Source organism: Acinonyx jubatus, chromosome B1 (genome assembly GCF_027475565.1).
Source record: "Acinonyx jubatus isolate Ajub_Pintada_27869175 chromosome B1, VMU_Ajub_asm_v1.0, whole genome shotgun sequence".
Taxonomy (NCBI): Eukaryota; Metazoa; Chordata; class Mammalia; order Carnivora; family Felidae; genus Acinonyx; species Acinonyx jubatus.
In genome coordinates this window covers 36,615,998-36,686,029 of record NC_069382.1, presented here as the reverse complement: position 1 = coordinate 36,686,029, position 70,032 = coordinate 36,615,998, and the positions used below count along the sequence as shown (strand labels likewise).

Genomic DNA, 70,032 nt, shown 5'->3' with positions numbered 1-70,032 from the left:
GCTCGTTTCTGGGCCACCAGAGAGGGACTTGGCCCATGAAATGTACCCCTGAGTACTTCAACAATGCCAGGCAGTTACTTGTATGTTTTGCCAAGGATTCTGAAAGATAAAAAACACAAGTATGAAAGATGTTTTAAGCCAATAAGGGCTGGTGTGGAGAAATTTAATCACAGGTTCAGGCTGCATGCCATGGTTTATAGGAGAATCTGCTTTGACAGATCATTACCTGAAGCACTCAATGTGCCCTGGACTGTTGCAGGTCATACAGTTGTAGGTCACGCAGGAGAATGGTTACTCGTGTGTGTGTGTGTGTGTGTGTGTGTGTGTGTGTGTGTGTTTTAATAGCAGCTGTACTGAGATAGAGTTTACATACCATACAATTCACCTACTTAGAATACTTGCCATTCAGTGATCTTAAGTATAGTCACAGAGTTGTGCGACCATCACAATTTTATAACATTCTGATATTCCCCCCCCCCCAAAATCCTGTACCAATGAGAAGGCACTCCCTATTTTCCCCAGACCCTATCAGTCTGTATGGATTTGCCTATTCTGGACATTTTACATAAATGGAATTATGTAATATGTAATCTTTTATAACTGCTTCTTTCACTTAACCTAATGTTTTTAAGGTTATCCATGTCTAAGCATGTATCGTGCTTCTTTTTATTACTGAATAATACTCCATTGTATGGCTATACTAATTTTGATTTATCCATTCATCGGTTGATAAACATCTGGGTTGTTTCCACTTTGTGACTCTTCTAAATAATACTGCTATGAACATTCATGTACAAGCCTTTATGTAGACATATATGTCATTTCTCTTGAGTATAAACCTAGAAGTAGCATTACTGGGTCACATGGTAATTCTGTTTAATCTTTTGAGGAACTACACAACTGTTTCCGAAGCAACTGCATCAGTTTACATTTCCACCAGCAGTGTGTGAGGGTGGGATTTTTAATACCAAAGAACGTTTTGCTTGAGAAGCGAGTAACTTCTAGAAATCTTACTTACTGTGCTTTTAAAGATGTATTTAATGCCATTTTTAAAATTAGGCCTTTATTTACTATGAGACCAACTGCTTAAATACAGTTGAAATTGAAGATATATGAATGTTGCAGCCTGCCTTTTTACTTAATTGCCTGTGAAGCTGCACTTATCAAGCATTCAGACAGTTTAATGACTGTATAATACTTTATCATAAATAGACCATATTTCCTCTATTGTTTAACACTTGAGATAGTTTTAACTCTCACTTATGCTGTGATGCATTTGTTGGTATATAAATAATTGTATTGTGAGCTATTTACTTAAGAGATTTCCAAAAGTATAGTAAAAAGAGTACAAACACTACTAAAGCTCTTGACTTATACTGGCAAACTGCTTTTAAAACATATTTATGACAACTTATGGTCCCACCATCAGTGTATGAGTGTTCATTTCATTTTGCCCACACTCACCTGAGTGTTTTTCTTTGTTAAATATAATCAAAAACAGCATCTTGATTTTAAGAAAAAAAAATTCTATTAAGGTAACATATAGACAATTACATAAATCATTAATGTATAGCTTGATGAATTTTCACAAAGTGAACACACCTATATAACCAGATGCAACTCCATGGACTGGACATTTCTAGCACCTGAGAAATTACCATCATGCTCCTTTCCAGTGACCCAACCATTCCCCACTCACTCCCCAGGAAAACCACTATCCTAACTTCTAATACCATGGAGAGGGTGTGGGGGAAGCTTTGCTAATTTAATTCATATAAAATGTATATTATAATAAATCAAGTTACCACAAATCCCTAACCTTTTTAGCCATTTGTGTTTCTTTCAGAAATCTAGGTCCTATACTTTGCAAAGATAGATTTCCTTATTTTCAGTTCAAAACTTGGGTGGGAAACAACACAGCCACATTTCTAAATCCCAGGATCTCAGATTTGACCTGGGCCAGTGTGCCATGCTTCTTAATGTCCCGTATCCCTCCTGGGAATCCACTGGGACTTTCTTATCATCTTGCTTAGGTAATGATGGGTTTTTTCCTGCCCCTCATACATCATCAAGCCAATCTCCAGAGGATACCACTCCAGGATTCTAAGCCAGTAATAGAATTTTCACATGAATGAAACATTTTACCCAAGATAAGACCACCACTAAACTCATGGATCTACCCCTGATCAACTTTTCTGTAAGTGGTGACTCCTTTCTAAAACAGGATGGAGTAAGTATCTTAGGAAGCCATTGCTCTTTCCCCACAGACCTGGGCACAAGCCTGGAATGGGAGAACTATTTTCCCATGTCTGAGAACATAGGATACTTTTCTCAGAAGATCAGGCATTTTTCTCCAGCCCTGCCTTATCTGTTCTGTTTCCTGGTCTTCCTCTTACACTGACACCCAAGAATTAACATACCACAAATGATGTCACCAAAAATTCAGGAGACTGGAGCATTTCTCTGCTGCTGCCATGTAAAGAGAAGGAATAAGAAATAGGGATTTCCTCAGAAATTCTTGGAAGATCTAAGTATATTGCTGTTTTTAGCACTATCCTTCAAGCCCACTTAAACCCACCATATCATATTGGTCTTTACAACCATCCCAAGATAGGGCAGGATAACATTATTCCCTTTTATCCAGGAAGCAAGCAAGTTAAACAATTACTTGGATTTGCTGGTAGAACAGGAACTCATGGATCCTGAAATCTAGTTGAGTGACTTTCTGTCATTCTGTACCTCTGCTATGGTTAGGAGTCCTCAGACTCTGGCAGCCTAGTGTGGATAATCATGGACTTTGGAGAACAACAGGCCTAAGAGGAAATCTATGTTCTACCACAAAATTACAAGAATTTAGGCAAGTCATTTACCATCTTTGACCCTGTTTATCATATAAATGGGGATGATACCTACTCTAAACTATTGGATTAAGTGAAAACACCCCCAAATACCTAGCAGAATATCTAGGTTTGAATCCTGACTGTGCGCCTTTCTTACTGATTGAAATACTGTTTTATCTCTGTCCCTTCATTTCTATGTCTATAATAATACACCTTTTATTTAAAAAAGAAAAGAAAAGGGGCACCTGGGTGGCTCTGATGGTTGAGTGTCTGACTCTTGGTTTCAGCTCAGGCCATGATCTCATGGTTCATGGGATTGAGCCCCAAGTCAGATGACAGCCCAGAGCTTGTTTGAGATCCTCTCTCTCCCTCTCTCTCTCTGTCCCCTCCCTACTTACTCGTGTGTGCATGTGCTCTCTCTCTCTCTGTCAAAATAAATAAATAAACTTGAAAAGGAAAGGAAAGGAAAGGAAAGGAAAGGAAAGGAAAGGAAAGGAAAGGAAAGGAAGACTTATTTTATTCATGATCAAATGATTCGCAGCTATGGAGAAATTGAATGCCCACACCTCAATGACTAAATCAATTACTTTTAGCTTCCTCAACTGTACATCAATCTGAGCAGGGCCATCCCTATAACCATCATGTGGTAATAGAAATCAAAAGTAAATGAAAACTACTTTCTAGTGCATGATCTCAAAACAATGTAGAAATATTAAGACTCCATGTTTCCTAAAAGAATTTGTGATCTTAAGCCTTAAGTGTTCAGGGGAAGCTAATACATCTCTTGTATGGCTGGTGAGATACTTTCCATTTTTATTAATGTCAGCACTGAAGCTATATATTAAGTAACTTGCCCAAGGTCACATAGATAGTACACAATTGACCTGGGTTTAATTCACAGTTTGTTCTCCAAAGACAATGGTTTTTTTGGTGAGAAGGTCATGAATAAGACCTTAAGTCTTATTAGAAAAATGAGACCTATAGCCATAAAGGTGAGTCATGCAAGTTTCTAAGTGGGCTTGTTTAGGATGGCATTCCTAAATAAAACTGTTTAAGGGAAGAAGGGTCAGGACTGGCAACTTTTTGCAAAAGAGGAAAACAAAATAGCAAAGCATAGTGACTCAGTACTGCCTTCTCTCCCCACCCACCACCACAGCAGAGAAACCTCAAGAGAGCTGCCATGGGGGTGGCTGTGTGGGACCAGGGAGGTCCAACTATCCCACTGACCAAGAAAACCTCTCATTTCTGCTAGTGATACCCACTGAGGACCAGGGCTCAGCAGGCAGAGGTGGCAGTGACTAGGGAATCCTCATAACCTCAAGGCAAGACAGGATCCTGTGGCTCCTGAGGGGCCCAGGAAGGCACAGAAGCATGTATCATCAGCTCCAAGAAGGCTTTACACTATAGGCTCCAGAGAGTTTCAGTGACACAGCACTGTCCCTTCCAAGAGAAGGTGCCCTTCCCCAAGAAGAAGTTCTCAGAAGACAGCCTTGGCCCAGCCCCAGGTGGCAGTTGGACAGCCTAAGAGAGGGAGCCCTCTTCCGAGCTCTGGCTGGGTCCTTAGACCACAAGCCCAGCCACTACTGCTCATGGTTTGATCATCAAATATGTAAAATATTGGGTGGGCCCTGCATTTCAGGTAATGCCTGGTTCACCCTCAGGTTGGGAGCTGTTAGGGGACCATGCCCTGTTAACCTCAGCCAAGACAGATGACCCTGAAAGAGGCAAGTGACCCTGCCATCTGTAGTGGCAGTAGTAAAGTGACCAGGGTAGAGAAAGAACAGATGAAGGGGATGGAAGGAGAAAGAAGGAAGGGAACAATCATGTCTCCTGCATGTCTCAGCACCAAGCCTGAGCCTTATACTGCCTCACGTTTTCCTCACACTTTATTTAGCCCACCTTCCAGGGGTGGTATAATAGGGAAAGATAGGATAAAACAGACAGAGAGGGAAAGGTTAGGACCTGAGATCCCTGGGTGGGGAAAAACACATATTTTTGGACAATGCTGGGAGTGTTTACAGCCAAACCTTCAGGCATAAGGTCCCTCTTCAGAATGTAACAGACACTACCTACTCCCACTCAGGATCCCCTCAGGAATTCAACAATCAAAATACCTAGCTAAAAAAGGTAAACCATAAAACTTATGTTATAAGAAGGACAGTATGACTAGTCTGATTCCTCACACAATGGAATAGAGCCAATCAGGAATGGACAATCCAGCACCTGGAGTTATCCTGCCAGTAAGGCTAGAACCTGAGAAGGAATGAGGGAGAAGGGAAGGGGTGCTGATAGGAACCTTATAAAACAAAGACCTTTACCTACAGTCATGGGCCTTCACTTTCGAACGCCCCCTCTCTGTAAGGAGAGCTTTCCTATTATTCTTACTTTCTGAGTTTATACTCTAATAAACTCCCTACTGCTCATTGTGTCCACCTCCTCATTCTTCAAAGTGGCAAGACAAGGAACCCCAGGTTTTGAGGTAAAGAATCCTGCAACAGTGGTTCTGGGGCTTAAACCTTTGTCCTAGGGGGAGTCTGTTAAATGTTATTATTGATGGGCACTGTGTTATATATGCTTTCTCATGATGGATCAGTAGGCATTGATTCCTATTTTACAGATGAGAAAACTGAGGCTCAAATTAATTAACCATGACCAAAGCTCCACAGAAGCTGAGTACCAACAACGGTCACCATATTTGTGCGGATTCCTAGTCCCAGGCTTTTGGAGCAGAACCCTGACTTATCTTGGGTGCTGACTTTGAGCCTGGGGTTTGAGGTGGAGCCAAATGGTATCCCTAGAGCGCCCCTTCTGCCAACGGGCCCCCCTGTGCCTTCTTATCCCCAAGTTCACGCATTGATTCTTATCAAAACCATCAAATATCCTGTCCCCATCTTATAAATTAGCTCAGATGCCACCAAGTCTGCCTGGAAGTAAACTGCCCGTTAAACAAAGAGTTGCTTGAGCCCTTCCTCCCCTCCCCCGTCACCACAGTCCTGCGGGGGCAGCAGGTATCTAAGCAAATGGTGAAACAGGACCGCAGCTGCTGCCCAGCACATTAAATGCTGTTTTTTTTAATTCCCTCTCCCACTAAGTGGTGATTACCCGGACTGCCTGGGGGCTGATCCTTCCAGCCACCTGACTTCGGTCAGTGGGGCACCCGGGAGTGCAGGAGCAGCTGGCTGGGCGCACTTCCGGCAGGGGCAGAACCGGCTATGGCAGATGCTAGGCACTGATTATTCAGGGCAGGGGTTGCACAGTGGGGCCTGCATTTGCACTTCAAAGGGGGACAGGCCCCAGTTCCCCACTCTTGGGACTTGTGTCTGTTCTGGGGAAAATCAAGTTGCTTAGAGTGAGTTAGCCATTGGGGCCCACCCCCTTCCTAATGGGAGGGTGGTTTTAAACAACACCCGGAGTTAAAGCGCTCTCCCTAAACACTCCCCAGAACCCTCCTCCTCTGTCTTGCAGCTCTTCTTGGTTGGGGTCTGTTTCGGTCTTCGCTGGGCATGAAGGGCTGTGGTGATTAGCTACCCCCCCCCCCAACATATTAATGCCCTTGATCTCAGTCCTCCCAACACCTCTTGTTATGCGTTGGATTGTGTCTCCCAAAGAGAGATATTGACGTCCTAATGTCCTAACCCCCAGTACCTTAGAATGTGACTTATTTGGAAATAGGATCATTGCAGATGTAATTGGTTAAGGTGAGGTAACCCCTAATCCAATACGACTTGTGTCCTCAGGAGGAGAGAGACACTGAGAGTGACATGTACAGACAGGAAGGCACAGAGGAGGAGGCCAGGGGAAAATGCCAGCAGAGATTGGTGTGATGCTGCCTCAAGCTAAGGAACACCTGGGGCCAGCAGAAGCTGGAAGAAAAAAGGAAGGATCCTCCCCTGGAGGCTTCACAGGGAGTGAAGCCTTGCTAACACCTTGATTTCGGGCTTCTGGCCTCCAGAACTGTGAGAAAATAAATTTCCTTTCCTTTAGGACACCCAGTTTGGGGTGCTTGTTAGGCAGCCCTAGTACAGTAATAGACCCCTAAAAGGTGGGTGGCATTATCCCTATTTAACTAAGCAGGAAACAAGTGGGAGAGTTTCCGGACTTCCCTGGGGGACCAAAGCTGAAGTTGTGGGGCCTCTGTTGTTCACATACCACTCTTCTCGGCATAGTTTCGCAAGGACCTCCCTATAAGCCCAGAGCAGTCTATTGTGACTAGAGGAGACCAGCCCTGGTGCCACCTCCACAACCCCCATCACCATGACTAACCCCATGGGAATTAAGGTGTGACCAGGGCACTGAAACCACATGATGAAATGGAAAGACTAGACAGATCAATCTCCTTTTTCCCAGGATCCCCCCTACCCCAGCTGTTTGTGAAGTCGGCCTCATGATTACTCCTGTGTCAGTCTCCTCAGCCTAACATTGGCCCTGAGTGCAGAAGCTGCCTCCCTCTCTTCCCCTGCTCTTTCTCCACTCAGTAAATGCTAACAGACTTCATCTCTTATGCAGGGTGTGGTTGGGATTTGAAAGCTATTAGCACCCTCAAGGAGCTTACAGTCTGAAGGAAACCAGGAAGGAAGATGTATTTCGACTCCTTCCAGGCTCGTGAGCAGCAGGAAGGCAGCAGTACCAAGACATGTCCTGGCCCAGAGCACAGACCCTGAGGTCATTTCTGTCCCCGCTTCTGAAATGTGGTTGTCTTCTTATGGCCTCTAGGAAATGGGGCAGTAAGAGCACTGCCGACCTGAGGCATGAGGGTCTTTGCAGGCTGTAAATGGCTACTGTAAGACCCCTCAACCCCACTCCTATGGGTGTCCTAATAGGTCAGAGTGAGGGTGCTGGGATCCAAGGGGTAGGGGGGTGACATCCCCACCCACAACCCAGGCCCCCTTAGTTACCGTGGAACAGCCCTCATCGAAGTTTCCTTTCATAAATTTTGGCCACTAGCATTCCAGGGAAGGAAGCCAGTTTGGGTAAGCTCAGGAGATACAGATTAGAGCACAAGAGGAAGAGAGACAACCAAGGGGGAACCAGGAGAAAGTGTTGTTCCAAAGGTCGTTAGCCATGCGGGGGACCTCTGCGGTGTCCCCGTCATTCAGTATGCCTGTGAAATGGGGATACCATATATCACAGTTGCCATGGCTCCTGTGGGACATGGACCTGAAGCCACGTAAGCCAATGTGCTTTTCCTAACAGGCTTCAGAGCTGCTGGGCTCCCTCATCTCTGTGACTCTGAGAGAAAGGAGGGACAGTTACTATGCCTGCCCTTTTTGGAACACAAAGCAGGAGATCCTTCCCCAGCCCAGTCCTGCTCCAGCCTTCTTTCTAGGATGCTGAAGCAGCCTTAATGATTTCTGCTTGCCTAATTAGGCTGTTGTGTGGAGAGCCCTTAGCTCTCCCCAGACCAGCCTCCCCACTGGGACAGTCATTTGTCTCTACACCTTTTTCCTTTCCTCTGTGTAGAGCACAATAGTCTGGAAATGTCTATTTCCTCTGTCATTTACTACCTGGGATGGCTTTACCAGGTAGCCATAGGGTAAGAGACTTGCCATGTACCCTCCAGGTCTCCAGGACCATGTGGGTACAGAAAGCCAGGGTCCTTGGAGTTAAGACATTTGCTCAAGGTCATTTGGGGGAACTGGCAATGGAGACCCATGGGAAATCTGACTCCCCATCCAGGCCACATCCACTGTGGCCATGTTGCTGCTGGGCCAGCTTGTGAGGCCACTGCTCAGAGGTTAACCACAGGTGAACTGCAGCCTGGCTCTATGCAACCCAACACAACACGACACAACACAGCACAATCCCCCTTAGACCTCCTTCCCTTGCCAACCCTAACTCTGGCTGGACCAGCTGCCCTGCATGTGCCTAAAGTTCCACCACTGGAGAATTGCTGGAGATATCCAGGGATCTTTAAAAAGTGTATGTCAGCTAGGCACACTGGAGATATTTAACATATGTTCCTTCTCTCCTCTGTAATTTGTCCAACTTCATAAACAAGTTTGGTTCTTGGCAGTAAGCATTACTGAGCATCTTTACAATTTTATTTTGGAATCAGGAAGAAGGGAGTTGTGAAGGTAGCCTGTATTTCAGCTTTACACAGCACTCTTAGCTTGGTCTTGGTGTCATCCATGAGGGCTTGGAGGGTGGGACCGCTAGGACTAGGATGGATATCACGCCATCCATAATGCTTTTGCTTGTGGTGCAGTGTTGTGGGAGGGTGGGTGGCAATAATAAGGGTATAGGGAAGAGAGGGAGAAGACAGAGCAGGGAACATGTAGACCATGGTGGATGGCCTAGATCCCCCCCTCTAGGAAGAGACTTTCCCACCTGCTGGGAGTGTAGTGGCTGCAACTGTCAGCTGAGTCCCTCTCTGAGATTTGCTCTTGGCTCCAGATAGCTTCCTAGCCCATAGCCACACCTCTTCTAAGGGGGCCCCAGGTGATGACTAGGATGGAGGTGAGGGAGTTGAGTAAAAACTTTGTGTCATGATCTCACAGTTCATGAGTTCAAGCCCCACATTGGGCTCTGTACTGACAGTGCAGAGCCTGGAGCTTGCTTTGAATTCTGTGGTCTTCCTCTCTCTCTGCCCCTCCCCCATTCATGCTCTGTCTCTCAAAAACAAACATTTTTTTTTCTAAAAAGTGAGAGCTTGTGTTGTGGCTACAATTAGGTCCCACACACTGGGGGCCACCGTTCTATCATATGTAAAATACAGGGTTGTTATGTAGTAAATGCAGATGCTAGCTTGAGAAGCCATCTAGCCCCCAGCCCAGTAAAGGTTAACTTCCCTTCTGCTTAGCATGGGCAGCGCCCCCTTGCCCTAACCCCCTAGCCTGCTCTATTGTACCTCTGTCTTCTTGCCTGGAAGAACTGGTCAAGCAAAGGGAACTTTGGACCTTGAACACTCAGGCTATATGTGTACCGCCTGGCTCTGGGCCCCCACTGCCCAAGAGAGTGCCAGCAGCTGATGGGTCTTGATGGCTCAAACAGTCCTGTTACTTTTGGTTTAAGGAATTTAATTTGTCTCACCTGTCACTGATTACAAACACCATCTTAAGTCTACTTACAACTCAATTAGCCCTTATTGAGGTGGTAGGGGGTGGCAGGCCCTGAAGGGAGAATACAGTGGGGACTTGGGGTGTGTGCATAAATGTGTGCTGGTGCTGGCACTGGAGAGGCTGCCCTTAGTGGGGTGGTAAATAGGATTGTAACTGGGTACCCCTGGGCATGGGGTTTTGGTCAGTGTCACAGGCTGGCTCCAGCACAGACCTGCTCCACCACACCCCCTAGCAATTCCCTCTTTGTTCCTTTCTTCTCCCAGCTGTGCCCTCTGTCTCTCCCAGGGGTTTTACCCCACAAGCCAGCTTTCTGGAGTTGAGAGCTGGGGAGAAAAGCTGAGGGTGGGGGAGACAGTCAGCTGTTCTTCAAGGGGTGGGGTTTTGCTGAGGCTGCTAAGAGTCTTGGGCACCAGTGTAGTTCAGCATAGCTGGAAGGAGTGACATTATACTAACAAATAATAATAATAATAGCAATAAATTATGATAGTAGTAATAAAAATAATAGCAATACTTTAACTTTCAGTGGGCATTATCTCATTTAATTGTCAAAAACAACTGTCTGAAGTACAGGGAAGTTAAGTAACTTATCCAACTATGTGAGGCTTGAACCCACAGACCACAAGATCATGACCTGAGCTGAAGTCGGACACTCATCCAACTGAGCAATCCAGGCACCCTGACCCAAAATTTCCTTTATAATTTTCATGTGTGGAAGGACATTTGATGTTTCAGGCTTTTTGGTGATCTTCATTGGAAGTGATGGGAGGAACTGTTTCTGAGGGAGAGGAAGGTGAGGGCTGTTGTAGGAGATGTTTGGGGCAGTAAGAGAGAAGGTGAGGTGGGAGAAGCACTGTAAGTCCCCTGTTAAGGTGTCTGTGGAGGCCCCCAGGAAAGGGAAGATTCCCAGGAGAGGGAACTGGGGTGGGCATGGGAGGTCCAAGTTAGGAAAGGATGATGACCCAGTCTCCCAAAATATTGACATAAGAGGACATTTTGGTTTTCCAACCTTCCTTTTCCTATGCCAATTTCCCCCATGCTGCCTTTCCATACAGTACCACCAATGCCTGTTATCACCCTGTTAATTTCCTCATGGCACTTATCTAAATTGAAAATCATCTGATTTACTTCCAGAGTATAAGCTTCATAAGGAGAAAGGCCCTTCACTATTTTTGTTCACTTCTGTATTTCTGGTATCTAGAACAGGGCTTGGCATAAAGTAGAACTTAATAAATGTGTGTTGAATAAATACATGTATGTTCACATGAATGAATGAAATGATGAAATTTCAGGACTTGCGATGCCTGGGTTGGGGAGAAATTTGGAAGCAGTGTGACCTTCTTCATATGATTCAGAAAGCACCTGATGCAGAGGCTGCCTGGGGACAGTGGCCGCTCTGCCTCCCACCTCACAGGCACAAGTGTGCACACTATGTTCCTGGTTTTATGAGGACCCTGAGACTGTGCTCCTAGTACTGGACAGGCTGAGGCTCCAGCTGCTTGTTCTCTGGAGAGGAGGAGCCCCTCTCTCTTTTTCTTTCTCTCTCATCCCCCCCCTTTTTCTAAAATAATAAGTAGGTCTGGGGGCTTAAGAAAAGGCTTGTGTCCTCAACACTTCAGGGGAAGATGGGCAGGAAGAAGGCTTTGCTCTCTACTTTGCTGCCCCTCCTACAGCTAAAGCAGTCTTTAGCCCCACACATTTCGAAGAATCCTGCTTTTCTATTACTCCTAGCCTGTTGAACAGAGAGAGGCTTGTTGAAGCAGCAAGTAATGGGGTTGCTAGAGAATGGCTATTTTTATGCCACATAAGAAATTACCATGAATTTAGTGGCTTAAAAACACTGCCATTTAATGTGCTCATGGTCCTGAGGTCAGGATTCTGGAAGGGCAGGATGGGGGAAGCAAACCCCTGTTCAAAGGGGGGGTCTGCTGGATCAGCTGCAGTTAGCTGGAGCCTAGCTGGGACAACAGGATTACTCCTGCTCAATGAATGATGACTGACCCAGTCTGATGATCTCTCCAGCATACCAGAGGGGCTTTTTACTTGGCAGCTCAGGGCCCCCAGGAATATACATTTGGAAGCTTCCAAGCTTAGGTTGCTTTTGAAGCTTAGGCTAGAATGGGTTGGGCATCACTTCTGCTGACTTTAATTGGTTAAAGTGAGTCCCAGGGCCTGCCAGAACTAAAGGGGAGGGGCCACACCAGGGTGTGATTAGGGGAAGGCATATTGCAGTGGCTGTCACCAATGCAATAGCCTACCCAACATGAGTCAGATCTAGGAGGAAGAACAAGACGCGTTACTCCAGGCCTGAGATGACCCCTTTGTTCCAGTACTGGGCCTTGAAATTAAATAGATGTAGGCTCCCATCCTGGCTTGGTCACTTCTCAGCTGCCTGACCTTCCTTGGCTTTGGAGGCTTACTGCACCCTGGCCTCCTGCCTCTCCAACCTTCAGTGCTGCTCCTGTCACCTGTATAGACAGGCAAGTGTGAACACCTGTCCTGGGATGTGCTTCCTGTCTTTCCCTTTCTGCTTGTGCCTCTTATGTCCCATGGTTGCTCTCCAGGCACTCTCCTGCCTGCCTCCTTTCCCAGACACCCTGATCTGTCCCCTCTCTGAGGCATTGCCATCTACCCTTCATGTGTTCCACAGGCTACCTTGTGTTTTCAATTTTCTTTCTACATGTCCCTTCTGTCTCCTGCCATCTGAGTAGAAGCCCTTTGAGTGTAGGATTTGAGTCCAGAGAAGCTGGGAATCCTTGTCAAGGTGAAACAGGCAGGTTGGCTTGGAGAAGGCTAGACAGATGGCCACTGTGGTGACTGCACCTTCCCAGCTGGGAGACTCTGAGGTAGTAGCAATAAGAGCCACTCTGGTCTCCTGCCAAAGAGGCTGGATTCAATAGGCCAAGGAATTTGCTGGTGAGGTAAGCAACTAGAACATGAGAAAGGGGAGGCTGAGGTTGGGGTTGGTGGAGGGGTTCTCTTTTGGAGAGGACCCTGTGCCTTGCAGACAACCATGTCCCTTAATCTCCTTTTCTCCTTCCTCAGGATCAGTCCAGGGTCTGTTCATAGATAAAATTACAGGGTTGGAGAGTAGTAGAGACTGGCTGGAAGTCCACATGATGCCAAGACCTGTGCTTTGCCACCAGCCAACACTGCCTTCATCAAGGCTGTCTGCACCTCTCTCACTGGCAGGTTGAGATGTCACCTTTCCTGTTCCAGGTGGAGAAGCCCCAAGATGCTGCCATGCCACAGCCTGGAAAAGCAGGGTAGCTTGAGTAGACAAAAGTGGTTCTAGAGGACATGAGAAATGGCATTCTTTATTCATAAATAGAAACATAAAATTATCAGAAATAGTTTACATGGCCATTTTTGGGCATCAAAAATAAAACAAAGCTGTCAAAAGCAAATCAATCAAACAAACAAAATAACAAGAAACCACCTAGAGAAAAATAACTATGTGCATATTCTTCCAAATGCCAGTCTGTCCAAAGCCAGCCTTGACTGGAGGTTCCAGCTCTGCCTGTGGACTCAGCACAAGACCTACCACACCACAGGTGAGGGAAGCATCTACTGTACAGGGTGCACAGCTTCCTGCCACAGCAGCTCTGGCTCAGGAGAACTCAGGATCCATGGGGAAAGCCCTCTCCCAAAGCTGCTTGCCCCAGCCTGCCTTCCTCTGGGTATCCCTCTCAGCTGGGCCGGGGCAAGAGCAGGGCAAGGAGCAGAGGCTCAGCAAGTGCTTCTCAGGGGAGAGCTAGCTCTCCCCGGTCCCTGTAGAGTTCAGTGCCTGTGGAGGCCAGAGTGCACCCAGCAGGACACAGTAGCAGAAGAAATACCCCCAGGGGAACCCTGAGAGAGTCTGGTCACTGCAAGGCCCGGAGGCAGAGTCCCCTTCTTGGTGAAGTGGTGCTGGATGCTGCTTGCTATCTCTTTGTAGGCAGCCAGAGCATTTTCAGAACAAGCATCCTTTGGAAGAGCAGAGCCAGTGGATCTGACTGAATGAGCAAGTATGCCAGCAGGAGTGTTCAGAGCAAAGGGCAGCCAGCTTCTGCTGGCTGGCCCTGGGCCAGACCCTCTGCTCTGAAGCCCTGTTATCTGACTTCCCAGTCCCTGCTCAGCCTCTGTTGTTCAGAGCCTCCTTCCAGAAAGGCTGAATTTGGCATGGGGAAGGGAAGAAAAACCACATGGCAGTGAGGTCGCTATGTTACACTGTTGCACTCTGGTGCCACTTTGGGCTACTCTGGGGCCTTGGGCTGGTGGCAGACCAGGTAGGGCATCCATGGTTTGGCTTTAGGTCAGGATGCAGAGTGCAGGGCAGTGTCACACCATGGTGGAGTGCAAACCTTGCCCCTGAGCGCCCTCCCCTGGGCTTAGCACACACCTCTTCTCAGGCAAGGTCTTGAGCGCAGGGTGCCAGGCTTTTGGCTGCTTTTTGGGGGTGGGGAGTGGTGGGGTATCTCCAGCCTGGGAAGGAAACAGCAGCCCCTTTATCTCGTGGCAATCTCACTGAGAAAAAGGACTCAAACAAGGCACAGGCTGGTGAAAATAGAGGGAATGAGGGCCGTGTGTAGGAGTGCTGACAATATAGACTCCATTTTTGGCCCTCCATCTTGTTCATGTTCACCTGATGACCTCTCTTGGGAATACGTGTTCTGGGCCCCTCGGAGATTAACATACGTACCTTAGACATGCCTTCCAAGGCTGGTATTGGGGGAGGCTTGTTTCAGCCTCCCATGAATCTGTTAGAACACAGTCTTTCCTCTTCCTGATGAACAGGTGGTGCCACAAGATCTAATTAAAGGTTAGCTGTCAATTAGGTGCATGCAAACCCTTTGATCTTACTATAATGCCCTTCTGTGTGTTCCCTGGCTGTATAAAATCTGTGGACTAAGGTCCAGACTTTGTGGAGAATAGCTGTGTAGAGTGCCTGGATCATCCCCCACCCTATTCTGTCAGTACATTACCCTGAATAAAATTCTGTGTAAACTGAATGGAGTCACCTGCTTTGTTTTCTGGTCTCAAAGTGCCTTCTCAGTTTGGGAGATAGTATACCATCCCTGTTCCACTTTCTAACAGTGTGGCTTAGGGAATGGGATATCTTTGACTTGAGGATCTGCACTGTGCCCTATGGAGGGCACTGCCCTCCAGGCAGGAAGGAGGCTTTTAGTCTATCCGTTTCAGGTTTAAATCTAGCCTATGACTAAGAGCAATTGCTTGAAATTCCAGAAAAGCTCCTCTGCCACATGAAGGCAGCAGGACAGGCACAGTTTAACCTCAGGGACTAGAAGGCAGAGCCAATTGCAGGGAAGGTGGACCTGCCCTCAGCCCAACTCAGAAAGAACGTGGTGGCTCTGGAGGAATGGGGGCTGTAGTTGGGGTGGGGGGAGGGTGATGAGAAGCAGCTCCCACTCCCACTCTGGGTCCTGTAAAGACTGTGGTCAGGGAGGCAGAACCAGGGGTTTGGTCTCAGATTGCTAAATACCCAGACTCTCATCCCTCCTACCTCAGTGAACCCCTCTCAGCAAGCAGGCATGAAACTCAGGAATCCAGCAAGGCTTGGCTGTCCTAAGAAAGAACAGCAGCTGTAGCTTGAGTCAAAAATAGAACATGGAACAGTTCTGGCTGCCTGCTAGATCTGGCTTGCTTCTGAAAAGACAAGAAAGAAAAAAAGACGAAAGAAGACCAAAAAAAATTTTTTTCTCTGAACCAAGTAACTGAGAAACTCCACCATTCTCTCCTCCCCCAGCTCTACACATCTTTAGAAAAGAAACACCAGCACCCCCTCCCCGCCCCCCCTTCCCCTACCAGGTACTGGTCCAGCCCCCAGAAAGCTGAAGCCCTCTGGTTTCTTTACAGCTGGGGGCTCCTATGGGGCCCAGGTGGAGGGAGCCTAGCCAGTGGCCCTGGGGCTGTTCATTAAGACTGTATTTGTGCCTCTTCTCTCTGCCTGGGGCTCTGGGGATTGCCCCTGACCTATAAGCCACACCCACCCTGTGTCAGGTGCTTTTAATCTCCCCCTCCCCAGGGCCTCAGTGTCTATGGCTTTAAGAAGAGTGGTCACTGAAGTCAAATTTGGGCTACCAATTGTCCAAGGCTGCTCACCTCCAGTTAGCAGGGCCCAGCAGGGTCTGGTCATTACTACCTGGCTTCTCCCTCTAACCTTCTCTGGTTAGAGAGTCTAGACATTCCTGGGCTGCCCCAGCTTTCCCCTCCTGTCTGTGGCTGTCCAGAATTGGGACAGCTCTGATGTTGCTAAGCAAGGTTCCCCACACCTCACTACAAGCCCTACAACTCGGAGACCACAGGAAAATAGCTCAGGTTATAAACAGGTCAGGATCCAAGGCTTATGGTCACAGATGGCTTCTTTCTATTCCCAAGGCATCCCAATGTGTCCAGGGGCAAAAAGGCAGTTGTGGGAACACACAGAAGGGAGTTTTTGTCATGGGGTGGCCATTGTCCAATATGGCAGTCACCATCATCCCTGGGAGAGGGTCTAAATATTTTTAAACAAAGGGCAAGGTTTAGGGATCTATTAACCAAATGACGGAGATCCCTGGATGCATCTGTTGGGAAAGCTAGAGGTCTGGTGGGCTGGAGGGATGGTATATGCTGGAATGTGGGCAAGGGTTGGAAAAGTCATGTAGCAGTCCTTCTCCTTCTCTCTCCTCCCCTGTTGGGTCCCAGGTCTGTGCCTTGGGGAAGGCTTCTCTCAGAGACATGAGTTATTGAGTAGGGTAGTGGGGAGAGAAGCCCTCCTTTACAGGCTCTGTACCCCTGCCTCCCAATGTCAGGTCCCAGGCTCTCCCTCTCCCAGGAGGCCCCTCAGATCTCAGTGGCTATGATATCCTCGTAGGGGATGTCGGTCCCTTCAAGGTCAATTTCAAAGGCCTCCCCTGCACCGTCCCCATGGGCCAGCTGCTGCAGGGCCTTCTCCAGGCGCTGATTCCGCTGGTACATGGCCAGGTAGCTCTGCTGTAGCTGCTTCTGGTACTGGATCACCTTCTCCTTCTCCTCCTTCCACACCAGCCGCTCATGCTGGAAGCCTGAGGACATCTGGTCATGGCCTTGCCGCTCCTCCTTGAGCTCTGCACGCAGCCGCTCCAACTCCCGCTGCAGGGCGGGGATGTCCTCAGAGAAGGTAGTCCCAGGCCCTGGCCCTAGCCCTGGCCCCAGAGACACAGCTTCCCGCTGCAAGGCAGCCTGGGCCCGCAGCTCCAGCAGCTCCTGCTCCAGCAGGTTCACCTTCTCTCGGAGAAGCTCGGACTCATTTTTCTTGCGCTGAAGCTCATTCTCACAGACCTCTAGCTCCAGGCCCTTGGTGCGCAGAGCACTCTCTAAATCCTGAGTCTTCAGCTCCATGCCCTCCAGTTTGCCCCGTGTGTCCTTCAGCTGTGCCTTCAGACTAAGGATCTCACTAGCCTTGGTGTTGATTTCTGTCTGGGATTCCTTCAGCTGCTGCTTCAGAAGAGAGATTTCACCCGACTTCTGGCACACCTGCCAAGGGTTGGGTTGGGAAGAAGAGAAGGTGCTAAGATATAAGAGGTCCTTATCTGGGGAGAGTAACATCTTAACTGCCTAAAGAATTAGGCTGGTCCTGACATGGTGTCTCAAGAGAGTTCCCAGGCATGATGGTCTGGGTGACCCGTGAAGGCCAAGCCCCTCTCTGAGGTTCCTGTCATTCTGTAGTCTTAGTCTGTCCACATGCCTGTCTCAACCCCAAATTAGAGTCTATATCTCAATCAGTACCCAAACCCATGGTTGTGTGTAAACCAATGCTCACTACTGGTAGCTCCATCATCCACACTTAACATTAATGACCTTGAGTTCCATGTCTGGCAAACTTGTGTCATTCATGTTTGTGCCCACATCTTCTGACCTCATCCTTGTGCATACCTGGCTCCCCTCCTTCCCTACTGGGGATAAAGACTATTTTCAAGTATTAACTGCTACACGCCAATGACCAGCTACATGCCAATGACCAGCAAAATGCCTGCCTCAGAAACAGTGTCCAATTCAGATCTGCCAAATGACAAGCTACTATGTTCTCCCCCTGCCCCACCCCTCCACCATTTCTATTCTTATTCCCCTTCGAAAGTTGGCCAAAAGCAGCAGACAAAATCAAAGGCACTGATTCAGACCCATGCATCTCTGGAGTCTTGACCATTTGGGGTCATGGGTGGCTCAAAAGACGACCTAGACCAGTCTGGTTGGCTGTGTCACAAGAATGTTTCCTGCTGGCCTGTGGGAAAGCTGGACAGAATGAAGGTCAGAGCCTGGGCCTCTACAGAATGGATTCTTGGAACAAGACCAGAAGCTACCTTAATTTTTCCTCACTTCTCTCACAGTAGGAACCCCCAACTCCTTGCTCTCATGAGCCACTTATGAAGCAATGCATAACCTCATCCACAATGCTTGTGTGGGATCAGGAATGTCTTTCTAAGGCAAAGCCTGTTTGTTTCATGGAGGGAGCAACATAGAGTCATGGTTGAGGTATGGGCCTGCTTTTGAATTCTGGCTCGACCACATCTGTGTATGATTGGCTGATCTTGGTGATAGTATGGGGTAGTGATTAAAAATGTGAACTTTGGAGCCAAATCATTAAATCAAATCCTGGCTCTGATACTTATTATGTGGTGATCTTGGGCAAGTCATTTAACTAGTTGTTTGCTACTATAACCTCTGTGTTGTCAGTTTTCTTAACTAAATTAAGGATTATTTATAATAACCCTACTTCATATAATAACCCTGTGAAGTAGGGTTATTATAAGGATTAAATGGGAGAACCTAGGGTTTGGCACTTAATAAACACTTGATAAATTACTATTCTAAATATGTTTGCAATATATTTATGTGATATTATAAATATTTATTCTATTTATTGTTTTACTGTCTAGACTGACTGGACAATCTGGGAATGAGGTCACAGTGATATCTAGCTTAGCTGGGAATTGGACAAATAAGCATGGATGCCTAGCACCAGGATGAGCTTATATCTTTGAGGTGCCCCAAAATGTCTCTGATCCCTGGCTGAGAAATGATCGTTAGGGTGGGGTCTTCTGTGCCATCATCAATAGGAAAGAGGAAAGACCCCTATGGCCAGCATCCTTTCCTCTGTGGGAAGCCTGTCCAGTACCCCCATTCATCTCTTTCATAGAAAGGATCATTTTCCTCTCTACTCCTGATAACATTTGTCACTCTAATTTCTAGAATGAGTACAGAAAGCTCCAGTGCAAACAGGTGCTTATGTTGCTGAGGATGTGTCACCCTGACCTGGGGTGGCACTGGTCTAATCAGACATAATGCCTCCTCAGTTCCTTTCCAGGGTAGGAGTCTTTGGGGAGAATAAAAGAACCACCATGCCCACACCCCTATCTGTCCCCTGTGCCACCTTGAGAGGCCCTTCAGGTGAGAAAAGCTATTTTCTGGAGATCAGAATGTGGGGGTTAGCTTCTCCAGCTAAGCCAGGTCCAGATGCCTCATTTCCAGGTATGGTGTGCCCTTCTCTTGCTCTTCTATGTTTCCACTGCAGTCCACCAACTAGAAGCCCCACTTACATTCTGTCAGTGTAGAATGGCCCATTCTGTCAGTGATACCTGCCACAAATGAGGTCACTCTTACTAGTGCGTGGGGTCCCTTCTCTCAAAAATAACAAAGTCTGCTCTCTTGTGGGCTCTTGAACCAGCGTGAACTCATGCTCAGGCATGGCTTGTGTTTCTTTTGAGCTTCCTGCAAGCAGATGAAGTGGGTCGGCCCTCAGCCCAGTGAGGCCTCTATTCTCTCAGTTCCAGCTCCTCAGTCAGTGACTCAGTTAGCAAGTTGAATTCTGGAGGCCATGAGGCCCTGAGGCAGGAGAGAGTAGGAAGCTCACACTAATTGTACTCCCGACATGGTTCACCATGGAGCCCTTTGTTTGGGTCACAAGTCTGGCACTCTGGCTCACTTTGGGCAATTTGTGTACACACACCATGGGCTAGAACCTGGAGGAGAAGTGGGGACTGTTATCAAATAGCTGACCATCCCAAGCCCCCACCATAAGCCTCACCTCCCACTGAGTCTCTTCCAGTGCAGGGGCAAAGCTGGTCTTCTCCTTCTCATAGGACTTGAGCTTGGTCTCCAGCAGGTCCTGTTCCTTCATGAGGCTCTCAAGCTCCTGCCGGAGCTGCCTCTTCTCCTGCTGGAGCTGGAGCACCTGGAGGTGCAGCACCTGCTGTGTGCGCTGGCTCTTCTGTGAGGCTTGCTTCAACTTGCCACTGCACTTCTGCTCCAGGCCATCCAGCTCCTCCTTGCAGCGCCACTGCCGCTCTTCATAAGCCTGACTGGAGACCAGCTCCTTCTCCTCAAGGCTACACTGCAGCTTCTGGAGTGCTCCCTCCCTCTCTAGCAGCTTCTGCTCAAGCTCCTGGATGCTGCACTCATCTGTGGAGATGGGGGAGCGGATGCATGAGGAAGCCTTGTCTGCCTTGCTTGGGTGGGCCAGCTTGCTGCCCCCATCGGAGAAAGACAGAGCCTTCAGACTCATCATGTTGCTGTCCTGGAGGATGATGCCCTGGGTGATATTGTGGGCTGAGCCCCCAAAACGGCTGGTGGGCCCCACTGGTGTAACCAGTGGATCCAACTGGTAGCTGCTGCTGGTGCTGTGTGTGGGCAGGCTAGACATGGAGTTCCGGCCAGAGTCAGACAGTGCCCCAGAGCACAGGCTGGGCTTTGGATCCTGTTCCTTGGGCTTGTCTGGAGGGGCAGGGTGCAGCTGGTGGCTGGCGCTCTCAGGGGATGAGTGGAGGATGGCTCCTGACCGTGGCAGCACAGGCTTGAATGCTGTGGGCCTCACTGCACCTTTCTCTGACCCCTGGTGAGGAAAACAACCATATTGATTCCATGTCTCACTTCAACTCCCCTCTCACCTTTCCCTCCCTTGCTGGGTGTGTATGCTGGCCACACAGCATCCTTTTTGGTAATAACCATAGGCGATCTTGCCTGTTGCTATGAAGCAGCTGAATATGGTGAGTCTCTCTCAAGAAGGAGGAATTCCTTTGTGGCTAGGGGATGTACTTAAGGATCACTGAGTTACTTTGTTTTACAAACTACTAACCTGTCATCAGCTTGTCCCAGCCCTTGTGAGATGATGAATAGCATCTTTAGGTTCCCTGGCTGAGATCCCTAGGCCAGGGCTCTGGTTCTGGGTCTCTGTGTGGTGTAGGGTAAGGGCATTAGGCTCAACAAGCATGGTCAACAAGCATCCCTTCTTCACCTTCACTGCCCCTTCCAGTAGGCCAGAAGCAAGAATACTGGCTGTGACTAATATCAAAGGGTTGGGAAGACCACTTGCAATAACAATCCTTTTTTTTTTTAATGTTTATTTCTGAGACAGAGAGAGACAGAGCTTGAGTGGGGGAGGGGCAGAGAGAGAGGGAGACACAGAATCCGAAGCAGGCTCCAGGCTCTGAGCTGTCAGCATAGAGCCCGGCGCGGGGCTCAAACTCACAGACCATGAGATCATGACCTGAGCCAATGTCCGACGCTCAAGTGACTGAGCCACCCAGGCGCCCCAACAATCCTTTTCTTAAAACTGTCATTTTCATTGGAAGAGTACCTTGCAGTCTACAAACCCTTTAAATTTGAAAAGCTTAGAGCTCTATGCAAACTAAGTGGGTCACTTCCTAGAATATCAAAGTCATGGATTCATCCCCCCAGGTGGGGGCATGTGATTAACTAGGGAAATTGTTCTCAAGTCCACTGGTTGGACCCATGAGAACTTGAGCTGGCATAAGGGCTGGATTTCTGACTTTATAGGCCTCTTTTGACCTCATTTCTGCTAAACTGATGATAACAAACTCAGTTCTTATCCCACCAAAGACACTTTCAAGGCCTGGCTTGAGTGAGGAGCTGCTGCACCACAACAGCAGCAAGTGAGGGAAAGGCCCACCTTCAGGAGTCTGCTAGCAGCAAAGCTGCTAGCTCTCTACAAGCAGACTCTCCATTGGCTCTTCTAGATGATAATAGAGCTCCCTCCGCTTGCCATGTACTTGAAAATGCTGCTGTTGGTCCTGTTTTGACAATCCAGAGTTACATTCCAGTAGGGCTCAGAAAGGCTTTCATTTCTCTTTTCCTTTTTGTGTAAGGGATCACTCAAGACTTCCAGTTTAGGGGAATGACCAGTGCTTCAATTCCCTCATCCAGCCTTTGATCTCTGTGGTGTGACTGAGCATTTCCACCCTCACCACCACTGCCCTGGCTTCTTGGGTTTTTAAATGTTTGTATCACTGCCTTCATTCCCATCCTTGCCCCCACTCTCTTCTTCCCATTTTGCTCTCTATTGCTTTTCCAACCCACCCACTCTTACCAAAGACCCTTGCTTACCATTTCTAGCTGACTGGAGAAGGGCATAAGCTTGGGTGGGGTGGACGGGCCAAAGTCCACCCCAGCCTGGCCGCCTATGTCCCCACTAGACAGTGCAGTGTAATCTGGGTGGTGGGAGCCCCGGGCTTTCTGGCTGACCTTGATGTAGAAGAAGTCTTCACTCTTTCCCATTTTGGAGCTGGACTTGCCATGGCCTGAGTCCTGGGAGAAGCCAAATCTCAGAAGCCCATCTGAATATCGATTGAGTTTCTTGAGATGAGAGGACTTGCCCAACTTGTACCGTGAAGCCCGGCAGTGCTTGCCATGGAAGCTGTGGCCAGAAATGAGGCTACTGACACTACCCATGCTGACTTGGGGCTAAAGACAGACAGGGCAGAGCAGGGATCTGGTGTGGCTGCAGCAGTAAGGGGCAGTCCTGGTACCAAGAAGAAGCTGCGGTCATAGCAGAAGCCTCACAGGACCTGGGAGAGCTGTAGACCTGTAAGGGGACAAAAGGTAGAAGTCAGCCTGAGATGAGCAAGCCACGGCACAGTCCTCAATGGTGACTTCATGAGGAGCTGCTCTGATGGCCAGATCTGAGCAGTAGAGAAATGTATGCTTCTCCTGATGAAAACTCAGCCTTGACTCTGTTACTGGACTCTTTTGTTCACTCTTCCTTTGTCTACTAATTCAACAAACATCACTGAGACCCTCCTTTGGGATGGTCCTCCTCTAAGTCCTGGGATACAGTAGTGACTAACATGGCTATTGTCCCCACATTCATGGGGCTTGTGTTCAACGTAGTGTGGACAAGCCATCAACAAATCAATGTTTACCATCCTTAGGATATATGTGCTGGGAGCGGGGAAATAAAGCACAGTGAGCAGCATAGAATTCTGGGAGGTCATTATTTTATACAGGTGGCACAAGGGAGGCCTCTTTGTTGGGGTACTGCTTGAAGAAACCTCAAGAAAATGAGGGAGCAGCCATGTGGAAATCTGGGGAAGAGAGATGCGCAGAAGCCTCAAGAGCAAAAGCTCTAAGTCCCTGTGGTAGCTTGTGCTTGGCATATGTATGATCATACAGGAGACCAGTCTGGCTGGAGGATAGTTAGCAATGCGGGCGGTGTACAATAGTCAGAAGTCAGAGAACTAGCAGGTTCCAGGAAACATAGAGTGTGGTTGGCCATAGGGCTTGGACTTTTACTCTGATTGAGATGAGGAGCCCCTGCGTGACTCTGAGAAGCTTATTACTTGATCTGACTTAGGCTGTGGAGGGTCACTCTGACTGCAGATTGGAGACAGTGGGCTGCTGATTGGCCTGGATGGAAGTGGTGGGCCAATTACATTAGGTGAGTGACTAACATGGCTGGGCCAGGGTGGTAGCAGTGTATTACATTTTAGGTATAATTTTAAAGTTGAGCTGATAGGATTTGCTACTGGACTGGATGCCAGACATAAGAGAAAGAAAGGAGTCAAGAATGACTTCAATGCTTTGTTTTTTAATGTTTATTTATTTTTGAGAGACAGACAGAGAAAGAGTGTAAGCAGGAGAGGGACAGAGAGAGAGGGAGACACAGAATCCAAAGCAGGCTCCAGGTTCTGAGCTGTCAGCACATTGCCCGACACGGGGCTTGAAGTCACAAAATGTGAGATTATGATCTGAGCTGAAGTCAGACACTTAACCGACTGAACCACCCAGGTGCCTCCTTCAATGTTTTTATCCAAGCAACTAGACGCCATAAGTTGCCATTTATTGAGAAACAAAAGACTACAAAAAGAGCCAGTTTAGGATGAGATGGGGTGGAAAGTAGGAGTTTGGTTTAAGACATTAAGTTTGCAGAGTCAATTAGACATCCAAAGAGTGCTGTAGGGTAGGCAGAAGGATGAGTGAGGAGCTGTACATTTCCATGTAAAAGTTGTTTGTTCTAGAAGCCAGCTATGTCACTAGATGACTTCACTACAGAAGTAAAGGCAGGAAGATAAGGGAAGTCTGAGGACTGGTTAATGAAGGTCAGGAAGGTGAGGAAGAATGAGAAAGAGAAACTGAGAAGGCTCTAACTGATAGAGGAGACATAAGAAAGAAACTGTTTCATAAGGATGGTGTCAAGTGCTGCCGATGATGACTGTATTGGTCAATGGATCTGGCCAGGTGAAGGTACTGACCTCGATGAGAGTAGTTTGGGTGAAGGAGTAAAAAAAAAAAAAAGACTTTACCAGAGAGCGTTCAGGAGAGAAAGAGGAGGGAAATAATTGTACCCTCAAACATTGAGAAGTACCTTCAGTTTCGCAAAGTGATTCTGAAACACACTTAACATGTTTTTAAAAGTAATAGGAATGTACAATCTAGTAATCTCACTACTGAGTATCTACACCAAAAATACAAACACTAATTCAAAGGGATACATGTACCCCTATGTTTGTTGCAGTGTTATTTACAATAGCCAATCTATGGAAGCAGCCTAAGTGGGATGGATGGATAAAGAAGCTGTGATATACACACGGGCACGCACACATGCACACACACACTGGAATATTATTCAGCCATGTAAAAGAATGAAATTTTGCCATTTGCAACGACATGGATGGAGCTAAAGTATATAATGCTAAGTTAAATAAGTCAGAGAAAGAAAAGTACTGTACGATTTCACTCGTATGTGGAATTTAAGAAACAAAACATGAACAAAGGGAAAAAAAGAGAAAAAGAAAAACCACAACACAGACTTAACTATAGTGAACAAAGTGATGGTTACCAGAGGGGAGGTGGGTGGGGGGATGTGTGAAATAGGTGATGGGGATTAAGGAGTACACTTGTCAGTGATGAACACCAGGTGATATATGGAATTGCTGAATCACTATGTTGTACACCTAAAACTAATATAATACTGTATGTTAACTATACTGGAATTAAAATAAAAAACTTAAAAGTTAAAGGAATGCATTTTATAATCAATGCTTAACATAAATAACCTTGCCAGTAACCACATTGAGGAATACACTGGGATGTCAACACCAGCATATTTGTAGATTTGGACAAATCTCTAAGCATAGGTCACATGATTTTCAAAGCTGGGAAAAACTGTGGTTGTCATGCATTGTGAAGGAGTATTTCTCAGTCAAAAGACAGATGATGGGAGGGAAACTATAAGTTTAATAAAATGGGAAATGCAGAAGAAACTCTTTCTTCTTTCTTCTGCTCTAAATTACACTGTCAATCCTAAAGTTGTGAAAGAAGTCCCAGGTAGGTTATAGAGCACTGTACATGCACAGTGAAAAAGAACAAGAAGACTCTTTAGATTCTGAATATGAAGGCTTGAACTCAAACTTGCATTGTTATCATGAATTATAAAATAGTTATGTTATGAATAAATGCATTCTATATTCCATTAGTAGAAACTAAACACAATAAAACATCATGGTGTAAGTGCAATGTATGTTTTCTTTGAAAAGCTTTTTATTAAATTGATGGCCTTTTAGAATCAAAGAAACACAATTATGTCTACTGATAGGATTGTTATGAGAAGTTTAAAAGCACCAAAATAATCTAACAGGTCTGGTATGCCTACTGAATGCCCAGTACCTAATAGGCACTCCACAACTGGTAGGTATTTTCATTGGTATCTATCATTGCTCTCTCCAGCATTCATCACCCCTATGTTATCCTCAATGCCTCACCTCATTTTCCAGAACTAGTGCTCTCAGTTCCAAATGCAACTTTCCTGCATCCCAATCTCTAATGGTATTACTTAGGAATACAGAGTTCCCTGTTAATTTAACAGCTGACAAAGACAAGTTGTGTTTTTTGTCCCCCACATCATCTATCTTTTGCTTAGCTGGGACTTCAGATCCTAAGAAGTTGTCCAAATGTAGGAAAGCTATTTTTTTAATTTTATTTTTTCTTAATTTACATCCAAATTAGCATATAGTGCAACAATGATTTCAGGAGTAGATTCCTTAATGCCCCTTATCCATGTAGCCCATCTCCCCCTCCCACAACCCTTCAAATAACCCTCTGATTATTCTCCATTTTTGCGTTTCTTATGTTTTGTTCCCCTCCCTGTTTTTTACATTATTTTTGCTTCCCTTCCCTTGTGTTCATCTTTTCTGTGTCTTAAAGTCCTCATATGAGTGAAGTCATATGATATTTGTCTTTCTCTGACTAATTTCGCTTAGCATAATATCCTCTAGTTCCATCCACGTAGCTGCAAATGGCAAGATTTCATTATTTTTGATTGCTGAGTAATACTCCATTGTGTGTGTGTGTGTGTGTGTGTATGTATGTGTGTATGTGTATGTATGTGTATATATATATATATATATATATATATATATATATATATATACCACATCTTCTTTATCCATTCATCCATCGATGGACATTTGGGCTCTTTCCATACTTTGGCTATTGTTGATAGTGCTGCTAGAAACATTGGGGTGCATATGTCCCTTTGAAACAGCACACCTGTATCCCTTGGATAAATACCTAGCAGTGCAATTGCTGTGTCGTAGGGTAGTTCTATTTTTAATTTTTTGAGGAACCTCCATACTGTTTTCCACAGTGAGGAAAGCTATTTTTCGCCCAAAGACTCTCCTGCACTCTGCACATTACACTACTTGGGTAATGGGTGACTTAGTTTTTACCTACCCAGTACATATTTATGAATATTTATATATACAAAGTTGTAGAGATACAACAGTTGGCTATGGCATCAGACAGATATGGATTTCAAAATTAACCTCTGTGAGGTTTCTTTGCTTATAAAATGGAAAAAAATAACTATTTCATAGGACCAATATGAGGATGAAGCAAACTAACAAGTGCAGTGCTTGGTACATGATCAGTGTTCTACAGATGTATGTGTGATCAACAGAAGTCCAAGATGAGGGTGTTGTCCTCAAGAAGTATATAACATAGTTGGAATATAACTATAATATTGGGTAGACATATTGAACGAATCTATTTGTGGCTCTCTTGCTCCACTACCATCCCCTCTCAGATGGACCCTCCTCCACATTTGTCTTTCCCCAGTCTGTTCTTCCTAAGCATCTGAAGTGTCACAGTATCATGCTCCCTGATGGAAACCCTTCAAAGATTCTAATTGTTCCTAGAATAAGGCACTGGGAAGAGCTTGGTTTTTGCCTGCTGCTCCAATCTTATCTCACCCCATTTCCTACTTGCTCACATCCACAAGTATAACCAGACTTGTCTCTCCTCTGTTGGTGAATACACCAAACCTTTTCCCACTCTGGAGCTTTCACATCTCCTGTTGCCTCTGCTGACAATTCTCTTTCCTTAGCTCTTCATGCAGATCTTTCTCATCCTTCAGTTCTCAATTCAGATACTACCCCTGCATGTGGCTTTCTATGGTTATGCTGGAAAAAAATCTATGTCCCCATTACTCTCTATTATTCCAGCCTGTTTATTTCCTTCATAACAATTGCTTAACTTGTAATAATCTTATTTTTTGTTTATTGTGTGCATCTCTACCAGAATGTAAGCTCTATGAAAGCAAAGACTTCAAATTTATAGCTCCTAGAACAAAAATGAGGAAGTGAGGCATTGGCTAAAAGAGGTTACATGATGTGGTCCTTGTCAATTAACTGGCCAGTGGCCAAACTGGGACTTTAACCTATACCCAAACTCCATGATCTCTTTGCTACAGCACAATGTTCATGGGGACTGTAGGTAAGGCTCAGAGATATTAGGATGGCAAAGTAAGTTTCCAAGGATGGAGGAAAGCCTGGAGGAGAAATCAAGGTCCATGGCCTCTAGCTATAGCTTCGTTTCCCTTTGGCAGATGGCAACAAGGTTTTAGGGACAGGTAAGCTCCCTGGTTCACCTGAGCAGCAGTATGGATCACCTCTGATGCACAAGCACTGTGCTAGGCTCTACAGGATCGAGAGGAAGAAGACTAGTGATGCCAGGGAGCAAAGGAGAAGAGTGGGTTTAGGATGGTGGTCTCTGGTCCTCTGAGTTTATTCCTGTCCTGTAGCTCCAGATCCCCTGTTCTCCACTTCCTAGCTCTTGACACACAGAGGAGCTTTGAAGTTTGAGATTATCCCCAGATCCACTTGAAGCTAAACTAATTATCTTTAAGTGTCTAGGCTTGTTCTGTTTTCAACTTGGAGAGAGCATTACAGAAATGTGGATCAATCCTAGTTCCCAAACCCTAGTTCTTCCCATCTACCCAACCCTGCCAGACTTGCGACCTCTGCCCTCAGGAAGGACAAGACAAAAGGGCATATTTGTATTACTGGGAAACAAAACCCTCCTGGCCCAGAGTACTGTATGTACTTGCAGTGAAAATAAGCAATCACACTGACCATGGAGATTCAAGAAGGGGAAAGAAAGAGGGAAGAAGGACAGGAGAGGAAAAGTAAAGGATCCACAGAACCTCTCACTAAGCATGTTATAGACCTTCTCTTGCATGACCTCCTACTGACTTCAAGGTCCAGTGATGGCTTCTGCAGCATTTAATCTTTCAGAGATGAATGGTCATCTCTCCAACTATCTTTAAACCTTCCTGAAGTCAGAGATGGAGCTGAAGCTTCTTTGTATCCCCCTTGGTATTGAGCACAGTGCAAAGAACAAAGAAGGTGCTCGGTACATTTTTAATAAAATCAGCTCACAGGGAACATAGGGATTTATTGAGCGAGCTTCTGGAAGGGAAGATGAAGCATAGAGAAGACATATGACTTACACTGAGGTCCCACAACAGGTAGATAGGAAGCCAAGTCTATGAAAAACTAGAATCCAAATCTGGTTTCAATCCAAATTTCCATTTCTTAGACTTTGAGTCAAATGGCCACTCGGAGCAGAGTAAATTTACCCTCTCTTTCACTTCCCAGTCCTATCCAAAGTTTTTGACCAAGACAAAGAAATATAAGGCAGTATCTGTTTTTAAGAATCTGGTTGAGAAGCAAGACAAATACACCTAGATAAAGAGTCTAAAAATCAGCACTGGTTTAATTGAAAACACAGGAGACACTGGCAGTAGTTGGCTGAATTAGAGCCAGTGCTCTCTACCCCCAGCACACGAGTGTTTTTAAATTTTTTCTTCTGTATAGAAGTGAGATAAAGGTTCTCACCCTACATCTACCTGTTATAGATTGAAGGTTTGTGCCCCCATAAAAATTGAATGTTGAAGTTATAACCCCCAATGTGACTGATGGTATTAAGAGGTAATTATTATAATATTAGTAGGCTCAGATGAGCTTGAGGATGAGGCCCTCATGATGGGATTAGTGCCCTTACAAGAAGAGACCAGAAAGCTTGCGCTGTTCATTGTCTCTCTCTCTCTCTCTCTCTCTCTCTCTCTCTCTCTCTCTCTCTCTCTCTCTCTCTCTCTCTCACACACACACACACACACACATACACACACACACTCAATCTCTCTCCCCCTTTCTTTCCCTTTCCCTTCCTTCCATGGGAAGATACAAGAAGAAGGTGGCCATCTGCAAGCCAGGAAGAGAGCTCTCCCCAGAGACCAAATCTGTCAGTGCGTTGATCCTGGACTTCGCACTCTCCAGAACTGTGAGAAATAAATGTCTGTTTTAAGCCCCCCAGTCTGTGGTATTTTGTTATAGTGGCCTGAGCTAGCCACCCCATGTTCCCCCCTCCCCACACACCAGACACCCTGACAGAAAACACTGCCTAGGCTATCAGGTTACCCTTTTTCTGGCATTGTCTTTATAGTTTTCCCTACTGCTTCTCTGTCTTGATAGTATTGATAGTCCCAAAGTACACAGACCTGTTCTTTGAGGAGAGTCCTATAATGGCAAGATGCTTGGTGGGAAGTCAGGGAAGTGTAGTTCTAATTCTAGTTCTACCTCACCCCAGCTCTGGCACACACAAAACATTCACTTTCTGTCTCTACCTGCTGTAACTTGTTTGCTCCTTTAAGCAAACTCCCCAAAGACAGGACCTGTGCCTGCACAGTTGTGGGTCCATAGGAATAACCATCAGGTACCATTCATTAGGCCCCCTACCTGGTGGTGTGTTCTACCTGCATTATCACATTAGGCCTCAACAAAGGTTCACAGACTGGTGGATCTGTTTTGTCATCCAGCATGAGATTTAATCTTCCAGCATCTCTATCTCCTTATGCGTTAGATCAACACAGCAGTTGATACCTACCTGACAGATCAGGTATTCACAGAATTAAATGAAATCACATATATGATAATGCTTGGCCCCAGTAAGAAGAATGGTATACATGGGATGAATTTAAACCAAGTGCTTGTGAAATTACAAGTCAATGTGGAAAGATGCTAGAACTAGATCCTCACATGTCTTGAAGTTAAAAGAGCAGGTTTTACTTAAAAATACAGAGAACAAACTAAGAGCTGCCAGAGCGGAGGGAGATGGGACGATGGGCAAAATGGATGAAGGGAAGAGGCAGATATAGGCTTCCAATTATGGAATGAATAAGGCATGATAATAAAAGGCACAGCATAAGGAATATAGTCAATGATACTGTGACAGCAGTGTATGGTGACAGAAGGTAGCTATACTTGTGGTGAGTATCAACTTGTCAAATCACTATATTGTACACCTGAAACTAATGTAACATTATGTGTGAACTACACTCAAAAAAACCCCAAAACCTAAAGTAGACCTTTAGGGAAAGTTTGCCACCCCTCACTCCCACCCCCGTCTCCCTATGGCAGGCAGGGCTGGATTTATGGGGACTTGTAGCAGCTAGACCTGCTTTCTGACTACCAGAGGGCAGCTGGGGCTTGCAGAGATGTGAAAGCAGCCCCGTGGCAACTGCCAGCTGGGGATGAGGGTGGGGAAGGGGACCCTGGCTGCATCAGGCTGGTGGGTGGGTCCATAGCCAGCTCCCCAGCAGAGGTCTCTCTGGGGCTAAATGGGACACTTACCCAGAGTTAATTGACTCTCCTTTCAAGATGACTCTCCCCCCACCCTCTGTTCCTTCCTCTAGTATATTGTCTGATTCAGCTTTCCTTATCTAGAATTCCAATGTTTGTATTCCTGTCCTTAACCTCTCCTCCCATTTGCTGCTCTAGATGAGGGTCAGGGGCTGGGGTTGGGGCCAGGGTTGGGGCAGGTTAATCATCTCAGCTCAGTCTGCAAGCCTGCTGAAGTTTGGTTTGCTGACGCCTGGAGGGCTCCATGTGCAAAGCTCAGTACATATTTTCTGAGTGAATGGGTGAATGAAAAGGAAGAGAGAGTGGAGGAGAAAGAGGGTGGGGGAGTGTGGGCAGCATGAGGAGTGGCTGAGGTCTGGGGGGGAGCATGTTGATTGAGGGTTGGGAGCAGAAGCCTACGCAGTTCTCACTTAAGTGCACTTGGGTCTGTGGAAAGGCAGAAAGTGAAAGAGAAATCACTGGCAGGCTGAGTCATACCACCAGGGTGAACAATCGGAAGCAATGCTGCTTCCCACTGCTCAGGAGGAATCAAAAGCCATTCTGCCTGGCAGCCTTTTGTGTTCAGGTCGTCAATATTCAGCTGTGGCTGAGCCTTCCTCCATCCTGGTGGGCAGCTTGTGCCTTAGCAGTGATGATTGACATTTCTCCTCAGGAATATGATTACCCACCGATCCCAACTTGGCCTTCTCTCTTCCAAAAATAAAGCAACAGTTACACGCAAAGCTCATGCAAATTTAACCCCGCTGCTTTTAGTGCAGCAGCTGCTCCCACGTGAGAAAGCAGAAGGCAAGCTTCATCCACATTCATGACTCAGGTGCTACTAGGCACAAGGGCCCATGTGAGCTAGGCAGCACCCAGTGAAGAGAGTCACTTCTCTTCCTGGTAAAGGGGGAAGCATCTAAAGAACAGTGGCTCAGATCTTAAATGAGAGATTGGGTGAGATATCTAGAGGAGGGCTTGGAAACTTCCTAGGCTCCTTTCCATCTCACCTGATCAGACATAAGGGGCTCAGGACCAGTTAGGACTTTGGAGGCCAGAATGTAGGGTACAGACAGCTCCCCTTCCTGCCAAATCCTTACCACCCTAGAGTGCACACTAAGTGGGGTACCTCCTGGAAGGGTGGGTTTGAAGATAGGTCTGTGTTTGAGTGACTGACTGATGGTCAGAACTGAGTCTCAGACAGTGACTGAAACGTGTTTTGTCTACTTGCCATCTCTGTGGCTGCCTAAAGTATTGTGAGGTCAAATTTAGGTTCAGTAGGGAAGAATTTGTAACAAATTAGCAATGTAGGCCATGGTTTAGGAAAGGGGTGTGGTGACACACCATTAGCTACATGACATCCCTGGTTCAGATACCAAAGTTGGAGCCTGGTTAGCCTTTGGCAAATCAGACAACCTAGCATCTTGAATTGGATGGGAGATGTTCGAGGTTCCCACAGATTTCTAACTCTATGGAATGCCTTTGTGGCTCCACCTCACCAAAAATCCAACTCTTCTTTCATCTATCCCCAGCTCCATACTGTGGTTCTCTTCACTCTCCAGACCAACTTCCTTGGTCAGAGGGAAATATAACAGGTGACCTATTGCCATTTCATCCAAGGAGCCAGTGGGAGGGGAAGGGCCACCTGAATAGTAAAAGGGCTTTAAGACCCTTCAGTGGCATCACAGAGACAACTATCTAATTACTTATGCATGAAACCCATCCTAAGAGGGCAGGAGCCTCAGGGCAATCAGGATAAGAAACAAGTTGGTACAAGATCATAGGTAGAAAAACAGAAGGGAAAAAGCTTTTGAAGCCCAGAGGTGCTGCTTCAATGTTCCACAGTAAGAGGCTACTGAGGCCCAAAGAGGTTGGGTGATTTTTCCTGGGCCACACAGCAAGGGAGGAGAACTGGGGCTAGAGACTTGGCCTCCTGGCTCCCTAGCTGGTGTTCTTCCCACTTAGGTCTTTGTTAAACAAGAGAGGAAAAAGGGTTGGAGTGGAATTATTCTATGTTGAGATATACTCTTTAAAATTGCTCAGATCAAAAAAGTCAAATCAAAGATGAAATCAAATCCACATATCCCAGCAACCTGTGACTTCATGTGTCATCACCAGCCATAAACAGGGGCTGAGGCCAGGTGAAAAGCAGTATTGTTCCATAAAAAATCAAAGGATAAGTGGAGCATCTAAGTATGGTTGGTGTGAGGGTATGACAAGAAATAAGAGGAAGAAAGAGTAGAAAGAAGTAGGCAGAGTAGAAAGACTTTTCCACCTACAAGACCCTTGTGAGAGCACCATTTAGGGAACAGAAGAGTAAGATCTTACAACAGAAAGCATTGACTCTTCCAGAAGGTGGGGATGCATGAGACAAGGATGGAGCGTGGATAAAGTGAAGGAAGAATGTGAGTGTTTGTCCTAAAAAAGCTCCCCTTCCCTCCTCACCTTTCCCCCTCATCCCCACCACTTACTGGCTTTTATACCCAATGACTATATCCAGTATATAAAAGTATGTATTAGGGGACAGGGAAGATACCTGGAAGGTTTTGGTACTCAGAAAGGGATTGGAATTGGGGAAGCCCTGGCAGAGGGCCAAGCTCAGATTCCTGACCTCTGGATGCTAGAAATGACCTAGAGTGGCTTGAAGAGTTCAACCTGGTCCTTTAGGGAATGTGGCTTTTGGGATTTGGAGTTGTCCGTGTAAATCTGAGTGTGTTTGTGAGTGTTCAATGGCATGGTCTGTCTCTTGGGATCTGTGTGCACAACATGGGAATCCTGTGACCATTCCTGATGAGTCTCCACATGTCCTGAGTTAATCTTCTCTTAGTACCACTGGATGTGTGTGGCCGGGGAATTTTGACTTCTGTGTCACTTCTGCCTTGATTTCTCAACTTCCTTCCTTCCTTTCCCAGGGAGTGTTCCTGTCAGTGAACTTGAAGCCTCACACCTTGCAAAGGAGCCTCTGGTGAACATAAGTCAATCCCCCTGCCTTCCTGGAACCTGCCCCCACTGGTCCTGAAAGTGAGATAATTAACCTCTCTCCAAAGTCTAGATACCTTGAAGGATGGCCCATGGATGCCCCTAAATTCCTCATTACTGTCCCACCACCTCTGTGACACCTTCTGGTAAGGGTTACACATAAAGAGACTCTGAAGTGCTACCCAAAGATGTTGGGACTTGAGGGTTACTACAGCTTTGGTCCTGTCCCTCCTTGCCCATCATGTTCCAGTGATGCTAAATGGCTCATGGTTTCCCAACTTGCCATCCTTGCCACTCAGTGCTTTTCACACACTCTTCCCTCTGTCAGGGATGACCTCCCTGACTTTGAATCACAGGGAAAGGTAGACAAGCACCTCTGCCTCCCACTGCCTTCCTTGGCTGTGTCATAAGGAAGGAATACCAGTCCTATGCCATGCTAGGAAATCAAACCCAAGACACAAATATCCATTACCTACACTTTAGGGGAGGGAGAGGGTTGGACATACCACAGTTATACTGGGGGGCTTGGAGAAGAAGCTGAGATCTGGGCAGGAGGAGGGGACTTCCAGCTAGGGGCTCTTATACAACCCTAGGTGACATCTCCTATGCTGTGTCCCTTAAATATTTTGAGCTGCAATAGCATACTTGGTGTCCTCAGTGCCTCTGGGGACAATAACCATATCTACTTCATCCCATATCTCTGAGGAGTAAATTAGCAATGCAAGTAGAGCACTTAGACTCAACACCCAACTTATTGTAAGCTCTCAATAACTGTCAGCTATCATCATATGATATTTCAAAAACTATTTATCTTTCAAGTCCCACTTCAAGTGTTGCCTCCTCTGTGGACCTTCCCACATAAAGTGGAGGCATGTCAATCTCTAGATCCTCTTTGGCAATGGTTTTCAAAGGGTGACCCCCATACCACCAAAAACAGCTCCACCAGCAGCCTTGTTAGAAATGCATGTTCTCAGGCCACCCAGAGCCTGGGGCCATACAATCTGTGTTTTAACAGACTTCCAGAAGAAACAAAAGTTTGACAACCACTGTTGTGGAATTTTCTTTGTATTATATCATTGTACTAATCATAGCCTGACATAAATTTTCACTGTAAGTTCCTTGAGGGTAGGGACCTTTTATATTCTGAGGAAATTCTGGGGAAGTCCTTGTGAATTTGACTTAGGTTAGCACTTTAATTAGATTTAATCTGAGTAATTTGTAACTTCCCATTCCTCTCTGACCCTGTCTCTTGATTCCTTCAACCTTCTCATCCACCCAAGGTCCTGAGGAAAATCTTACCTGCCTTCAATGAAAGAAGACCACCTTCCATCCATCATTCCTGCATCCTTTCTTTCCTCCCTCCCCTACTTCCATCTTCCCAAGTATCCACTTTGGGCTCATGAAATTGACAGTGAATGTAGAGTAATGGTAGAAGGTACTTCTGGGGCATCAGAAAGCTCCAGATATTGAAAAAGTTTGGATTAGGGATATGAAATATTGTCCCTGACCCAGTAACATTGCAAAGACTTTAAAAACCTAGGAGCTTCTCAGGTGGAGCTGATCTCTCAAAATGCAAAACCAGGGCAAAGAAGTCTGGCCCAAACCCCCTTGTACACAGAGTCCTTCAAGGATACCCCTGGGTAGCCTGCTTACACTGTGACCCACTGCATTATAGCAAAGTGGAAGAGAGTAGAGAGTATGAGAACTCCCTTTAGTACCTTCTCCATCCTGCTGTACTGGCTATGGGGCTCTCTCTGCCTTGTGGGTAGTATAACTAGAAGATGCACTGATTGTGGCCAATGAGATACACATGTTGCATAAATATATTATTTAGCCAACTTGCCAAGCAAGACTTGGTTCTCTCTGTTTCCAACTAAAGTCAGTGACTTGCAAACACAAGTTTTCTCAGGGAACACAGAAACTGTGAACACATTACAGGTGATAGCAGGGAGATCATATAATTTGGACACTTTTAAGAGTGAAGGAAGACACTAGTATAAATTACATCAGAACAGCACACATAAACTGAGGCATATGGTCACCTTATGTATCAGCCATTATTTCTCCCCATGAGGGCCAGGCCATGAATGAGGATGTCAAAAAAAGAGTTTTGACATCTCTTGGCCCCCATCCCCTCCCCTCAGCCATTAAGTGTTCTGTTGACTATAAGAAACAAGGAACAGAAAGCAACTAGGAAGTAGTAAGTCCTGCTAAATGGACCACTTATCAGGTGCTTTATCTATAGTGATACGTAGAGTGCTATGAGACCTTATACTTCAATCATCTTTGCATTGGGTTCTTATCTCATCTGTGTTGACCATACCCTGGACAGGTATTGGTAAGCAGAGTTCCAGGTGTTACAGGTAGAAAAACTGATTGTAGACCCAGGACTTGGGTTCAAAGGCCAGAACTCATCTATTGCCTCACACAGCCTAGTCATGGGGCAAGCAAGGTGAAAACAGGATTGAAATGCCTGGTAGAGTAGCCACAGCTATGTGTCACCTCCCAGTACATGTACCAGTGGTCACTTTGACAGAAAGAGATATCTGTAACTGTTGGGGAGAGCTTTTGGGAGTATCTGTGCCTTTGTCTGACATTCACAAGTATTTGGTGAGCATTTACTATGTGCAGTCACTATCAGGGCTCTATAGACATGGCAGTGAACAGAATGGAGTCAGCCCCTATAGACATGTAATAACAGATCTAGCTTGCATTCAACATCCTGTCCAATCTAACCTCAACCTGCCTTCTAACTTTACGTCCCACTATCTCAAGCTTTGCCAGTGAAACACCCTTCCCAACTAGTCCCAGAACTTAGGGTCATAGACACTCAGGGTTGCATCTGACATTCAGAATGGCCTCATTGCTAGCATCCCTGATTGTGCCCAGAGTCCTGTCTAGTCCTTCCCCTTCTCCATGCCTTTGCTTGTGCTACACCCTCTCATCTGAGGCACAGTGCCTCCCCCTCTGCTGGATCCAGCCCTCCCTGCCTTTTTCTGCTCAGCACTGTGTATTGCTAAATAGTGCTTTTGTCACCCAAATGGATACTAAACTCTTTCTGAGTCCAGATGCTTACATCCACACCAAAGAATCAAGATCTCCTAGCAATCTTGGGCTTTTACTGCTACGTTTTGTATTTCTCAAGTCACATCTATTAAAACCTCTCCACTCTGTAAGCTCTGTACCACCTCTGTATCTTACTCCCTGCAGATAACTTCATCTCTATAGTACAGAGATAACTAGAAGCACTGGGATCAAACTCTCTCAATTCCCTGAACTCATGAACTTACCTAGAGTTGAAGTGATTCCTGCCTACTTTGTACCTGTCAAAATGGAATGTCTTCATATCAGGCTAATTCTTCTAGCTATGGCATGGTTCCATCAACTCCAACTTTCTCAGGGGTCTGGCACTAAGAATTATGTTCTATTCCTCTATTTCTACAAGTTCTGACTTTCTATTTTTTCTGTAATTTTTAAAAAAGTTTACCTATTTATTTGAGAGAGACAGAGACAGCATGAATGGGGGAGGGGAAGACAGAGAGAGAGAGGGGAAGAGAGAGAATCCCAAGCAAGCTTCATGTTGTCATTGCAGAGCCCTACATAGGGCTCAAACGACTGAAACCATGAGATCATGACCTGAGCTGAAACCAAGAGTCAGATGCTTAACTGACTGAGCCACTCAGGTGCCCCATGGCTTTCCATTATTCTCTCACATGACCATTTAAACATGCATATGTCTGCCAAATGAAAAGCAACACACCAGCTCCTGAACTCCATTCCCCCACACACACCTAGAAATCACTGCCTTTTCCTCCTGTTCACAGACAAGCTTCTTGAAAGAGAAGGTCCTACTTACTATTGCCACTTGCTCATTTCCCACTTATCCTCTGTCTACAGAAGCCTGGTTTTCTGTCTCTGATAATCCACTAGAAATGTTCTCCAGGGATATTAATAAATCCAACTGACACTTTTTAACAGTTACAAACTTGACCTCTCAGTCACTCCATATTTGTTTGTTCTTTTTTTCTTACTCTATTCTTTTTGAGACACTCTTTCCTTGGCTTATATGATACTATGATCTCTTGGCTTTCCTCCTATCCCCTTCGCCTCTCCCTCTGTCACTTTTCCCTCTTTTGACCTGAAAAGGTGGTGTTATTTGGGGTTCCATCTTGGACCCTCTCCTCTGGTCCTGGTTGGCTCATACTTTCCCATGGCTGTAGCCGCATCCACATGGTGATGATTGGATCTGTGTCCATAGCCAAACTTCTCTCCTGAGCTCCTGACCTGAACATTCAACTACCTGCTGGCCATCTTTACTGGGATAGGCCACCACATCTCAAACTCAACATATCTGAAATGGAATTCACCATTCTCTCTTCCTTGCCATTACCCACCTTCCCCCAGCATGTCTCTCCTTCTAGGTTCTTAGTCTTGGAGAATGGTATAACTGTGACCAAGCCAGAAATCTGATTCCAAGAAACCTGACCAAGCTCAGAACCCTTTCCCTCTTCTCACCCTGATAACTGACCAGTCTCTAAGATGTGTTATTACTGGTTTTCCTAAAAACCAGCATTCCCCTCTGACTCCACTTCCAATGTCTTATGATCTACGTTTCTATCATACTTCCCTTGGGATATCAATAGGTCTGTTATTTGCTCTTTCCCATCCTCTCCCAAAGCTTCTCTGTTGTCCAAAAAATAAAATCCAAATTTCCTAACGTGGCAGAGAAGGCCTTCATGATTAGAACTATTCATCTTTGTATCTCCATATTATATGGCGTCAATCCCTTCCCTCACTTACCCTTCCCGACATCCATTTTGACTAACTTGAGTTCTATAAATATGTAGTATTCTTCCACTGACCCACTTCCCAGGTTTTCCCATGCTGTTCTCTAGGCCTAAATTCCTGAGACTTTGCTGAAACAGGGCTTCTACTAGCAGGCCTTCCTATGCCTTCAACACACCCTCTGTTTAGTCTTTTAACAGTGTTAATCACACTGCAGTGCAGGTCCTTTGTAGTCATACACCTTTCTCAACAGATTATAAGACTTTTATACACTGTTCTCCCATCCCAGAGCTCAATAAATGTGTGTTGATAGATAGCACATGTTTAAAAATCATATTCTAGACAAATAAATAAAAAATAAAAATAAAAATCATATTCTATATTTTGGTACATGGGTTCCACGAGCTACCCTTTCCTAGCTAGAACACCACAAAACACTACGTAGTGGACATTTATAAACTTTTTCATCCCTAACCCCCATGTCCAGGGGACTTTTTGGAACATACTAGGTAGCCTGCAATGTATCTGTGACATTTCCCCCCACTGTGCTTTAAAGAAGCCTCAGTAGCCTACCTCAGTAGCCTCCTAGTCTGGTCCAGAGCTTTGGATGGTTGGCATTTGTAGGCTTGTGTGTTAGACCTTCCTCACATGGTAAGAGTACAGTTGAATGACCTAACCTGCTTGGACCAAGATCATGCATTAGATTCAACATCTTTAATGATGCTGTATTTTTCTAAGTCATCTGTACTCTGAGCTCCATTCTATAAAGAGAATTCTGTGAGGAGACAGATTTTGCTGATTTGCCTGGGACTGTGGAAATTCCTGGGAGAGTAGACTTCAGTATTAGAATGGGGAAAGTCCCAGTAAAACCCAGATGAGTTGATGGCCTTATCTAGGAAATTGGGATTAGCACAAAGAAGACTGAAATTAGTCCTGAGTGACACCTTGATTTGGCCCTTGGCTTCTCATTGGGTGGTTCCCTAGGCTGATGCTATAGAAAACAAAGAATGGGTCTCAAATGGTTTACCATTCAGGGGTGTGATCTTGGGCTTGTGGAAGGAAGTGTCTGTAGGGCCACAGTGGAGAGCAAAGAAGAAAATGTATGGAGGGAATGGTGAGTTAATTTGCAGGTGGGAAGAAACAGAAGAATTGAGCATATCTGTTAGCTCCCAGTCCACTCCTCCTCAATTCCCTGCTTTCCTGCGGACCCCAGAGTGAAGTGAGCAGGGAGTGGGGTAAAAGCCTGAGCAAGGGGAGGAGGTCTAAAAGGATCTGGGAAGGGAGAGATCCCAAGGGGGGGAGGGAAGCCTGGGGGGGAGGAGAAGAGAATGAAGGAGAGAGTAAGAGGGGAGAAGGAAAGTGGATAACAGCAGGAGGGGAAAGAGCCTTCATTGTGATGTAAATGCATTGATTGGGAAGGGAGTAGGAGCTGAGTGAAGAAGGGGGAGGGTACTGTGCTGAAACAGCCATGGAGATGAAGGCAAAGAATATATCATAGCTGTTGGTTATGGAGATCTGATTTCTTTTGTGCAAGTGTCACATGGCAGGTAAGCTGTTATTAAATGAGAGAAGTCAGGGCTTAGTAGCAAGGAGGTATGTGGTTGAATGCATCTTAGCATGATAGAAGAAATCATGGGACTGGACCACATTTTAATAGAAAGAACAGTATTTAAAGCCACTAGCCACTTATCCCTAACCCCATTACTACTACCACCAAAAAAAAAAAAAAATGTGTAAATTGCCTGTAAGTTATCAAGAAGTAACATAATCCTGGAATAGATTTGTTTTGTTTTACACATTTTAATATACAATGCCTTGAAGAGGGAACTAAGGACTGTTAAAAGTATGCCCAGGATAGGATATCACAATTGAAGGTAAGTATATAAAGCTGGTATTAATTTTAACAGAATAACACAAAATGACTTAAGAATGGAGTTTTAACTGGGGACATTCATTCTGAAGGTTTTACTTCAGGAGGATTTTCCCTTAGAGAGTTGAAGGGAGGGAGAGTGGCAGAAAACTTCTGCAACCCCAGGTGGTAAAACTATCCTAAAAGCACCCTTTTCTATGTTTCTACCCATCACAAAGGCAAGAATCTTGTGCAAGATCCAAAACAACAGGATTTGTCAGTATCTTGGAAATTTCCCAGGGGGGTTATCCTTGTCTACTGCCGATTCTGGCTTGGTGCAAAGTTGGGGAATTCTGGGACTGGAGGGAAGCTGGCAATAGGAGAATGTGTGTGAAAGCCCCTCCATGCAACCAGGAGTGTCCTGGGGTGCATTGGGAAAGATCTGTGGAAATAACGCTATCAACTATAAGTTCCTCGGAATGTCTCACTCACCACTGTATCATTTAGCACAATGCCTGGTACACAGTTGGAGCTGAATAAATGCTCACTGAATGAACTTCCTGCTTTAGATTTCTTCCAGCCCAAATAGATTTTCCACACTGAAGCAACTGGAAGTTACCTTGCTAAAACACAGACCTGATCAGTTCATGTTAAAGTCCTTTTCACCTTCTCCCCTTTGGAGAATTGTCTTAATTTCCTTCCTCAGAGACCTGCACTCTCATTCATGACTTTAATGACCTGAGTCCCAGTCTCCCTTTCCAGTCCTGTTCCCCACTTCACCCTCCACTTGTTCTTCACCATTTCCTCTAATACCACTCAGTACGTAATACCCTCAGAGCTTTGCTTGCTCAGCTGTTTGCTCAATTTAGAATTTCTTTCACAACTTGTCCCTATGACCCAAGCCTGTGATAACCTACTCTTCAAGGTCCCACTCAAATATCACTTCCTCCATGAAGCCTTCCTGTCCTTCTTGCTTCTTTGCCTGTGGTTTCACAAGAGAGGGCCTGAAGCTATGGCAGCACTGATCTCATGTAACTTCTCAAGTTGCTAGTTATTTACCTATCACCCCAGTAGGCTCTGGAGTTCTTGAAGACTCACACTTTGATTTGTTTTCACATATTCAGCTCAATGACTGTTAAATGAAGGAGGGAAGTAAGACATAGAGGCTCAAAGAGGTTGGAAGAAGGAATGTTAGGGGTATGATGTTAGGAAAATATAAAATGACAGATACCTAGCCGTTTGCCTCAGAAATTTCTGCAATCAGCATTGAGTTTCCTTTCCCCCAGCTAGCTTCCAGTAGGAGTAGAACTGCTACTGACCACAGGAGGAGAGCAGGGGGCCCTTTGGCCAAGGAAAATGTTCTCATTCCCTTAGGCAAACCCCACCCCACCAAATGTCATCAGGGTAGAGTTGAGGTGGAAGTCCCCTACTTTTCTCAGTCCTCTCTAGAATTTCTAGGAATTGGCCCTGATCTTCTCAGACATCCCACACTAAGGGTGTGCCCTTCCTCCTGCTTTAATATGCCCAGTAATAGTGCTAACTGAAGGAACTTCAGCTCCTTCTGCAGCCTTGTTTTGTCAGGTGTAAAAGTCCTCTCTAAATTTCTGGATGTGGATACCGTTCTTGCTGGCACCCTTCCTTTGGAGTTCAACTGTCACTCAAGCCTCATGAAAGGCCTCTTACAACTCACTCATTCATTGTACTTCATTGTCCCGTCCATTCATTAACATTCACTGGGATAATTCCTCTCACTGCCACATGCATAGAGGCACGTGCACATGTGTTCAGACCTCACTTCTCATTAGCAGTGAGTACACTTGTAATAAGAAGCAGTACTGCCTGAATGGGGGACCGCCCTCCCCCTCTAATAGCTGGGGAGTCTACTGCACTAATGTTATTTCAAGAAGTAGCAGGAAAATTGGTGGCCTCTGCAGAACAGGCAGGGAGGAAAGGGTGGGGGTGTTCCTGGCAGCTCTCTTCTCTAAAACAGCATCAGCTACATCACTCCACACAGATACTGCTCCTCATCCCCTTCCCCTAACCCCATTCCTCCCAGAGCCAGCTAGTTCTAGAGATCCAGTCTCTGCCTTCCTCTTGGACATTAACCTGGCATTCAAGGTTCTGCAGAAGACGGCTCTCAAGTACCTTCCACCAGTCTTATCTGCTATATCCTCCTTGAATTGAATTCTACTCCCACAAGCAGGTCTGCTCCTATGATCTTTAGCTCATGCTTTGCTTATATATTTTCCCTAACCACTGCTTAGGGGCCAGGTAGTTGCAATGGCTTGGAGAACTGTTATTCTACCTCAGCAATTCAGCAAAAGTGGTGCCTTTTCAACATTTTTTAATCTTTATTTATTTTTGAAAGAGAAAGAGACAGAGTGCAAGCAGGGGAGGTAGAGAGAGAGGGACACACAGAATCCAAAGCAGGCTCCAGGCTCCCAGCTGTCAGCACAGAGCCTAACACAGGGCTTGAACTCATGAAACCATGAGATCATAACCCGAGCCGAAGCTGGATGCTCAACCGACTGAGCCACCCAGGCACCCCAACATTTTTTAAACTAATGGTTAACAAGATAGTTGTTAGGACCATGAAGAAAGTCATTAGAGGAAGCACACCAAAAGTAAAACCGTGAAGTAAGAGATACAAGAGAAAAGAGGCAGTGGAATGGTGGTGCTTTCATTACGGTCTATCACCTACCCACCAAAATATAGTCCCTGCTCTTCCCAGCCTGACCCAAGAAGCAGGCTCATTTCTCCCTGATGTTAGGATCCCAATTCTCCTCTTAGTACTGAAATACCACTACCAGGCCTTCCAGAACCTAATCTAGCCCTGCCTTTCCATGAGGGAGATATTCCCTGTTCCCCACCAGGACCCACTATCCTTCTGATGTCCATGGGCTTCTTGGCAATACCGTCAACTAGCACTCAAAAGTCCTCTGCATGTGCACATACCATACCTACTTAGATGAGATCCAAAATTTCTAGAGGGAATCCAGCAGAGGCTCTGCAATCCCCCAGAGCACCCCAAGGGAAAAGTCTGCAACTTAGCAGCTGCTTCCTGAGCTTACCGGGCTTCTGGTTAGGCAGATGCAAATTGCTTGCCTAATAAAAGACAGTGACATTTGTTCTCTCTCAGGAAAGATAGGACGTGGTAGGCAGTTGCTTTTCAAAGGGGGCATTTTGTAACTAAAAGAACACAGGCTTTCAAGTCAGATAGATGTGGACTGCAACGGAGCTCTAACACTAACTAGCTATAAGAGCCTTGGGGAAGCTACTTCACTATTCTGAACCCCAATTTTCTTTTTGCATTTGTCCATTGCAGTTGGGCTTCTCAGCCTTGGTGTTACTTACAAATTGGACTAGATAATTCTTTACTGTAAGAGACTTTCTCATCTCTCTCTCTCTCTCTCTCTCTCTCTCTCTCTCTCTCTCTCTCTCTGTATATATCAGATGCCACTCTCTGCCCCCCTCCCCTGCCCAGTTGTGACAATTAAAAATGTTATAGATATTGCTGAATGTTCCCTGGGGAGCAAAATCATTCCCAGTTGAGTGATCAAAAACCATTAATATTTACACCTTGGGATTGTTCTAAAGATTAGATAATGTGATAGCATATGTAAAGCATCTGCCACAGCATCTAGCATATAATAAGAAATCGATAAATATTAGTCCCATCAGATATTTTAAGTAGAATTAGGCAGTTTTCCTTCTATCTTCACCCACCATGGAATGTCCCTGGAGCCTCAAAGTGCTGAGTGCTAGTTAGGTAGAGTGGGGTGGCTTTAGAAAGGAAGCTCAGTAGAAGGTGTCTAAGTCCAGTGATCTCTCCAGCGTGTTCAATGGCCTCAGACATTTTATGGACATTCAGGTGTGTCTTAGAAGTGTCTCCAGGGAAAAGGGTGATGTAGGCCCAGAGGAACATGGGTTCAGTAGTTTCTCTGGAGAGCCTTTTTTGTAAGCAGGCTGCCCATTTGTGCTTCAATGTGCTCCTCTCCCCTGGTTGTTCTGGGAGATACATGGCCCATTTCAGATGCAGGACTATGGCTTATGTAGAGAAGCTGTTTGTACCAGCAAGGAGAGAATGTGGAAGATACTGGTGAGACACTAGCCTGGCTGGAGCACAGGAAGGAAGGACTCAGAGGAAGCTGGCTATAACTGTAGACCCCAGAGGGTAGCCTTCCTGCCCACCCTGCCCTCAGTGAATCTGGCCTTTGCAGCTGCCATATTCTGCCTGCTCAGCTCTTGGAATCTCTATTAGGGTGGGAAGACAGAGTAAGGAGAAAAGTCTCCAGAAGTAGTATTTCATTCAGGCCTAGGATACATGGAAATCTTCCAAGTCTACAACCAGCTTCTAGCTTCTATGAGAAGTAAAATTGACCCAATATAGGAAATTTCAGAGTTGTCTGAGTTATAGACACCCCAGCTCAATTTTTTAAAATATTTATTTATTTAGAGAGTGGGGAGGGGCAGAAAGGGAAGGAGAGAGAGAATCCCAAGCAGGCTCCACATTGTCAGCGCAGAACCTGACACAGGGCTTGATCCTAAGAACTGATATCATGACCTGATCCAAAATTAAGAGCCAGATGCTCAACTGACTGAGTCACCCAGCACCCCAGCAACTCATTTTTTTTTTTAATAGCGGAGTAGAAAGGGCAATGGACTAGGGCCTTAAATTGCTCCTCTGGGCCACTGATTGATTGTGTGGTCTTGAGTGAGTCATTCTCTCTGGAGCTCCCCTTCATCATCTGCTCTTGGGCAGCACTGCAACTGTTCTTTCCAAGGAAGACTTTGAGAGGCTCTGGTGAGATCAGCAACCAAACATGCTTTGAGAAGAAAGAATTATTGGTGCATGCCCACCACCAAGTTCAGTCTCATGCTGAGAACAGGCCATATCAGAGCCATCTGAAAGGTAGTCACTGGCTGAAAGGACTGAGCTCCCAGTATGAGAACAGACCAAGGTGGGCCACCTCTGGGGGGCCAGAGTGGAGCTGATCTACAAAAGTTACCAGGGTCAGTGTATAACAGGAGCTGGGAGAGAGGGTCTAGCAGGACAGGTGAAGAAGAAAGAGTTCATTGTTTTTATTTGGTTGTAGTTTTAATCATGAGATTAGCCAAGAAAGGTAAACACATGTCAAGTTTCACTCTTTTTTAAATGGGGAGTTGAGATTTAAAAGCCCCAAAGGAAATTCCTCACTTATATGTGTTACTCATGGGGAGCTGTGATCTGACCCATGGGTACCTGGCCCACTGTGGTTCCTTCCTCTGCATTTGCTCTCCCTTCCCTCCCTGAGGGCCTACATCATCTCATATCTAACATGTGGTGTAACCTTCAAGAAGGCCTGCTTCCTCTCTTCCCACTAACCCTTTCTGCACAAAGGTCTTCTAAATACAGATTTCAACACTTGCCACACTAATCTTTCTGATAACCTTTTCCTGCTCCCATGGCCTACCTCATCAAGACCAATGCTACCATCTGACAGTGTTGGGAAACCTTCCCATTAAGTAATATAGTCAAAAGGCTTGTGTTTGAAACCTATCTAACCAGCACTTCCTCAGAGAAACAACATGGCCAAGCACCTTAACTCTCTGAGCCCCTTTCCTTATCTCTGAAAATGGTATAAAAATCTCACATGTGGTGATTTCATAGGTGTACAGTGAGAATCAATGACACAGTGCATGTGAAAGGGCTTTACAAACTATAAAGTGCAGCACCAATATTAGAATCCATTCAGATCTCTTGAATTTCTCTCAAAGTTCATTCAAGATTGTTTTCTTATTCTCCTATTATTTCTATTTATAGGGATTTTCACTCCCTTAACTAGCCAGACAAATCCTTCCCTCCAGAGCTCAATGACCTTCCTATTGTGATATTTTCCTTCACTAAGGATACCCTTAGTAATGAGTCCCTGACCGGTCTCGGTTCTTCTGCATGCAGGTCAGAGTTAGTGAGCCCCCACCAAGCAATGTGCTTAGGGTTCATCCATTGTCTCATTTAATCCTTGCAATAAATGTAGCAAAGTATCTGGATACAATGTCAGTATACAAAAATCAATTGCACTTGTATATACTAGCAACAAATAAACAGCAAAAGAAATTTTAAAAACTACCATTTAAAAAATGTACATTTCAAAAATAACTGAAGTAATACATGGTCTCTGCATTGAAAACCATATTGTTTAAATTATTTAAAATGTTATTTAAACTATTTTATTAAATTATATAATTATATATATTAAATTATTATTTAAATTATTTGAAGTAATTTGTGATAAATGTGATAAAGAAAATCTAAACAAATGTAGACATAGGTCAGGTTCATGGATTAGAAGACTCAATATTCTAAAGATTTGAATTGTCTCCAAATCAATCTATAGAATCAATATAATACCAATGAAAATTCCAGCAGCTTATATGTTGAAATGCAAATGCTATATGGTCCTATTAATAAGATGTTGGTAAAGAGGGTAAAGTTATGGTGTCAGGATGAGGGACAGAAGGACAAAGGGTACGAGGGCCAGAGGAGTTTCAGGGGTACTTTTAACACTCTTACCTTTTGCCTTGGGTTCTATTTATGTAAAATTTGTTTGAAAATCCATCAGTTTGTTCATCCATGATTTGTGCATATTTCTGTATGTATATCATATACTTCAGTATAATTTTCACTTTAAAAAATTCTCACATTGACCCCAGGAGGTGGTTCTACGTCCCAATTTGCCAATGACTATACAAGGCACAGAGGGAACAAGGAACTGGTCCAATGTCACAAGGTGGATGAGAGGCAGAGAGCTATTCACAGAGGCAGAGAGGTGGATACACAGCCCACCCTGTGTGCATTCCTTAACACCCTCTCCTGACTTTACATCTAGTCGTCACTGGGGCTTTGTCTCTTCACAAGCAGGGACCCTGAATCCTACTTGCCTCATGCTCCCTTTGCTGCCTGCACAGGGCTAGACATGGCAGCCCAATAGATGCTCAGTGTTATGGGCTGAAAGCTTCTGTCCCCTCAGATTCATATGTTGAAGCCCTAACCCCCAATGTGATGGTTTTTGGAGGTGGGGCCTGTGGAGGCAATTAGGTTTAGATGAGGTCATGAGGATAGGGCCTGCATGATGGGATTAGTGTTTTTTAAAAGGAAGAGACCAGAACCTTATTTCTCCACCACATGAAGGCACAGCAAGAAGGTAGCTGTCTGCAAGCCAAGAAGTGGCCTCTCACCACTAAATCTGCCAGCAACTTGATCTTAGACTACCCAGCCCTCTCAACTGTGAGAAATTAACATTTATTGTTCAAGCTACCTGCTTTATGGTATTTTGTTATAGCAGGTCAAACAAAGACACTCAGTAGGAAGAAGAAGGCCAGAAGCTAAATCTATAAACTTTCCAACCTATACTTTCCCTCCTTCCTTACCTTCTACTCTTTTCCTTCCTGGCTCTAAAGAGTGTTCCTGAGCTTGCCTGTTCTTGACTCTGCCCCCTACTTGGCAGAGTGGTGTTACCTTTAGGATGGGGCTGGCAGGGTGGTTTCAGCAAAGTGGCTTCAGCAGTGCTCCCAGAATGCAGTGCAGAGTTGGAGCAGAAGACCTGCTCCTCTCCCTCAGGCCTCTAGAGCCAGGCTATCACCAGCAGGGTGAAGTTTCCTCCACTCGCCTACTCCTGGAAAGACCCTCATGGGTGACAGGGGAGCCAGACTGGTGTGCCTCAGCTCCCACCTCTCTCTGTCCCCAGGACTTGGTCTTGACTCCTCTACTTCCATTTCAGCCTCCAAGCTCTTTCCTCCTTTCTACACTTGATCTTAGCCGAAAGGCCAAGAAGTGATCTTTCCTCCTTTCTAAAGAGAGAAACTGTCCCTGTTGGCAGAGCCCTGTGCAGAGTTCCCTCCCCAACAGAGCTGAGGTATTCTTCAGTTTCCACCTCATTGAAGAATCAGAAACTGGATGCTGTCAGGAGTCTCCACTGAAAAGGCTGATGCCAGCCTCCCATGGCTCAAGAAGAAGGTGGCCACTGCCCAGGAAAGGCTGTGGGGAGATAGTTTACCAACATTACCATTGCCTCTGGCCCGAGGTAGGTGCCCAAGTTGAAATAGCAGAGTCCAGATCCCTTAGATGTCAATCTGGAGGACATAGTTCCTCTTAACCTCCCATTTGTTAGGTTTGGATGAAGGACTATACATACATGATCTGGAGTAATCTGTACCCCAGATGCAGAAAATGAGGTCTCAGGTTTTATATCTAGCAAGGGGCAATGCCTGGCTTTGAACCCAGACTGCCATCAACAGAGCTCTAGCCACACACACCATCTGTTTACCCCTAGTGGTATTGATGCTCTGTAGACCTTAATACCAGCCAGTGTTTCTCCTGCCCCCTTGCCCAACCTTCTCCCCACAGGCTTACCTGCTCCTCCAGACCTCATCCTAACTCTGCCCCCTGCCCCTTCCTCCTGCTTCACCTCCTCCTATACTCTGGGTTCAGTCTGTAATCCTTGTTAGTCCTTTGCAGCCCTAATCTTGGACTAACACTGTAGCCTTTCCAAGCTTCCGTTCCTATCTGTAAATTGGAGCTAACAGTAGTACCTACCACACAAAGTTTCTGTATATATCGAGTGAGATTTTATTTGTAAAGGAAGTGGGACATATTTGAGAGATTATTAAATGGCAGCTATGTTTGTCTTTTTGTTTTTTAACATATAGAACTCGGTGACTGAAAGCATTTTTGTGCTCTAATTCTAGACTCAAATTCTTCATATATTTTTCCCCAACATTGCTGTTCTCTGGGCTCTACTTCTTTTCTTTCATTATCTAAAGAACTGGGGCATTTCCATTTAGGGCCTTTAGAGATTAGATATTTTTTAAACATGGGTAAACATGTATCAATTTTTTTTTGTAGAAATTGCTCTTAAAGTGCTTAGAAATCACTAACAAATAGATAGTAAAGTCGCTGAGGATGCCAAAGGTATCCTTGGGGCCTACCATAGAGCCTTGCCCAGAAGAACTCAGTACATTAAAGGAAAGGAGCAGATAGTCAGAAGCACAGGTATGAATAGGGGGGAGCAGACACAACCCCTTAAGCTGGTGATGGGGTGTTTTTAGCTAGAGACATCTCCTCATTCCCCTGCATGTTCTCTGAGTCACAGCCAGCTAACAGCAGCCTGGCCCCAGGGCGTAGATGAAATCGGATACCTCTGTCTTCTCCAGAGGCATTTCTGTGGGTCTCTGGCCCTAAAATCCTCTTGGACTGAAGCATGTGATGGTGGCCTATCCTGTCTCTTGCTGTTGCTGCTCAGCCCACACTTGCTGCCACCTCCTGAAACAGGAGCACCTATGGGGAGGGCTTTTCACCTGAGTCCATGGAGCGGCTAGAGGAAGAAGAGAGAGTGGGAGAATCTAAGGGATGATGTCAACTCAGTGGCTTGGAACAAGGGGAGTAAACATGAAGCAGCATAGAGGCTGGTCTGCACCATGAAATGTCCACTCTTGCACTGGATCTGGTGCATACTGAGCACTCTGTGGTACTATGGCAAAAGAAACCTTCATAGACACCAGTCGTAGAAACAAGACTCTACCTTCTACTAGTACCTTTATATGACTCAATGTGGAAATATATATGCCTGTAAAGAGTGAGATCCTAAGAGCCCTTTCTGGTCAACAAGAGAAGTGGCTGATCCCTGGGGTCCTCCTGCCACTGTGTCCCTGAAGACTCCAATCCTGAATGCCTGAGAAGTGCTGTGCATCCAGCACAGGTCTGGGCAAAGCAGGGAGATGGCGCTTCAGTTAGACCAGATCCCAGAAATCCCACTTGCCTCCTTGTTCCTGTTCTGTAGCTGCTCCAGGGCCAGGCAATAGAGCAAGGTCCTCAGTAGCTGGCAGAAAAGGTATGAGGAGTGGAGAAAGAGGAGAGTTCTTGGTTTGTGTCGCCAACCCTTCATCCTGTTTTCCTATCCTGGGACACACCTCTCTAGGGCCCTGCTGAGTGCAGACATTTTAAGTAGGGACCTCAACATAGCACCATTATTTTTGACCCTTGGCAGGCTTTCCTGAAACCACTTTATGCTGATGAGAGTAAGGCCTAATTCCAGGCTGCCTTGTGTCTCTCTAACAGGTTCCACATCTCTCATCAGCTTCTGAATCAATGAAGTGCAGTCAAGTGGGAGTTTATAGCTGCTGTCCCAGGGACTGTGCCCAGGGCAGGCCTTTGAACTCTGTCTTTCTCTGCAGACAGGAGGTTCCCACTGCTGTCTAATGGGGGAGGGCAGAGGCTGCTGGAGGGAAGTCCTGTGGATGCCTTTGTTCATGGACAGCTCTCTAAGATCTGTTCAAGCTGTCCTGGCCCTAGAATCAGATGGCCCTGCAACTGAGCTAACAACCTCTCTCCCAGATGTTTCTAAAAGCCATGAGAGCCTCTTGTCACTGGAGGCACTGCCTTCTCCCCAACAGATACCAACATACTAGAATGGAGAAATTGCTAGACTCTGAAGATGTAGGTTCTAAAGTCAGATCAGAGACCTAATAGCTGTGTGCTTTTGCCATGGAAGAAACCACCTCAACTTTCTGGACCATGCCATCAAAGTGGAGAAGTTTCCCCTGCTTAAAAAAACACACACACACAAAGAAAAAAGAAAAATAAAAAGCAGAGAAGGAGCTGAGAAGGCAGGTGGAAGGTGCACTAAATGCCAGACTGCTCATTTCACATGGGAGGGTTCATGTATCTGTCCCTGGTATAGAATGTGTGTCAAAACAGCAGCAGCTTTGATTTGGTCCACCCAGGCTGCCTGCACCATCTTGTTAATGATGCTATTTAGGCAGAATAATGTTCCTCTGTCCAAAGACAGAGGTGGACTTTTCAGCTTTTCATTCTCCTATGTGAGACTTGGCCAAACTTGGGCCTTCTTTCATCTGTTCATCTCCCAATGAACTAAATGCAGAGAGAAGTTTCATTTGATTTTTCTTTCTCCTCTTTTCCTGACCTTATATGCTACATAATCCAGAAAATGACCCAGATGGAAAAGGCACTGGCTTTGAAGCAAGAGGCAGGAGGAAAAAAGAAAGAGGTGCAGTATAAAATCCTTGTATCCAGCCGATCACCCTGGGGAGAAATCTTTCTCCCCTAACTCCATTCCACACATGCTCCAGATGGTGTTATGGAGTCTTCTTGAGGGCAGAGGGAAAATCCAGTGGCCCTTCAGGGTCTCTGAGCCCTCCCGTCCCTTGCCTCCTGTCCTCCACACATTTGTCATAAGCCAATGTGAGCAAGAGATCTACTTCAACACTGAATCTCTGCCTCAGGACATTCAATGATGCCACACTCATCTGTTGTACATAATTTCATTAGCCAATTTTAATTTAGTCAAATTGACAATGTAGTTAGAGAACCAGAGTGACAAAGGTGGAAGTGTTTCACCCCCTCTCCCGTATTGTTTTTAGTTATGACTGTCTCTTTGTGCCAGAGTAAGCAAATAAGAGAGCAGTTGTGAGGAGGCACTTGGGTGGGTCAGCTGACTGAGCTCAGGTCATGATCTCATGGTCTGTGAGTTCAAGCCTCACATAGGGCTCTAGGCTGTCAGCACAGAGCCCACTGCAGATCCTCTGTCTCTCTCTCTACCCCTCTCCCATTTATGCTCTCTCTCTCTCAAAAATAAATAAACATTGGGGCATGTGGGTGGCACAGTCAGTTAAGCTTTTGGTTTCAGCTCAGGTCACGATCTCACGGTTTGTGGGATTGAGCCCCACATTGGGCCCGCATTGACAGTGCAGAGCCTGCTTGGGATTCTCTCTTTCTCTCTCTCTCTCTCCCTCTTTCTCTGCTCCTCTCCCACTCATGCTCTCTCTCAAAATAAATAAATAAACTTAATAAATAAATAAACATTAAAACAAACAAACAAAAAAATAAAGCATTAAAAAAAAAGAGAGAGTGGGGCACCTGGGTGGCTCAGTCAGTTAAGCGTCCAACTTCAGCTCAGGTCATGATCTCATGGTTTGTGAGTTTGAGGCCTGCATCGGGCTCTGTGCTGACAGCTCAGAGCCTGGAGTCTGCTTTGGATTCTGTGTCTCCCTCTCTCTCTCTGTCCCTTTCCCGCTCACACACTCTCTCTCTAGATAAACGTTAAAAAGAGAGAGAGAGAGAGAGAGAGAGAGAGAGAGAGAGAGAGAGAGAGAGACAGGGCGTAGTTGTCATGCAGTATTGGCTGACTCCAAAGTTTCCCCTTCCTGATATCCTGGACATGTCTATATGAAGGGCTCATGGCCTTCTTGCATGGACGTCTTAGTCTCATGTTGGCCTTCCTTCCATTGGCTGACAGGAAGGAGATGAGGCTAACAGAAATAGAGCTCCTATTATGTTTCATGTGCCTTTACTTATATTGGGTCATGTAATTTTCACAAAAATTCTACCTAGGACACAATACATTTTATAGTAAGAGAAAGATGAGAAAGCAGGCTCAGAGAGGCTAAGTGACTTGCCTGATGCCATACAGCTGTTAGGTAGCAGAGTCAAACACTGCCAAAAACAATGTTTTTTCTGCTTTCCACTTCCAAACTTGCCTTAAAGGTTGACAAGCATGAAAAAACCCAAGCCTCACTTGTGGGGCTCACCTGCTCTACCGGGGCCATAGGTTGCCATCCAGGTGAGGATGAACTTCTCTGGAGACTAAAGGCATATGGCATGAGCTGAAGTGTTTCCTGAGGAAAGACTCACTGGAGGCTGGAGATGTCACAGGACACTGCCATGGCCTTATCCTCCCTTGGTTAGTCAGACTTCTAGAAAACACAAGGGAAGCTCCTGGGCAAGTAGAAGATGATAGGGAATGATGTTCTGAGATCTTTGGAGCTGTGGGCAGGAGGACCACTGGAACCCAGTTCTGAGATTGAAGAAGGTCCTTACTTGACCATATCTGACTCTCTGAGCACTGGAATGGACATCTGCCTCCTGGCTGGGAATCTCTCCCAATGTGACATCAACTCTCTGGGTGGTTAGCAGAGCTCAGCGGTACCCACAGCCTTCTCATTTTGTTCAGATTTGGTTTAAATTGGGCACATATGAGACACAAACAGCAAACTTGATTTTCATTTTGGAAAGGTGACAACTGGTCACAACTGAGACTGGCATAGTAAACCTTCACTATCACATTAGATGGGAGCTTCTCAGAGCTCTTGGAACAACGAAAAAGGCAAAAGAAAAGAAGGAAATCAAACATCTGAAGACCCCAGAAAAATAACGAGGAATACAGGAGAGAAAAATGGAGGCTGTGGAAGTCCATTCAGTGGAAGTCCAGGGACTCCCTTGACTTGGGTGGGGAGAGACCCACAAAGACTGAGAATATCCCATTATTGACAAGGACATATGTCTTCTGGGGCAAACCTGCCTAACACTAAAGATTTGAGGATCTAATAAATTCTATTGGCCCTTCCATCTTTGTCCACAGTTAGCAGTAGGTTAATGTAAAGAGTCTGAAGTGGGAGCACCAATCCTAGTTCTACAACTAACCAGCTGTGGGACCCTGAGCAAGTTCCTCCCCAGTCTGGGCCTCCATGCCTTCATCTGTTTAAAAAAACAAAAACAAAACAAAACAAAACAAAACAGAACAAAACAAAAAGGCTCTTGTGATTCTGTCTAGGTCTAAAGCAGTGCAAAGCAAGGTGTTACCCATGTATCTTCTTATAAATAAGTTCCTAGACTAGGAACTTTCCTCTCCTTGAGCCTTAGCTACCCTACATTTCCAGGCAGTGGAAGATCTCTGGTAACATGTGCTATCAATCAGGAGATAGGAAGGAGGAAAGAAAGTCATTCTACTAAATAATGTTATTTCTAGAAAGAAGTCTCTCCAACCCCAAATCTATTCTATTCTCCATTGCTGGATTAACTTCTTAAAACCAAGGTTTACTATAAGCCACTGTCTACCTATTACTTGTCATTTACCACTGCCTACTAAATAACAAGCAAACTCCCAAGGGGTGCACAAGGTCCTTCTCAATCTGATTCAACCTGTTTTTGTTTCCCCACAACCTATTGTCCCCTATCTTTTCCACCCTCCCTCCATCTCTTAAAATCACACCCAGGAGTCCTTAGTGGCTCAGTAAGTTGAGTGTCTAGCTCTTATTTCAGCTCAGGTCATGATCTCACAGTTCATGGGGTCGAGCCCCACCCGGGGCTCTGTGTTGACAGCATGGAGTCTGTTTGGGATTCTCTCTCTCCCTCTCTCTCTCTCTGCCCCTCCCCTGCTCATGTTCTCTCTCTCTCAAAATAAATAAATAAATAAATAAATAAATAAATAAACAAACAAACAAATAAATAAATAAATATTAAAAAAATAAAATCACACCCAGATCACAGGGTACTTCTCAATTTCTATATCTTCCATGAAGACTTTTTAGACTAGTTTAGCTTTGTATAGGGATATTTTCTAATGCATCTGTTGTCTCCCCTAATACCAAGCCTGTCTGGAACAGTCTCTGTCTCATTTGTGGGTCCTGCCAGGAGCTGGTAGAGTGCTTGATATGAACCTAGTATATGCAACTTTAAGAGAATGCAACTAAAATAGAAAAAACTGGGTCCAGGGACCCAGAGCAGGAGTTCTTGGAGGTGAGTAAAGACAGCAACTTGGGGAAGAAGGTTTTGGATGGAGTGGGAGGAGTGGATAGCATAGAATTTAAGGATCCTTTCAACTCTGATATTTTGTGTTTCTATGAAGAACACTGGATATTTCTTCAACACAGACTCTTTAGTTTCCTGATAAATCTTGGAGCCTTGGGTTTGGAGGTCCTGTCTGTAGCAAGAGCTACCCACTCCCAGCCAATGCAATGCCTCTGAGCAGGGCAGTTGCAGACCCCTGGAGGGGAGAAGCGCAGGCAGCTGGGAGCAGACAGCTCCCTTAAGTGGAGCACTGCCTTTTTAGTGCAGGTGGAGACTGCGGCTCTGCCTGGTGGTTTTTGCTTTCCCCATCTGCCTGCAGTTCAGTTTGCCTGCTGGTGCCACTGTGGTATTGGGGCTGGAGGAGGTTGTCTCCTCAAGATGTGAGCACAGTCTAATCCTTCCCAGCCTCCTCCACATGTGCACTGCTGAGATGCCCTTCAATGGGAAAGAGAAGAAGAGAGCTGAAGTTACAATGTCTGAAGGTTGCAATAAATATGGGAGGTTCTCTGAGTGCTTAAAGGGTCCTTCTGAAATCCTCTGGCCTCTGACCTTGCTGCTGAGGTGGCCAGGGCAGACCCAGCACAGGCATCCTCCAGACACTCTGGTCAGACTGCCTCTTAGTGATCAGCAGAAGGTAAAGAGCAACCTCAAGGCTCATTCCCCCAGACTTCCATCCCTTGACAAGCTCAGTTAATTCCCCATTGTTTCTGCCTCCCTAGCTGTGTGGTGGCTTCTGTTCTCAGGGTTTTTTTCATTATCTTCATGGATAAGAGGGTGGGAGGGAAGGAACCAAGGTTGGGGGATCCATCAGGTTCCAGGCCAGCTTGTGTTGATACTGTATTCCCCTTCCAACCTCTGCTTGGGAGACCAAATGAATGTTATCAGTGACTCAGAGAACCTTCTGTCAAGGTCACTCTGTTCTGCCTGATGCTATCTCTGCTGTCTGACATGAGAACTGATTCTGTTCTCCACCTCCTACCAGCCTCAGTGCAATCCTGGGCACTGGATGAGCTAACAAAGAGTGCCCCATCTGTTGGCTGGAGATCATGTAGAGTCTCGCTATGCCAGGACAGAAAGTCTTTAAGTTTCTGCCTCCCTAGCTGGTCGGTTCCTGTGTGGTATAACCCTTTCTCTCCCTGAAGCTTCCTTGAAAGCTGAGGGAGAACCAGCCTTGAAAGTTCCCTTGTTATTCCTTCTTTTCTTGCCTGCCTGGGTTTTCAAACTCGGTGGCCCTTGGGCACCACAGGGAGATCTGAGAAGGATCTGAGAAGGAAGGGCCACTGTAGGCCTTACCATTACCCTCAGCCATTTGAGTCTGAACCTTAAGTGAATTCAGAACCTGGTGCTCTACATGTGAGGCATGGCATATTTTCCTTTCAAGGGATTTATAATCTAGGCAGGGAGGAAGGATAGAGAAGCTAAATACTAATACATGGGAACAGATGCTCAATGGGTGTGACAGTACATATTGCAAATTTAAGGAAAAGGGAGCCAATAGGGGGGCGGTCTTTCTCCCATAGCTGATGTCCTTTCTTCCCTCTAGACCAAGCAGGTGCAGCCCCTCAGTAGTGAGCATACCCCTCGTGTCTCCTCCTATTGAGCCAGGACACACTCACCTATTGCTCACCACCCCACCATCTAGAGTTATTGGAGTTCCTGGGGAAAGGTGCTGGCAAACCCAAGCTTTGTTTCCCTGCCTCCTTAGCTTTCTCTTGCCTCCTTCCCTTGCATGCCTATACTCAATTCTCTCTTCAGCAGGAATATAATGTTCAGCTGCTTTACACCCACTCTCTGAATGCTGCCAGCGAATAATGACTAAGGTGGTGGGTGGAAGTACAGCAAGTTGAGACCAATTTAGCAGTCCAGGATGCCAGGAGGAGGGTGATTTAGCAGCAAATGGCTTTGCAACTGCAAGGAGAGTGAAGATGCCCCCAAAGCCAACAGGCCAGTGAGCCAAGTGCACAGCCCCACCCTGGTGCCTCAGGCAGGGATTGCCTCAGCCACCTGGCAGTCTATGCATTGCATTTACATTCGTGCAAAGGACAGGGTCTGTCCTTCAACATCAATTGATTTCCAGAATAATGTCCATCTTCACCCCTGATCTCAACTCCACTTTGACACTTTTGAGGGGTCTGTGTCCTTGTGTACCCCTTAGTCTGAAAGTCTCACCTAGATTTATCCCTCTTCTGGTGGATGCTATGGCCTGGGAACTTCTGCAGCTCTGAAGGGCTGATGGCAATTCAAAAGACTGCTCTGGGCATGGCAGAAATTGAGGTTCTGTGGCATCAAGGAGGGGTGCTGCCAAGTACACTTTAGATAATGCCATGGAGAGACCAACCCAAGTAGACACAGGCGTGGATCTTCCAGGTCCTGCCATCTGGGAATGTCTGAGGATTCATGCTATGGGATGTGACTGTGAGTGTGGATATCAGAGGAGAGCATGTCTCAGTGGGAGAGATGAATGAATGAATTTGGGTTGTGTGTGTGTGTGTGTGTGTGTGTGTGTGTGTGTGTGTGTGTCTGCCTGCTAGCGGTCATCTTTAAGGCAGTTATCTTCTCCCACAGTGATTAACTGACTTGGAAGCAATTCTGTGGGTGATCTGTATAGGGCAGCTCCTTACTGCCTTTGTTCCAGGTACTGGACAAAACCCACATCACATCTGTTTAGACACCAATTTGGCCTTTCACTTAATAAGAAAAATCACCATTCTACTGGATTGATTAGAACAATTAGTTTTAGCTGATAGCTAACACATATACACCCTCACATTCTGTCTGCCATCAGGCCTAATGATAGGGTGGTAATAGCCTTGGACTGGGGGTCAGGAAAACCGAGTTCAAATCCCAGCATTCCACTTAAAATTTTGGGTGAGCTCCTTCACCTCTGATCAGCTCATTGAGTTTTCCCATACGTCCAACTGTGGAAGATATCTTCTTACAGGTTGATGATGATGATACTAATAACACCATCACCAGCAACATTAATATCCCTTTTCAAGTGGACAGTCCTGTACAAATAAAAAGAGCTGTTAAAATTATTATTATAGGAAGCCTAGGGATGATGATAGGCCATCAAGTAGAAGTTGATGTCTGTCAGGAAGCAACAGAGTAACAGAAGCAGGATGGAGATTGCAGACACAGGGACAGCTTTGCCAAACGGCAGTTAGCCTGAAGCTCAATGCGGCCATGCTTGATTTTTGACACATCCCCACCCACTTCTCTAAATCCTTGGAGAAGGGGATCCAAAGTGATTCTGCACACTCATTTTGCTGAAGGCAGTTGTTAGAGGTGAGTTACCTCATATCTTTCATTTCCCAGTTCTGTCTGCTCTCAGTGTCTTCCTGAGTTGCATGGAAGGAGGAAACAGGCTCCCACCAGGATTCCCCTTGGGAATAAAAGCTCCATCTCCTCAGGTCTCAGCTTGCATCTTGAAACTATAACCTTGCTGCTGCTATGTCTACTCTTTTTACACATTCCTGAAGCTCAACTTCAAGGTTTAGTTCATGACCACCTCTTCCCTGGTGTCTTCGAGATCACCTCCCTCATGCTGTGCAGCTGCCATGTTCAAAATTAGTACAATCCAATTTTCAATGTACTTGTCATTGATTCATGTGTTCTGGTTCTTCTTTTCAATTTTCATCACAATTTTTATTCTCAAGGCATTATTGAAACATTTCTTAAAATCCCCCAACTCCGTGGTACCTTCCATGGATAAAATCTTTAATAAATAGTGAAATGCAGTTTTAGGAAAACTAAAATAATCTCAGACCTCTGAGAAGGCATGTGGCAACCTTTGAGAAATAATAGGGTTGTGTAAAGGGTATGGGAAGGGAGTCACCAGACTGTAATCATGTGACCTTGGACAAATCATGACCAGATTACTTCCCCAAACATGGTAGCAATTCACACTCCCAACAGCAGCTTATGAGTGTCTATTTTAGATCGGTGGTTTTCAAACTGTAGCAGCATAAAGATCTATTCAAAAGCTACCTCTGAGTCCTACCAGTTAAATTACCTAAAGATTCCCCAGACAGCTAGATACTACTTTGTTGGCAAACCCCTAGAAACACCCCATCATTGCCCTGGAACCACTGCCCTCCTGGGGTTCCAAATGCACAATTTTAAAACCTCAATTCTAGACCCTAGCAACTCCCGCTTATATATATCTGTGGGTTGACTGAACCTGACATAGAGTGCCTATGTTGGAAGGGTGGCTGGGAGCTAGATTTTCCTTAGGTTTCCAAACTGGAGTCAGGAACTGAGATGGAGGAGCCCTGTCTAGGGAGCGGCCCTGAAGGAGGTGACCCAATAATAAAGGCAGGAAAGCAGAGGCCACACCAAAGAAGTGTGTCCATGCAGTAACCTGCTATTGGGAAAATGCTCCCTGCCAATGGTCTCTGACAGTTCTTTTCCTTCCCATTACTTTATTAAACAAGCATTTATTAAGGGCCTAATCAAAGTAGCCACAAACTATACTCTGAGCTAGGCATTCACGACATTATCTCTGCCTCTAAGAACTTAGCAGGCTCTTCAGAACCAGTGAGTAAATGCCAGGATAGCATGGAAGAACTCAGGAAGCCATGTGACCCAGAGAAACTCAGGGAAAGGAGAGGGGAAGTTTTCTTGAAGGTGTTGATTCTCATGGTTAAAACCAGAATTGCAAGTGGGAGCTTGTTAGGTGGAGGTAGGGGGAGAGGGACAGGGCAAGGATATTTTGCAGAGAGGAAACATGTATTTCTATTTTTAAAGCAGAAGAATATGGAAAGAGCCAGGGCAGGGGTGCCTGAGTGGCTCAGTTGGTTAAGCGTTTGACTGAGGCTCAGGTCATGATCTTGTGGTCTGTGAGTTCAAGCCCCATGTCGTGCTCTGTGCTGACAGCTCAGACCCTAGAGCCTGCTTCAGATTCTGTATCTCCCTTTCTCTCTGCCCCTTCCCCACTCATGCTCTCTGTCTCAAAAATAAACAAACATTAAAAAAAAAAAGTAAAAAAAAAAAGTAGCCAGGGCTGAGCTGAGCAGAGTTCAATTCCTTGCTCCTCCATTTTCTACCCTAGCTACGTTATTAATTTCCTGGTCTAATAATCATACGCCCTGCAGGGCTGTGCTGAGGATTAAATGAGATAATGCATAACAAGTACTGTGTACATAGTATACTCAGTGAATGTTAACTATTGCCCATTACATCGACTATAAGGTGGTTAACCATAGGTTTGCCTTCATTACCTTATTCATCTTCGTAGCCTCACTGCCTGGCCCAAAGCCTTGCATTTTGTAGGTATCCAATGAATATTTATTAAGTGAATGCTGAATAAGTACAAAGGCATATAAATAAATTTTCAGGATTAGAAAGCCATTTTTTATACGGCTGGAGCCCATCTACCTCTTTGTCCAGACAGACAGACATAGGCAAACACATGGCTTCTCAAGACTGCATGGCAAATCTTTCCCTCACATACTCCCAAAGCATTGGGTCTCCCAAAACACACCTTTGACAGCAACTATTTCACACACATCTACTGTGGCACACACAGACAGGAGGCTCCTCCTGCAGACACAAATGCACACGCTGGATTGTTAAAGCAGGTTTTACTTCATGAAGTGCACAGAGGCTGCCATAAATGTTAAATAACAACCATCTCAAATGTCCCATCCTCCTTCTTGCTCTCACATAGACACTTTTGAGAGACAACCTTTTTTTCTCCACCTGGGTTTTTTCTCACCTCATGAAGAGTGAATGTCCACACTCACATCTTCTCAGCTGAGAGTTTATCCTTTGACTTCCTAACTTTGCTCCCATTAGCAGTGGACCTCAGGGAAATCCCTGCCCCTCTCATGCCTCAGTTTCTTCACTGGTAAAACACAGAGAATTAACAATGCTTCATGCCAACCTGGTAGTTACATTGTGAGGATAAAGGAGATAACAAATGAGATAACGTCTGTGATGTGCAGAAAGCACCTCAGAAGAAAGGCACTGGATAAATATAAGGTGTAAATGCCACACCTGATTAGTGTGTGTGCCTCTGCCCACAGATTTCCACCCACACACTCTGCTCTTCTCCACCCTTGAACACAAACACCCTTCCTGCCTGTAAATGCAGTCTCAAATACCCATTTTCATGTATGTACAAATATATACACACTTTCAACACCTGTATTTTCTGCAGAATGCCCACAGAAAATTATTTTTGAACTTAGAGGAAGCTCAGGTTACAAACTCTAGCTCCTACCTACAGAATCACTTCAAGGGTACCTGGCGCTGGAAGAATTGCCAAGCAGACGGCTCACCTCTCTGTGGCTGGGCTGCTCAGCTCCCATGACTGCAATTAGGCTGCACTACCAGCAGAGCAGGAGACCCTTTATCTGGTACAGCTCTTGCCAAGAGCTCTCCAGAACTCAATGCCTCCACACTAGTTTGCCAGCATCCAAGACCCAAGATCAGGGCTGATGGTTGCAGGAGGGTGTGGATGGAATGGGAGAGGAGGGACCCAGGAACTTTAGATGCTTAGATCCCTAACACTCTTTGTTCCTGGGGAACTGAGTGCTCTGAAGCTAACAAGTCTCAAGCACTTTCCTAGGCCTGACATACTTGTGGGTGAGAAGAACACTCATTTTCTCCACAGTTTACTCCTTTCCACTTGGAGCACGAAGGAGAAAGCTCACCTGGCTTGTGGTGTTTTGGTGCCTGTTGCAGCTGAGTTGTATGCTCTGAAAGATGGAGTTAAGTATGTTGAAGGGTGTGGTGGGGGGTGTAGGGAGTGGGGGGCTGGCTGCCTATGGTGGGTGAAAAAAAGAAGTGAATGTAGTGTGTGTGGGTGTGGAACTGTGCGTGTGTTAATTTGGCTAAATGGCAACTCGAGGACTGATCCTGGTGACCCACAACTCCAGGGTGCCACTTACCTTCATTCATTAACCCCCTCTCTACCCACCTCAGCCCCTGTGACATATTCCTTCAGCGAAACATTACAGACCTAACTGTATTGCATCCCTGCCACCCTGTGAGTGCAGACACAGCCCATCTCCATAGTTCCAGAAGTCAAAGTGCAGTGACCGGACCCCAGCTGTCAGACCCTCTGTCTAGGACCTGGCCCCCTCAGGGCTCACGCACACTCCCCTTTTCCTCATCTCAGACATCACTTAATATCCATCAAGATCAGATTCGGGGCTTGGAGTAGATAAAACCAGTCTCCGGGAGACCGAGACAAAGAGGACAGACGCAGCATCCTTTTCTCCAGACTGGGACCAGAACAGCAGCACCCACCCCGGCAGAGGGAGAGACCCTGACAGTTACATGCAGAGACAAAGACACCTAGACAGAATCTGACATAGACAAAGACCGACGGACGCACGGACGCACTGGCACGCCGTGAGGAGTGCAGTTTCCCTGGGAGCCCTGGTGCGGGTGCCGCGGCTGCAGACACTTCTCAGGAGCGACCCCTCGTCCACCGCACCTTACCTGCCCCCTTGAGCCTCGGACTGACTTGAGAATTTTTTTTTCAGTGTGTTTCGCAGTGTCTTCCCGGTTGTCTTAGCAGAGCTGCCGGCGAGCGGGTCCCGCGGCGCCGCCACAACTCGCGGCTCTGGCTAGCTGGACCAGGCGGGCAGAGAAAGTTTCGGCCTCCCCGCGCGTCCGCCGCCCGCCAGCTCTCCGCGCGCCGGCCACCGCGCGGGGTCCCGGAGCCGAAGGCGGGGCGGGGCGGGGCGGAGCGGAGCGGAGTGGGGCGGGGCCAGCGCCGGCACCGCTCATTGGCTGGGGCGGGGCCTGCAGCCTCTCACTTGCGGCTCGGCGGCCTTTGTTTCACCGCTGACAGCTGGGGCTGCTCTAGACCTCTGGGCTCCTTGGCGTCCGGCGTCCGCCGTCCGCCGTCCCCCATCTCTCAGCTCTCACTTCCAGCAGACCCCGCCGGGCGGCCCTGAGTCTTTCTCTCCACCCACCCCTCCACCCCGCCCTTCCCTTTCTCCTACTGTTCTATCTTGTTCTTGTCCCTTCATTTTTTTTTCCTTTTATTATGTGCACTCCGTTCTTATTCCTTCCGGTTTCCTTTATCCATTCCTTCGCTTTCTCCTTTTTCCCGTATTCCTCTCCTTCTTTATCACCCCTTCTAGTTACTCGCCAGTTTCCTTTCCCCAGCACGGTCTCCCTACAGCAACCCCCAAATCCCGCAAAAAGGTTGGATTTCTAGGTTCAAAGAGGGACCCGCAGGCTTGGTGAAGGGCAGTGCTTCACCCTGCTAGGACTATAGACTGGAGGCCGGAGCACTGGCACTCCCACTCCTAAAACATTTCAAAGGCAAACTTTTTCAGCTTCCTCGCGGGGACTCGGTTTCAAGTGATAGCTGAGGCCTATTTCAAGTTTATAGCTTTAATTCTCACCCAGTGCATTTTTAACGCTATCATTTTCTCTACCACTCCCACTTTTAACTTCTAGCAATTGAGCTAGGAAGGAAACCCAATTTACAAGCTTTGGTAGGACAAAAGACCAGTTAAATGGGGTGCTGGGTGTGGCATGAAGCTCTGATCCTGAGAGTTCACCCAGGCTAATCCTCTAAAACCACGAATAGCTCTACCCAGGGAATGCCATCTTCAGCCAAAAGAGGTGTGTATGTGTGGAGGAGGGAAGATGGAGATGGCTAATCTCTGATTATAAGTAGAGTGGGGGAAGACAGCCCCAGCAGAAGCAACATCATTTTGTTTCAGCCACCCCACTGCTCAAAACTTTGTAAGAGATCCTTACTACTTCCAGATCTTGACTCTGAAAACCCCTACTCTCAATCCCAGGCTTCCTGGAAGGCAATACAACATAGAGTTTAGGAGCGCAGACGGGCTCTGCTAATTGTTTTCTCTGCATCCCTGAGCTAGAGCATTAACTTCCTTATATCTCAGTTTTTTGTTTTTTTTGTTTTTTGCGTTTATGAAATGGGGGTAACAATTCCTGGAATGTAAACTTTCTGAGGGCAGGGACTTGTTCTCTTTTGTTCTTTTGGTCTGCTCTGTTTACATTTATTGAGATGTATCCTCAATACCTAAAACTTGGGTAGCATATAGTAGTCATTCAATAACTGCTTGTAAATGAACCAATTCCTAGTTCATAGGTTTGCTATGAGGATTAAATAAGAATCCTTGGCATGTGATAAGTACATACACATGGTAGCTATTACAAATAACATTACAACTTTTTTGAATCAACTCCAAAGGCTATTCAGCCTTCTCTAAACATCACCTCTTCTTTTTCACCTCTGTGTATACTTGTCACTCAGTTTGAGAAGTCTTTCTCTACCTGTCAGAATTTGAGACCTAAAACACAATCCTTATTTACCCCTTCTTCCATCATCTCAGTCAAAATGACAATTCCTTTCTCTAAAGCTCCATGCCTCTTGTGTCCCATTCGTTGACACAGCATATGTAAGCTTGCTTGCATGGCGGCTGTTACTGCAGGTCTGTCTTTCTCTAGACCATGAACTATGTAGAGTCAGGGACTTGGTGTGCTCCCTCACAGGTGGGAGTTTCTCAGAAACATTTGCTGAGTGGTTTAATATAGACCAAACATCTCAGCACTTAAGGAAAAAAAGGTATTATCTTGGAAGGTAGAATAAGGGGTCAGGTTGGCTTCAGACTTCAGTCAAACTAATTTTTGTGTTTTTAGATGTGAAATTCCATGGAAGGGGAAAAAAGTCCTGGAAGTCTGTTCCTCATTCTGGCCCTACAGTTACTACTTAAATGCTCTTGGATAAGCCACATCCTTGACTAGTCCTCAGTTTCTTCATCTGTAGTAGTTTGAATGAGACTCTTTAAGGGCATTCATCCAGCACTGACATAGTGTGACTCTCTGATAGAGACCTTCTAGGGAGAATATAAAGCATGATGTGTAGCGCTCTTATAATGACTGAGTTAGGCAAAGGGTATGGGCAGTGTGTTGGTGTGTTGGTAGAACCAGGATACAGTATGAAATAACAGAAATGCCCTGTGCAAGGGATGCTTCAAAGATAGAATGGGGTGCATTGAAAGTGGGGGTGGAAGTAAGGAAACAGAATAAGGGGAGGAGAGCTGCCATGGTACTGTGTGTGTGTGTGTGTTTTCCTAAAAGCCTCAGGAATGTGGTCTCCAGAAGCAGAAAGCCATAATTAGCTCCCTGATTCAGCTGTTGGGTATGGTAACACACTGACTCGCTGTGTCTGCCCCTGACGCCCCTGTTGGGATTCTCGATGTGGCTCCTCTTCCTTTTTCTGGTGAAGGGGCACTGCCCTAACTGGGCCCCAGGTGTCCCATCCTGGGGACACCTCTGCATCCTTCAGGCTCTCCTTTGCCTGAGCTTAGTCTGGAAAGATGGGTCACAAAGCATTTTTTTGTAAAAAATTCCCTACCCTCCTCATCTGTTCACCACCTAAGATTCAAGTAGTTTGCCATTCTGGCTTCTATCTTTAGGATCTCAGACTGATCACATAGGACCAGGCCTATGGATCAGTTAATCTAACAGCCTCTCTGGACTAGATACACCTCTGCCTTTCTCAATGTACTTTCACCTATTACAACTTAAATAATTGTCCATCTTGTCTGTGTGTTCTTCTGTAAACTTCTCATTCAAAAGACTATATCCTTCTTGTTCAACATTGAATGCCCAGTACATTGTTCGTATACAGAAAGCACTCAGAAATATTTGAATGAGGTCTATAGAGGGGGGAAAGATGATATTTTAGAAAGAGAAATGGACTCAAATACAAAAGAATCACATCTACTCCCACTTCTTCACATTTGTGGTCTTTTTAAAACCTTTCTGAGACTCTGTTTTGCTCATTGGTAAAATGGGCTTATTAACATTATCCTCACCTGTCTTGTGGCAATGATGCAAAAATGAAAAGAATTAATGAAGTTGAAGGTGGTAAGAAAAGCAAAACATGTAAAATAGTTGTTTAATTGTTTAATATTATTTCAAGTCTAAAACTCCAGATACTTGTGTTAGACAGTAAGAAAAGCTGACTATAGGGGCGCCTGGTAGGCTCAGTGGGTGGAGCATGTGACTCTTGATCTCAGGGTTGTGAGTTTGAGCCCTATGTTAGGTGTGGAGATTACTTTAAAAAAATAAAAATCTTAAAAAAAAAAGAGCTGACTATATTTAACTGAGGTTGGGTAATCTCCAAAAGTAGATGAGAAAATATAGTGCTAGATCACTGAGTCACTACTGCATCTATATCCAAGCTACCCAGGAAAGTACAGGAAGGCTGATTTTTCTGAAAGTCAATCCAATGCCTCTTGACCTGGAAGGATGCCCCACCAGTGTCCTGTCTCCCTCCATGATTTGGGGGTGGGGGAAACAGTTCCCCTGGAATTTTCCAGATGTTTAGTTCTTATAACCAGAATTTACATTCCTTCCCTGTTTGTCCCTGGACACCTTGTACCTCTTATCCCTGAACTTTAGTAAACTCTTATTTGCATTGGGAGGAACATCTCTTCCTTGACTTCTCTGGGTGTTATGAAGACAAATAGGATAAAATGCGAGTAATGCTTTTCCTTTCCTAGAAAGTACTAAATGACTCCAAGAAATTGTTAATCATTATCATCAGGAGGATTATCATGTAGAACTTCATTCTGAGTACTTAATCTGTATTCAGGAGACCAGGGAAGTTGTAGAGGGAACAAACACCTTTAGGAGCCCTAGGGAGAACATGCTGATGTTAGAATTCCTATCAAATGAAGACTTATTTACACTTGCATGCTCAAGTTATCTCAAGAAGTTTGTCCATCGGACTCTTTCATTGAAAGGAAAACTGAGTCAAAGAGCAAGGTGAGAAATTGACCCAGCTTTACTGGAGCTGGGACCCCAAGGTTTTGAGGCATGTATCCTATTGCTGCCTCAGAAGCCTTGTAACTGATACAGTGCCTGAATGTGGTTTGGTTTGGTTAGTGGAGACCAAAGGCAGGCAGCCTTCCCCTGAGCAGAAAGTAGTGAAACAGCCACATTGGCTAATGCAAAACCAGGGCTCAAATGGCACTAACTGGCTTCTAGTGTAAATAGGCTTTGTTCATCCATCAGCTGACAAGGCTCATGTGATAATCCTTTAGCAAACCCTTCAATGTAAATACAGGGTTGAACTAGATTACAGAGAAATAAGGAGGAAGTATTATGATTTGACATGTCCTGCCTCACCTCAAATACCATTTTCAGTGGGATACAATAGGCTATTTCTAATTCTGGTCTGGCATATCACCTGTTTTGGAATCTATCTCTTCTGTGGTTTTGACTAGTTTGTCTCAAACTGTGAATCAGGAGGATGTTTCCATCATAAGTAACAAAAAGCCTAAATCAAACTGGCCTAAACAATAGGTAACAAAAATCTCATGAATTAATACATTAAGAGATTAGCTTCCAGATTAGTTCATACCTTGGCTTCACAGTGTCATCATAGGTGAGGTCTTTGCATCTCTCTGTTCTGCCATTCTTGGAGTATGGGCTTTGCCTTCAGGATGTTTGCTTCATGACTTTGGTTGGATATGCCAGTCTAGTGGTCATACCCAGAACCAGTGATGGGCTGAGAAATAAAGGACCTTTTTTTTTTCCTGCATCTCTTTCTTAAGATCAAGAAAACCTTTCCTGGAAGGCTCTCAGCTGACACCGGATAGGATTGGAGACACCATACTCAAGGAGTATGGAATACTCAAGGAGAATACCATAATTGACTTTGACCAATTGGTTGGGGTGGAATATATACTGGGACATACCTGTACATTTCACCTTTGTATACAAGGGGAAGAGGAAGCCATGGAGAAAAACAGTCATTGCTTGCCTATGATGTATCTCATCTTTGCTGGACATTTTATCTACAGTGTCTTACTTAAAAATTACAGAAATCACCATCTCTGTTTTCCAAATGAGTAAATTAAATAATGTACGCCAAATCCCACCACTAGTAAGTGAAGGAAAAAGGACTGGAATGCAAATTCATCAAAAGCTTCTCCTCTCTCTATTGTTCCAGGCTATCTCTTCCAGTTGACTTCCAGGTTGACCCTTCTCAGCTCTACCCAAGACTGGAGACCCCCGAAATGAATTGAAGTCTTCTAGGAACCACTATAAGCACAAGAGATAAAATAGCTTTCTAGTATCTCCAACACCTCCCTGTATGCCCCCTTCCTTACCTATTCACCTTGATTTCTCCCTCTTCCTCAGCATGTATGTCTCCTTGGTTCTATACTGCTCCCCACCTTCATCAAAGCCACATTCATCTCTTTTCCCTTGCTTTCCTTCAAACCATAATAGAAGTCTTTCAAGGCCCTCCCCAAGCCCTCACTTAGTCCTCCTGGGTCCCCTACCCCCAATTCACTGAAGCCTATCAAATAGCCCACCTATGTCCTGCTATTCTTTCATTTATTGTGCATTTTGTAACTCATATTCTATTATTTCAGGTGAATGCATCTTGTTTTCCTGGTAGATGTTTAAGTGCTCAGCCCAATGCCTGGCACATGATAGGCACTCAGCAAATATTTAATGACTAAATGAGGGCAGGGACCACCTCTTATTTTTCTATATTCCCAATAATACTTAGCCTGCCAATGAGCATATGGGTGGTGACTAACAGACTAATTGACCTTGGGCTAATTTCTCCCTAGGGCTGAGGATCCACATGCAGATGAAGAAGTTGACATGACCTTTGTCAGTTCTGAGGGAGGTCTTTGGCAAATGGACCCTGTCAGGCTCACATTTACTCATATCCCTGAACTCTTTTAAACAAACAGAGCATATGAGAGCATGGCTTCTGGGAAATCATTTAGATCCCTTATGGGGAATGCTGGCATGATCATTTCCTTCCCCCAAGAGGGAGGGGGTGGAGGGGATAACAGAGGCTTTTTAGACCCTGTGTGCTGAAATTTAATTCACACACTTACTCAGTCATTTCTCAGGAAGCTTCTGGGATTGGGGGGGGGGGGGTCCCAGACGGAAAGGCTGATGTTGTACCTTAAGAGTTGGTAGGATCGGACACTGGTCTTCTGGGATGAGAAGCTACTGCTGGCCTTCCTGGCTTTTTCATGGAAATCTCCAGGTCACCGCACCTCTCAACAAGCATTGTGATTCTCCCCTTAGGTCTTCTGGGGTTAACCTCACTCCCTATACTTTATATGTGAACCTCTCTAGATGTTGACCACACATTTTGCTTTATTCCCAGACTGACTGCAGTCACCATGAGAAGGCTTCAATCTTATTGCCTGCAAAAAATAGAGGAGCTACGGAAAGGGACAGAGGAGTGGAGGTAGTGGGTAGCTGTACCAGGTATTCTCTCAGGTTACTTTCAGCATTCTCTGACTCTTTTTAGCTAAGTTTGCTAGAAACAAAAAAGAAGGATTGTTGCAGCAGCCACGTGAGCATTCCATCCAGAAGAGGCTTTTAGTAAACTTTGAGAAGTTTGTTTTCATGATACAATCAAGGCAAAATGTCAAATAGCATCAGTTTGCTGGAGGTTTCCTAGTACTAGTACCGATCTCACAGTGCTTAGCACCACACCTGTCATACAGAAACCCCTTTAATTATTTTCTTTGATACCTCTCCTCCCCCTGTCCGAAACCCAGTTGGGAAACTTTGGCCAAGTCTCCTGCCCATACCCTCTGTTTCTGGCACTTTCGAGTGGTATTGACGATGTAATTCCACAGGGAGGGACACACACACACACACACACACACACACACACACACACAAATATAAAGCAGATTAAAAT

The 70,032-nt window shown here is 45.6% G+C and overlaps 1 protein-coding gene across 3 annotated transcripts; it reads right to left on the bottom strand.

Moving 5' to 3' along the window:
- Window positions 1–13,194: 13,194 nt before the first annotated feature.
- LZTS1 (leucine zipper tumor suppressor 1) lies at window positions 13,195–63,008 on the bottom strand. 3 transcript variants are annotated; one of them, XM_053216459.1, is made up of 5 exons: window positions 62,790–63,008; window positions 53,300–53,464; window positions 22,253–22,730; window positions 19,938–20,741; window positions 13,195–17,389 (listed from the first exon to the last, which is right to left on the bottom strand). In XM_053216459.1, the coding sequence occupies exons 3-5, from the start codon at window positions 22,595–22,597 to the stop codon at window positions 16,718–16,720; spliced, it is 1,821 nt and encodes a 606-aa protein (XP_053072434.1). In that variant the 5' UTR covers window positions 22,598–22,730; window positions 53,300–53,464; window positions 62,790–63,008; the 3' UTR covers window positions 13,195–16,717. The 3 variants fall into 3 exon arrangements, with proteins under 3 accessions (XP_053072434.1, XP_014924242.2, XP_026933278.1); XM_015068756.3 differs by lacking the exon at window positions 53,300–53,464; XM_027077477.2 differs by lacking the exon at window positions 53,300–53,464 and having other exon boundaries at window positions 22,391–22,730.
- Window positions 63,009–70,032: the final 7,024 nt, after the last annotated feature.

Coding starts and splice junctions, on each gene's coding strand:
- LZTS1 (XM_053216459.1), bottom strand. CDS start 22,597: ATGGGTAGTGTCAGTAGCCTCATTTCTGGCCACAGCTTCCATGGCAAG. Junction 20,742..22,252: donor TCTCCAGTCAGCTAGAAATG/GTAAGCAAGGGT, acceptor TTTCCTCACCAG/GGGTCAGAGAAAGGTGCAGT. Junction 17,390..19,937: donor TGGAAGAGACTCAGTGGGAG/GTGAGGCTTATG, acceptor AACCCTTGGCAG/GTGTGCCAGAAGTCGGGTGA.